At 42.5% G+C, this 72089-nt stretch overlaps 2 long non-coding RNA genes and 1 other non-coding gene across 7 annotated transcripts; 1 reads left to right on the plus strand and 2 right to left on the minus strand.

The window, feature by feature from the left end:
* Nucleotides 1–25487: 25487 nt before the first annotated feature.
* LOC140583043 (uncharacterized) lies at nucleotides 25488–35629 on the minus strand. 5 transcript variants are annotated; one of them, XR_011985838.1, is made up of 10 exons: nucleotides 35581–35629; nucleotides 34222–34275; nucleotides 31939–31991; nucleotides 31350–31538; nucleotides 31168–31276; nucleotides 29898–30220; nucleotides 29496–29695; nucleotides 28930–29089; nucleotides 26509–26652; nucleotides 25488–26341 (listed from the first exon to the last, which is right to left on the minus strand). It is a non-coding gene; the product is annotated as an uncharacterized lncRNA (long non-coding RNA). The 5 variants fall into 5 exon arrangements; XR_011985834.1 differs by having other exon boundaries at nucleotides 29889–30220; XR_011985835.1 differs by lacking the exon at nucleotides 35581–35629 and adding an exon at nucleotides 35103–35382 and having other exon boundaries at nucleotides 29889–30220.
* A 12157-nt stretch (nucleotides 35630–47786) lies between these two features.
* On the minus strand, nucleotides 47787–47870 carry trnal-uaa (transfer RNA leucine (anticodon UAA)). Its single transcript has one exon. It is a non-coding gene; the product is annotated as a tRNA-Leu (tRNA).
* Nucleotides 47871–59237: 11367 nt separating this feature from the next.
* On the plus strand, nucleotides 59238–61257 carry LOC140582990 (uncharacterized). Its single transcript, XR_011985785.1, has 2 exons — nucleotides 59238–59802; nucleotides 60982–61257. It is a non-coding gene; the product is annotated as an uncharacterized lncRNA (long non-coding RNA).
* Nucleotides 61258–72089: the final 10832 nt, after the last annotated feature.

The following is a 72089-nucleotide window of genomic DNA, read 5'->3' on the forward strand; positions in this document are numbered from 1 at the left end:
CTACCGCTCGTCAGCAAATAGTGGGGTTGCCACACCAAAGACAATGCGGGGGTCTCGTACCCTCCGCTCCCTAAGGTCCTATTTCCCTGCCTGCTCCTTAAAATTCTATTTCCCTGCGGGGGTCCCGTGCCCTCCGCTCCTTAAGGTTCTATTTCTCTGCGCACAATACCTGGACACAATGCATACACAATACATAGACATACCCAATATATTATATAAACACAGTGCGTGCAACCTCTCCTCCGTCTTAATTTACCGACGGGCCCCTGGACACTTCAAATTGCTCAATTTGACATATCCAATGTGCAGATTTTGATATAACAGGCTCTGCATACCTCTTCTAGTCGGCGCCTCGCAGTTCTCTGTGTCCAAGTAGGCCGCGTCACCCCTTAGCCGAATCCTGCGAATCTCCTGGGGATCCCGGACGAGCCCCCAAATTGTTGGAGCACGGCGTCTCCACCGAGTTCGTGGATGAGAAGAGATTCACAGCTGACACGGGGAGAAGTTGCAAATCACCGGTTTATTGTCTTGACTGATTATAATCAGGGAGCGGCCGTCTGACATACATTCAGCATGTACAGGAGGAGGCTCTGCCATATGTGTCAGCTGTATCCCTTTTAAAGCCCTTTGGGCATCCCCCCCCTTCTCGGTACCTTCCGTGTACGTGACAACCACATGTGTGATTCCAGCCGGCTCGTACCGTAGTTGTCCTTCTGGAAGGCTAAAAGATAAGTAGGGGCCGCTGATATTCTCTGTCGCCCTCCCTATCTGTTCCGAATAGGTAGCCTTGCCTTGCCGGCGCGCCAGTCAGTTCTCGTTGTGATTAGTTACAGCATTATAGAATCATTCCCTTTATTTTATTAATTATTCCCTCAATATACAATTAGTATTAAGCTTGTCCTAACTTAAATTATAAAGTTATTAAACTTATATTAGACATATTATATATATGATGTTATTTATCAAAGACATTGAGCACTAAACAATGGAGATGACAATTGGAAATTCAACTAAAAGTAAGTGATAAGCAGAAGAAAACAAGGGACAGGGAACAGGCCACACAGGCAAGTTAGCTGTAGTTGTGAGCAAATTACAATGATGCAAATATTTTTAATCCAACTATTTAGTTACAAATTCCTCAGCCTGGGAGTCATCAGCATTTGAATCAAGCAGGTCAGTTACTCAATCCGTTAACATCAGCTTCTGACATGAGGGGACAAATACCTGGATTGGACTTGCCAGCCTAGGGCTATTGTTTCCTTGATTGCTGTTTTGCACTTCTCTGCGATGCACATGCAGGGCTACCCATCCCCCAACAATCTGCCAACGTAACAATTAGGCTGAGATCACGTAAACATCAGGTCACGTAAACAGAGTGACTCAAATAAATGTATTAAAGAACCAGTAATGCCGAGCAATATACCAAAATATTCGGAACATTATACATTGAGCCTATCCTGCTAATATTAGTAGTCACTGTATGTCATGTCTGTGTCACAAAAGTACGGATTAGAACAATATGTGGTACCATCAGTAATGCGATCTGGGCCCTTTAAGGCTGGCTCGCTCCAATTAGTGAGCGAGTGCTTTCAGGCAGAAATTTCAGGGTCAAAACGGCGAAATCGAAATTGGATCATACTGGCAATATTGCTCAGAATCGCTGTAGCTGTCCGATGGGTATGCGGGGCGTTGCAGTTGCTTACCGCGACCGACAAATAAGAAAGCAAACATTCTTTATTATCATCCTATGTATTTTAAATTACGATCTTCCACATTAATCAAGAGAGTGTAAAACGTAAATTATTACAGCTCCAATAGCTTATATTAAAGTCACCCAAGAGTCACAACATGGTTTTGAAATGGCAAAGACAGACAGAAATTAAATGTATATGAGCAAGCAACATAAGGGATCTGTTGTTTGGGTAAATTATATTATAGTATACTATATATATGTGGTGTGGTGGCGAATTCGTGCAGAAATTTCAGGCAGAAATTTCAGGGTAAATACGGCGAAATCGAAATTGGATCATACTGCCAATATTGTGTAGCGGATATAAAGATCCGTGGCTTTTATTTTAAAGTTTTCCTGCTAGTCTCTGGGCTCGGTGGATCATGCGGTCATGCCTTAGCCTATCCAATGAGTAGCGTTGCTGGGCGAGTCTCTGGTAGTGAGGGGAGCGGTAAAAAAAAAAAAAAAAAAGGTCGGTTGGGCGAAGTGGAAGCAGAGTCGCGTGAAGTTTTTTTTTTTTTTACAAGGAATCGCGGCTAGTATAGCTGGAGCGCGGCTTCGTTTTGGCAGGACGAAAGTCTGTTGTTTTTTTTGTTTGTGTTGGAGTTGGGGATTATTGGGGCTGCGCCATCCCAAGCGGAGAGCGTGGTGAGCAGCCTGGTGTGCATACGCCGGACGCCATCTCGGTCTGCAGCGGAAGACAGAGACGCGGAGGGGCTGTTTGAGTGGTGTCGACGACAGCGGGTATGACGAGTGGCATCTTCGGGAGTCTAAGTCGTGTCCTGGCATCCGGTGGAACTGAAGGAGCTGGGGAATATCGTGGAGGAGGGCACCCGGATTAGCGGTGCTGAAGTGGAGGCAGCGTGCGCCGGTTTTGAGATCCAGGGCCCCGGAGCTGTGTTACACGGGCGTATACTCGGGCGATTTCGACCTTGGATGCAGCACGAGTGAGTGACCCTGCCATACAGAGGCCTCCCCCTACAACTCATCTCGACCCATTCCGTCGTTGACTGGTAAACCTGCTCCTTTTGTTCACTCTCCTCAATCGGGTGAAGGTCTCGGCAAAGTTGCAGATCTGGACAATTGTATGCATAAGTGTGTGTTGGATGTAATTAAGCGCAGTCGAAGTGTTTGTTTAATGTCATTTACGCACTGTATTTTGAATAGGTGAATGACGATTGGTATTGTGCTATGCTTTGCTGTGTAACCCTGAGATGTTTTCTTTCTTTTTTTTCCGTTTTGAGTTAAATCTGTCTTTTTCTGTTATTGATGACAACGGGACAAATTGGTGAATTGCTAAAAAAGGGGATGTTTGAATTATTCAATTTCCTCTGCGTCATCGGGGCCTAATTCAGCTCTGTGGCCTGAAGTATTTTCTTTCATGCCGTCCGTTTTATAGCTTGCTGTTTAAGGTTGGAGGACAGCGGAAAGAAAAGCGACCTTTCCGTTTACAATAAATCACTCGTTTGTGTTTAGGGTGGTTTATGCGTTCAAACATTGTGTAACTACCAGGGGGTAGGGGCGTCGCACCCGACGTGCTAGGTTTTGGGAGTGCAGGGTTGTCGGCAGATTATATCGGTACCCGGCCGAAAACGTATATACTTCAGGGTGCCACCGTGTCCATTTTTGTCCCCTGAACCTGCCTTCCAACACCCTCCTGCAGCAGGACGGGTAAAAACATATTTGCACACGCAAATACTGGGACTAAAAGAACTCGGGGTGAGGGACTCAGATCCTCTCATTACTTAGTCTCCCTGGGTAGAATAACCGCCAGTTTTCCCCTACCAAGGCGGGGCGAAATTTCTCCGCTACAATTGCTCAGAATCGCTGTAGCTTTCCGATGGTATGCGGGGCGTTGCGGTTGCTTGGCGTGACCGACGCATAAGAAAGCAAACATTCTTTATTATCATCCTATGTATGTTAAATTACGATCTTCCACATTAATCAAGGTATTGTAAAACGGAAATTATTACAGCTCCAATAGCTTATATTAAAGTCAGCCAAGAGTCACAACATGGTTTTGAAATGGCAAACGCAGACACAAATCAAATGTATATGAGCAAGCAACATAAGGGATCTGTTGTTTGGGTAAATTATATTATAGTATACACTATATATTTGTGGAAGAAGTTCATGATCTTTCTGAATTAAATACTCCTGCTAATATGCTTGCTGTGATTAAAAGATTGCCTTATAAGTTGAAAGACAAATGGCGAACAGTGGCGTGTGATATTCAGGAGAGGCAGCACCAAAGAGCTGTGTTCATTGACTTGGTTGTCTTCCTTGAGCGGCAAGTTAAAATCATCACAGATCCTGTCTTCGGAATTTTATGTGACACTTCACTGACACATGTAACAGCCATGGACGCCGACAGAGGGAAACGTTCTCTTCGTCCACGGGCTAAAGGAAGTAGCTTTGGCACAACTGTCACTGCTGTTGAAGGAAAAAATCAAACAGAGATTCGAGATGGTCATACTTCTACAAGGACTTGTTTGTTCTGTAAAGGCAGACACACACTTGAGTCATGTACTCTGCTTGACAAGAAGCCTCATAATGAGAAGATTTCCTTTCTTAAAAGGAATGGCATCTGTTTTGGCTGCTTGTGTACTGGGCACATCAGTAAAGAATGTAGAAAACGTATTTTATGTAAAATCTGTGGTTTCAGACATCCAAGTGTGCTCCATATCCTCCACAAGGAGAAGAATGAGGCCAAGCCTGACAGTGAGGTAGACAGCACTCCTGTTACAGTCCAGACCAGTGGTCTTACTGGGGCCGGTGAACAAGACTGCAAGCTTGCCATTGTACCAGTTAAAGTGAAGTCAAGGAAAGGTCAAAGAACAGTGGAAACGTATGCCTTTCTGGATCAGGGGAGCTCAGCGTCTTTTTGTACAGTGGGTCTTATGCATAAGCTGAATCTCTCTGGGAGGAAGACAAAGATTCTCTTGCGCACCATGGGACAAGAGAAAGTGGTGGATAGTTTCATTGTGCCCAACCTGGAGGTGGCTGGATTGGACAGTGATGTCTACTGTGAAATGCCTGACCTTTTCACACAGTACAGAATGCCTGTTAGCGTGTACAACATCCCAAGACAACAGGACCTGGATGGCTGGCCACACTTGAAGCACATTCGTCTGCCTGAGATTGGCATGAATATGCCTAGAGCCCTAGAGCCAATAGAAGTTGTTCGGAGTGTGAATGATGGGCTTTTCGCCATTAAGACCATGCTTGGTTGGACAGTGAATGGGCCACTTGGCGGAGAATGCTGTGCAAGACCAGGGTGTCAGTCTGTGGTTACCGCCAATAGAATTACTGCGGTTATGCTTGATGAACTATGGAAACAGCAGATGAAGATGGACTGCAGTCTTGTCTGGGACGTCGCCATCCAGGGTCACGGGGTGGGTCCGAAGGAGCTGATCGAACGCTGCCTGGACATCCATCTGTTGGTTGGATGCCAGGGCAGCATCCCGTGCGGCACCACGGGCAGAACAGCTGGGTCCTTCCTCTGCGGAGTCAGCGCTGAGAAAAAAAAAAAAAAGACAACACAAAAGTTTAAGGTTAGTGTTCAGTGGTGAGGGCTTTGGTTGTGTGTCTTGATGTTGGTAAGTGTGTTGACAAACAGAAAACATGCCTACCTTGAGTCACCTGCCAGCTTCTTCAGCAGCTTACTGGCCAGCACCACATTCCGCGACTGCTTCATCCGGTAGTGCTCGTCAGCCGTCGCAGTGGAATGAGTGAGGTAATCGGCCACCAAGGACTTCTCTTGGTCCGTCAAGTCCTTGGTGGCCGTTTCAAAGATGCGCCGGGCCGTCTGGCAGGTGACTGGATCCAGCTTGTATCTAAAATACAAAAATACATTTATTAATACGTCTCACACAACACCTGACAACTGAGGGAATAATTTTATAAGGGGAAATAAAGGGAATGATTCTATAAGGTTGTAACTAATCAAAACGAGAACTGACTGGCGCGCCGGCAAGGCAAGGCTACCTAATCGGAACAGATAGGGGGGGCGACAGAGAACATCAGCGGCCCTTACTTATCTTTTTGCTTTCCAGAAGGTCAACTACGAACCGACTAACGAGGGCAAGTGTCAAACATGTGGTTGTCATGTAGATGGAAGGTACCGAGAAAGGGGGGGGGAGATGCCCAAAGGGCTTTAAAAGGGATACAGCTGATACATATGGCAGCGCCTCCTCCTGTACATGCTGAATGTATGTCAGACGGCTGCTCCCGGATTGCAATCTGTCAGAGAATAAACCGGTGATTTGCAACTTCTCCCCGTGTCAGCTGTGAATCTCTTTTCATCCACGGACCCGGTGGAGATGGCGTACTCCAACAATTTGGGGGCTCGTCCAGGATCCCCAGGAGATTCGCAAGATTCGGCTAAGTGTTGACGCGGCCTACTTCGACAGAGCCAGTTATATCAAAATCTGCACATTGGATATGTCAAATTGAGCAGTTTGAAGTGTCCAGGGGCCCGTCGGTAAATTAAGATGGAGGAGAGGTTGCACGCACTGTGTTTATATATTGGGTATGTCTATGTATTGCGTATCAATTGTGTCCAGGTATCGTGCGCAGAGAAATAGAATTTTAAGGAGCGGAGGGTACGGGACCCCCGCAGGGAAGTAGGACCTTAAGGAGCGGAGGGTACGGGACCCCTGCATTGTCCTTGGTGTGGCAACCCCACTACTTGCTGACGGGCGGTAGAAAGGCTGGGTTAGAGGCCCGGGGAATTCAGGACCCCCGAACTCTAAATTGGTAGAGGGAATAAGGTCCCCCTCTCTAAAACGGGTTGGAGTCCTGAGGTATAGAGCCCTCAAATCCTGGGTTGGAGTCCCTGGGTTAAAATCCCAAAATCCTGGGTTGGAGTCCTTGGGTTAAAAACCCAAAAGTACCAGGTTGGAGTCTCGGGACGAGGAGTTTCAAAGCTATTTGTGTGTTGTTGTGCTGAGTTGTGTGAGCAGGGTTGTGGGTTCTTCCTGTCCAGGGTGCTCGCCGCTCGCTCTCTGTTGGTTGAACTTGCCCGTGGCTCTGCTGTCACTACTTGCGGTCTTACAGTTTGTCAGAACCGAAGGGGAGTTCTCAGCAATTGGACACCCAAAAGCCCACTGACTCAGTACGGGCAGGGTCGAGTGGTACCTCGGGCGGTCATTACAACTGCCGAGCAGGACCTCGCCTAGGGTGAGTTCTAAGAACACCCCTAGCTTGGACTCTCGGGAGGGTGGGTGACGCCTGAAGGCTATTTTGCTGGCCTTGGTCGAGTCAGAACACCGGTAGTGCGGCCGATTAAGCTCACTCCCACCTGGGTTGTCTCAGTTATGCGTACAGAACAACCCCCTTCCAAGTTGACATTGCTGGAGATCGGGGGGGTTTCGGCTGGGAGCGGGCCTGTTTGACTGGGATTGAGCTTGTGGGACGTGCCCTGTTCAGGAGGGACACAACAGTAAGCTGCTCTGAATATAGTCTTATTGTTTTATAAGTCGTTGATTTATGTATTGGTGGTGTTTGTTGGTAGGACATTCGACTAAGATAAGGAGGTGTACTAAGTGTGGGTGGCTGAACCCACATCCGGAGGCAGAAGGGCTGTTAGACAAGGGATCTAAACAGTCAGGACTGATTAAAGATGGACCGCGAGTTTGATCGGGAGCTAGATGATGGGGGATGGGCGCCCCCGGAAAATACAGTGTGGAAGCCACTAGTAAAGCAGATCCAGGTGGTGAAGGAAGCCATAGAAGGGGCAAGTGGTGGAGGAGATAAGGAGAAGGAGGTAGCTGATGCCGGGGAGCGTATGTGTGGGGCGGTTCGAAGCGCCGGGTGTCGAGTAGAGGATAAGCGCTCACTGGGAGAATTACTGTGGAAAAAGGAGAGAGAGCATGCTAGCCAAAGGGACGAAGCAGCAAGGCAGAGGGCGACAGCCAGTATAGTGCAGAAAGGGAAGTGCAAAAAAGAGGATGAGAGGCATGAGAGGGAAAGGAGAGTGTGGGCGAGATTAGCCATATTTTGGCAAGGGACAGACCACCTCCATAGTGAGGGAAAGGCGAGGGTAAGTCACTCCCTCCCGTAAAAGAAAAACAAGTAAAACATGGGGATCGTCCCTCAGCGTATAAGGGTAGGGAGGCACTCTCAACAGCGCCCCCGGCCCATATGTGCCCCATGATCAATGTGACAGGAGGAACCCTCCACATTCGAACACAGGATACTCAGGAAGTCTCAGACTGTGTCCGGTCTGGGAAGGCAGAGGAGGAGTCAGACAGGGACTCAGACGTAGGATCTGAGTGCTCTAGTCAAGTGAAAAGAGACAGGTCAGATGTCTGTGAAAATACAAGGGCACAAGAGCAGCCAGCATTTAGCAACAGAGTATTGAGGGAACAAGCAGAGGACCTAGGGGGAGGTGGATGTGCTAAACCCGTCACACCAGGGAGAGAGCTAGGCCTCAGCGGCCGGACGCAGAAGAAAGTAGAGGTGCTGGGCCAGTTGTTAGGGCTACTTGAGGAGGAGGAGGAGACAGAAGTGGCCCTACAGATAGACGGACTCAGCGAGGAATACATAGAGGGACTGCCAGGCCCGTCTGGAAATAGATACGGCCTGCGCTCCAGAGGCAAGCAGCTCCCCCTATTGAGGGGAGCAGGCAATGGAAGGGAAAGGTATAAACCTTTCTCTATAGGAGATGTGCAGGCCTTGGCAGATAAAATGCCCCCCCCCCCCCCCGGCAGAGGGGGGAGGACAGTGGATGGAGAAGTTAGACCAACTCACTCAGGGCATGACGCTTGCACTGGGAGATTTCCGGGCGGTGGCAGCCCGTTGCTTGACTAAACATTCCCTACTGGGCGTAGAAGACAGAGCAGGGACTATTACAGCTGATTGGTACACCCCAGAAATGGTTGGAGAAATGCTCTTTTGTGAGTCATGCAGGCATTGCTATTACATTGGTACCAAACTGAAAAAATATAGTGCTGTATATTTTTCTTACTGTGAGTATCCAGTGACCAGGCTCATTTACAGCTCCCAAAATCACATGGTACTTGGTTGGGTCACACTTAATAAAAAGTTTGTTAAAAGTTAAAATTATAAAGTTGTCAAAGATCAGGCTGCTTAATAAGGTTTTAAACTAAAATTTTCCTTCTCTACCTTTAGTCTTGTGTTCCTCCCTTGCCACATACATGTTGCTTCGTAGGAATCTAGGTGCAATGCCTGTCTGCCTCCTTCCTTATGATTATTTTTGTGCACTGTGTGCCTGAGGTACGCATTTATCACCTGTGGATGGTGGTGATGCACCTGGGTGACGCCATGCGGGAGATGTTCCCCGCCCCTAGTGGAGCAGCCGTCCCAAAGTTTGCATGGGACCCTAAGGTTCACCCTAGAGAATATTTGGATAAATGTAGAGAGGATTGGACCCATCGAACTGGGTGCCACCCGGGGCAGGAAGGGGTGCAGCGGGAGTGGTTTAGGTGGGCAGTAATGGAGGGGGTCCCAGAGGCAGTTAGGTCAGCTATACTGGGCAACCCGGAACTCCCAGGAGCAGACTCCCATGTGTGGGACCGGCATGTAGTACACCATCTGCAGAGGGCACGAGAGGAAGCAGAAAAGGAAAAGAGCAACCTTAAGGAACTACAGACACAATTACTGAAGCTGCAGGTGGGCAAAGCGAGGCAAAAGGCTAATGAAGCTAAAAGGAAAGAGCAGGGAAAGCAGATGGTGGCGGGGGTGTCCCCAGGGGGACCACCCATATACCCGCCCGGCCCTTGGAATGGGCCACCCACCTACCAACAGGGGAGGTGGGGCCAGCAATGGGGAAGGGGCCGAGGCGGTTGGCGCCGGGGATACAGGGGCCGGGGCTGGGGAAGGGGCTCACCGCAAAGAGGACCACCGTCAGGTGTCTGTTTCAGGTGCGGGGTGGAAGGACACTGGGCCAGGACTTGCCCAGCAGCAGTCCCAGCCAATGTGCATGGCAGGGGAGGCCCTTTTGGGAACCAGGTGATGGCCCCCAACCCCCAAGCGGCTCCCACGGCAGGACAATATCCGGCAGTGGAAGGAGGGGAGTGGGACTGGTACCCCTGTTACACCATATTTTGTGACCGTCGTAATGTGTGACTCTAGGGGCGCTGTCTCACATATGACTGGGAAAGAACGCGAGGTTCGTCTTCACGTGCACGAGCACTCTGCGCATGTTCCGTACCGTAATCACTGTAGGTTTTTCAAGGCTGCAGCATTTCCACTTTCTGATCCGTCCCATTATTTGCATTTCTCAGTGTTGTCTCCCGAGCCATGAACGGAAATAACTCTTCTGCATGTACATGTACATTTCTAAGCTGCAAAGCAAGTAACTGATGTTGCGATTGTTTCCAACGATTGCTCACTTTTATTTTTGATTTATTTATTTCAAATGGGATGTGTGCAGGTTACATAGAACCATCGACTAAGGATATATTCATATATGTAAATGCAGATTTCAAATAAAAGTTTAAAAACTACAAAGTGCTTATTTAAATTTTTCTTACGTTCTGACCCTTACACAGCTGTTTATTGAGCCAGTTTTGTGATGTATGATGCCGTGTACTGTGTGCTCACGCATTAGCAATCGATCTAACGTCAGATGTCAGAAAATGTCACCACCTTTGCCAGCGCTAAACTGTACATCTCAGCAATTAATTATTTGCATAATTATTTATTCTATAATTCTTATGATAATTCACCCAACATATTTTTTATTGCAGTGTCACTGCTTTCTCCTGGAATCTTACGGGGTCACACAATCCGATGGCAGCTGTCAGAAAGTGTGACCCCCCCGCTGCAGCTGATTGGTACACCCCAGTTCTGAAAGCTTTACAGGATTATAATATCTAGTCATGACAAGTAACCTGAAGTTGTTTTCACTGTTGCGTTACTGCTTTCTCCTGGAATCTTACGGGGTCACACAATCCGACGGCAGCTGTCAGAAAGTCAATGAAGCTTTGTTTCATGACAGTCAGTGATTTACAGTTAGAAGCTACTGGGCCATACTTTAATAGAAATGTGACATAATGTGAACACTTTTTATGTTCAGTTAAAGGAAAAATATTTGTCAAAACAGGGGTGTATTTATAGTGTCAACCATTAAAATACAATGAAGAAAGAAAGAAACTGTGAATTACCCAGTTAAATACATTTACAACTATTTACAAGTACTTTCTGGATTTTAAAGAATTAGGTGCATCCAGAGCAGTTGTAGGGCTGATTTACATCTGGTCTTCCAACACACTCCAAGTGGTACCATCTTTCACAGTCGTCACACTGAATCTATAACCACAAATGCAAGCTTTATGTAAGTCAATCTTTATGTTGCAAAATAATCTTGAATGTGTAAAAAATAATATAATTCCCTTGCATTTACAGAGTTTTTCAGAATACACAAGACCACAACATTTGAGTTGTTTACATGGGTGGCATCTTACCCAGATAGTGGTGAGGTCTTTTTTTCTCCTGCTTTTGCCATGACTCTTCGTGTCATCTTCACCACAGTAGTGGCAGAGGTCTCTGAGATCATCTAAGTAAGATATGGAATTATTTACAGACTGACATGTCAAAGGAATGGAATTATGAAACTATGCATTAAAAAGAACATTTTTACCGGTAGATCTGAGCAATGTCAAGGCCACCTCTCTCCTGTATTTTGTGACATCTGCCTTTGCATTGGGGAATGTCAGAGGCTCCCCAGCCAGAAGTTGGTCAGCATACTACAAAAGACAGAATTAACTGAATGGTCAATAGCACTCTACACTGTCATATGAGAACTCATCATGGTTCTACTTATTATCCTTAAAAAATGGTCTAATCCCTTGTATAACACTTATGTCATTGTGTTACGATGGTTAACAGGGGTTATGTTTCTAATGTTTTTCTGAGCAATGTACTCACTACAAAATCAAAAACTAAACTAATTACTGTCTGTGTGATTATTGGTTACATGATTGTGGAGGAAGCTATTTAAATTCAGCATTTATGGATTCTACTTTGAAAATAAGATGAAAACCATAGTGCGTTATAGATGGCACTTTTGAAAGTACACTACAGTACACTGCAACAATAACTCATCACTTTGCACATATGAGAGCACAAATGAAATTGATGTCTTAGTTTCGAATACTTGTCAGATGGTTTGTTGACATAAGACAATATGCAAGAAAGTGAACCAACTTTCAATACAAAAACTCCACACGAGGTAGGATCCCTCTGAAGGGAATGGGGGATTGTGCTTGATGTCCACGAGGACACTGCGTGTCCTCTTGTTTTCATGAATGCCCTGAAAACAGGCGTAAATGGCATTACATAATTGCATGACATAAAGAACCACTAAATATGTCATTTAGAGTGAGAATAATCTTACTCTGAGAACCTAGAGCACCTCTCTAGTTTAGCTAAATCACTGCCCAGGGGGTCAAGCACAAGACTTTTCTGCTCCACTGGGAGAATAGCCTGTGTAAGGTTGGAGAAATGCTCTTTTGTGAGTCATGCAGGCATTGCTATTACATTGGTACCAAACTGAAAAAATATAGTGCTGTATATTTTTCTTACTGTGAGTATCCAGTGACCAGGCTCATTTACAGCTCCCAAAATCACATGGTACTTGGTTGGGTCACACTTAATAAAAAGTTTGTTAAAAGTTAAAATTATAAAGTTGTCAAAGATCAGGCTGCTTAATAAGGTTTTAAACTAAAATTTTCCTTCTCTACCTTTAGTCTTGTGTTCCTCCCTTGCCACATACATGTTGCTTCGTAGGAATCTAGGTGCAATGCCTGTCTGCCTCCTTTCTTATGATTATTTTTGTGCACTGTGTGCCTGAGGTACGCATTTATCACCTGTGGAGAAATTGAGAATATAGGTTATAGGAAAAATAAATATGACACTTTATTTATTTATTCATTCATTCATTCATCCATTTATTTTATTTGTTTGTTTATTTGTTTATTTATGCTTAAGGCATAAAACCAAGCAATATGTGACATAATAAAGAAAAAGTATTATTAAAACTTACTTCACTCTCAAGCTGTTGATTTGGAGCTATTTTTCCTATGTCCCAGTAAAACAGCTTGTACGGGCCAATTCTGGAGAGAAGAACATGGATATTTTTGCCAGTCCACGCCTTTTTTACGTCTGTGTGTGACATAAAGACACAACTTTAAAAATGACCCTTAAACAATGTTACATTGCATATTATGTCTAACCATAAGTTATCATTTTTACCAAACTTATATGATAATTAAATAACTGTTACTAAAATTGTGAACTGAAAAATTCTGATGGTGGTTTATAATGTCAGAATTTTTAAGATTCTGATTTATGCATAAACTGTTCAGAGCTGTTCATGTTTACATACACTTCTGTAAAGAGGACTCAGCAGTTGGAGCAGAGATGCCAACAGGTGGTGAGGAGGTGTCGGCAGCAGGTGCAGAGAATGACATGCCAGCAGGGGGAGAAGAGGAGATGATGGCTGCTGGAGAGGAGGTGACACTAGCAGGTGGAGGGGAGGTGGTGGCTGCTGGAGAGGAGGTGACACTAGCAGGTGGAGAGGAGGAGATGCTAGCAAGTGGAGAGATGGTGGTGGCTTGTGGAGAAAGAATGGCACTATAAGCCTTGGGACTTCTTAGCTTTTGAGGTATCCTTGGGACCTCTTCATGGAAGAGCTTTAAATGAATTTTGTCATGCCGGTTAATGTCAATGGCCGCCTCTTCCTCTGCAAACATTGTCTCAAAGGAGCCATCAACCTGTGTCAATTAATATATTGAGTATTGTTTATTGGCATGACAAAGCTATGATATTTCTTTAATATTTATTCATAAAACTCTGTGAAATAAGCTACCACAGAAACACACAGAAGAATATACCTTATAGCACTCTGGCACTTCAGATGGGTACCGTGCTTCTCTCCAAAACATGAGAAAGAAAGGAGAATGGCGTGTTGTCAGCTGTTTCCTGGTGCGTATTCCAAACATGACTGCATCCAAGTAGCGGTCCCAGTTATTGGTTCTTTCTTGAACCAGCTTGCCAAGAGCTCTCCATATGATATGTAAATAATCAACGTGAATGCAGTATACACCAGGACAGTGTACAACAGATTCTGTGCACAAAATACAATAACAATGCTGAAGCTACTATGATAACATACAATACTGTAACTTATCATTACATTATTTATTTGTATACATGTTGCTTTGATAACCTATCAACAAAACTAAAACATCTACAAAATGAGAATGTCATGCTGACTCCAACAGGCATTCCTGTCTTTACCTCTGTATGGTGCCATTGAGCCTTTCTACCAGGCCGTTTGTTTGTGGGTGATAGGGGGCGCACAAACTCCTCCTAATTCCAAATATCTTGCACAACTGTCTGTTAATCTATTTCGAGAGTGGAGAAAACTTATTATAAGTATTAGTTTTACTTCCCAATATATTTGACAAAGCACTTCTGTCCTTTCATCCTTAAGTATGGGAGAGAAGCATGTCATGCAACTGAAGTGCATTCCCATAGAACAGACACTAATAATAGACACTAATAATATTCATTGTCATTTATAATACCGTTTATGTGTATGACTATCTATACTAAAGAGGAGGACATAATAACTTTTGTACATATAATTAATTAATACACAAAATGAAAATACATACATCATTGACAAATTCTCCTCCTTGGTCAGTTAGTATCCGTTTTGGGACTTGAAACTGATACACAAACTTTACAATGGCTTGTGTGACCTCAGCTGCAGACTTTGATTTCAGTGCATAGGCCTGGGCCCACCTAGTACAGTAGTCAATTATGACACAAATGTATTGGTGGCCCTGGTCTGTCTGCACTAGTTTCCCAATAAGGTCCATTCCCAGCAGTTCAAAAGGAACCTTTGTCTGTCAGAATAGAGAAGAAAGAATAAAAGAAGAGGTTTAAAATACTTTCTATGTTGTTCTCATGGTAAAAAAGCAGCCTAGAAAAAATTTCGATGTATTTACTTATAGCTGATTTGCATGAGATGTCTGTTGGTCGTTTTAAAAAACGCACATATGAGTTAACTAAATATTAATTAAAGATGCATTAAACAGTTAGTATTCAACGTCTCCTGAGCTATAATTGACCATGACATACTACTAATTTATTTAATGCTTAAATATATTCTTTTACTGTAGCTCTAAGTGAGATTAACGTATGGTACCATAATTGGTGAGCTCAGATATATGATGGTGTTTAATACCACCTTCAGATCTCTTTTCTCATATGATGAAAATATGGTAAGCTGAGTGTGATGAAACATTAATAACAAACTTTATGAAATTAGTCCAGTTCTTGGAAAGAAGTCTAAAGTTGACTTTAAAAATTGTTGGGATTATGTCACCTATCCAAGGTATGGGGAATACCTGGCCGACCCGTACTGTATGTCTTTACCTACAGGTGATGAGCCACCTGTATTTCCTGCATGTAAGGCTCCTTTAACTGTGACATGTTGTATTGTCCTTCTTTTAACTCCTTTAGGCAAATATACTATTTACCGACTATTTTAAAAGATGTTTTTCATAAAGTCAAACCTGAGGTTTTTTTTTTACTTTTACTATTTTAATATTAAGCTCCTATTTAGTTTGGTTTAACTGTTCTATTTTAACATTTTATTATTATTTATGAAATTCTTACCTTTTTGGTTCCTCACCCTGTTTTAATACCAGTTTTCTCTATCTATGAATATGCCCATAGTTACTGGCATGGCATTAAAAGTCAACATAACTAACTAACTAACCTTAATTGGCTTGTACTCCAAAGAAGCCTTTATGTATCTCCTGTTCTTCTGGCACACTGTGCACTGCGACACCTATAGTATAACAGAATGAACAGAAATGCATTATTTTCACAGAAATGCAACAGATAAAATAAAACCAGCAAGTTTGATAAAGATATAAAATGTACCCATTTCTCGATATCTGCAGACATTCCAGGCCAATAAAACCGTTGGGAAATGGCATCTCTGGTTTTCACTTGTCCACAGTGCGCCCCAATGTCGCTGGCGTGGAATTCCTTGAATAGGGCGTCGGCCTCTTCCGCACTGCACACAACTTTGACCTGACTTTCTTTCTCGCGTCCCTTGTGCTTTCTGTAGAATAACTGGCCATCTACAAACATGAATAGCCATTGGATATGAGGACATGATATAAAATCAGAATAAGAAAACAATAAATATGCTGTTTTGCCTATTCTCTAGGAAACAGGTACACTATAAATATTATTAGACTTCCTACTACGGAGATTTACGATTATTGTGAAGATTGTTGTTTTCCATCAAGATGTTTATGTGACTTTTTTTAAATGGTTTTCTGTCTCATCCCAGCAAACAGCAAGACGTTCTGAGGTCCTCCTCAGGACGTCCTCTTTTGGTCCGAATCGCATCCTCAAAAGACGTCCTAATTGCAAGTTTTTTATGTCCTTAGGACGACTTTAAGGGATGTCCTAAGGAAGTTTAGAGTACCAGTTGTAGACTTTTTATGGACATTCTGTGAACATTTCAGGGACATTCTGTGAACATATGGACATTAAACCCATGTAAATCCCTTTTTAGGGTGTCTTAAAAAGTGCTATATAAATGTAACTTCATTCATTCATTCATGAAAAATTATGAAATCCTTCAAAAACAATCCATTATGACTGCTTGCGGGAACAGCATCTTAAATAGGCATAATGCGTGATCTGCTATATCCACATACATGTATCTGGGCAAAATCAAAACGTAATAAGTACAAAAGTTGCTCTATCGGATGGTATTAGAATTTTGAGTGGACGGTCAATGTTGACCATATGAATTGCTGTAAATACGGCAGATCACGCATCATGCCTATTTAAGATGGAGCGGATTTTGCGAATAAGAAACATCCGAATCAGAAACTTACTTCAGCCTCTTAATTATTGCGAGGGAATGCAAAAGTATTGTGATGGAAGGCAAAAGTATTGTGATGGAAGGCAAAAGTATCGCGAAGGAGCACCAAAGTTTTGCGAGGGAAAGCAAAACTATTGCGAGAGAACGTAAAACTATTAAAAGTAGTGGTGACACCACTAAGCTAGCCACTTAAATAATATGCTTTTTATTTCTAATCAACCTAACAGATCTCCCTCACTTAAATTTAATATTCATGTATTTCATATACGCCTAACTTTTCTGCTGACAAAATTCGTCTTACCAATTATGCAATAACTTGATGCTTTCCTTTGTGCGTACTTCTGATGTTTATCATAGTCCTTAGGAATTTTCCCTTTTATCAGGAATTCACTTATTTCTTTTACTGTTTTAGGATCCATTGTGCATTTAAATATGTAGAGGCTAAATGCAATAACTCTTACAGTACTATTAATGGATAGCTGCAATTGCGCACTAGGGGGCTGTTAACACGAAGTGTGGGGTGTACCAATCAGCTGCAGCAGGGGGGGGTCACACTTTCTGACAGCTGCCGTCGGATTGTGTGACCCCATAAGATTCCAGGAGAAAGCAGTGACACTGCAATAAAAAATATGTTGGGTGAATTATCATAAGAATTATAGAATAAATAATTATGCAAATAATTAATTGCTGAGATGTACAGTTTAGCGCTGGCAAAGGTGGTGACATTTTCTGACATCTGACGTTAGATCGATTGCTAATGCGTGAGCACACAGTACACAGCATCATACATCACAAAACTGGCTAAATAAACAGCTGTGTAAGGGTCAGAACGTAAGAAAAATTTAAATAAGCACTTCGTAGTTTTTAAACTTTTATTTGAAATCTGCATTTACATATATGAATATATCCTTAGTCGATGGTTCTATGTAACTTGCACACATCCCATTTGAAATAAATAAATCAAAAATAAAAGCGAGCAATCGTTGGAAACAATCGCAACATCAGTTACTTGCTTTGCAGCTTAGAAATGTACATGTACATGCAGAAGAGTTATTTCCGTTCATGGAAACAGCAAAACCGGGTCACTCGAGTTCGAAGTGTATCACTGTGATCCCTCTAGGAAAACTTCACATTAATCCGTTACCACTTCATCCGTCCGCCATTATCCAACCGTCTTCTCTAGGCGCCGCCTCTCTCCCAGACTGAGACCCGCCCACCAAGGCTACTCATTGGCTATACATGACAGTATAATCCACCGAGTCCAAAGTCTAATAAAGTCTAATAAAAGATTTTAATAAAGGACTACAGGTTTTTATACCCGTTACACTTCAAAAGGTAGTAATGTACTTAATGAGCACAAAGACACCATTCTTAAGGCTAAGTATGAATTTTATTAGGTTTATTTAAAAACAGCTTCTATATATCCTTCCTCCTGCGGCCATAACCCATAAGATTATAGATAGAACGCTGCAGTCTTTGTTCCTGGGACTGCTGAGTCTGTCCTTGGTCTCGAGACATTTCTCCTTGCTGGAGTCGATTTAAATAAGCCAGTCGAGGTCTCCTTGTGTTCACTGCCTCCTCTCTAGGGAGCAGTCTTTGGCACTCGCCTCTGTGCTGTTGATTTTGCCTGGGCCTTCTGTCATTCTGGGGCTGCCGGTGGAAATGGTCCCACTCTGTTTCAAGCTGGAGACCTCTGTGATGGAGCTGAGCTTCATGTCTATTAGCAGGCCCTTGTTCAAAATGCTCCTCCACCTTTGATTTCTCCTTCCAGTATGACTCTCCATTCCTTCCACGCTGGGGTCTCAGATCAGAGCGCCATGCAGTGCTTGTATGGAAAAACCCCTGATGGAGTTTGTCCCTCCTAGGCACTTGGTGGAAAACCTTCGCTTCCCATTCACCCTCTCCTCTGAATTTTTTCTGTTCTGTTGTTTCTTTTCTGTTTTCCACCTTTCCACTGTGAGTCTTTTCTGCCTCTTTCACTCTACCTCTCTCTCTATCACTCCTGAGAGGTACTTCCTGCGGCACTTTGCTCTCCTTTTCAGACTCCATGCACTTGACTTTTGTAGGAAGTGCCTCTTTTACGGACACTGCAGCATTTTCCAGGTTTCTTTTTTCACCTTCTTTTCTGCCATTATCCTCCTCCATCAAGCACTTATTTGTTGGGATTTTTCCCTTAACAACTCCACTCATTATTTTAACTGTAATTTTAATCTTGATTTTCACCACAACTTTGATTTTATCCATCTTATTTTCCATATTTCTTAGACTAAGAAGAAACACAACTACTCTCTTCAAAAGATGCAAAAAGAGTGAGGAGAATACAGTGCTTTCTCTGATGACCACGCCCACTGAAAATTCCGGGAAACATCACAGGTTGCCGCGGAAGCAAGTCGAATGTAAACAATAACATTATATATCAAACTCCATGCACCAATCGTATCACTGCGCAGAAGATAAGAGCATGAGCACCTCGGCGATAGCTTCTGTGCAGTGATTGGTGTGTGGAGTTTGGGAGAAAAAAAATAGTTCCTACATTAAACTTCTTACTACAAAGTCTATGGATTATCTTGAGTAACCGAGTCATGACTTCTGGCAAGAGATGCTGCTGTTGGATTTTTCAAATGTAATTTTCTGGCACTTTAATCACCACCCTTTATTTCCTGTTTCTGATCTAACGTCATCCGACCTAACGGTGGCATAATGAATGGCTGATATTAGGTGCAATGATATATAAAATTTGACAGTTGTATTGTCTCGCACTGTCACGGCAGCAACACTAAAGTAACCACCCAGGCAGCACACGTGCATAGGCATGCCGTTTCCGGGACGCTCTGAAATTCGTTGCAAAGCATCTTTATGAGATTATTTGCTCACTAGCACAACGTTGCAGACATCAAATATTGATTCAACCATATTGATTAGGTACCTGGGTCTCTGTGTGATGTATTTCAACAACATGTTGATGAGATCATAATGCGATCTATAGCCTACTGTTCTTATTTTCCCATACATAGCATAACCCCACAACAGGGTTATATTATGTATATTTATAAAGTATAAGGTTGATTTCTTCTGGTCCCTGTTTAATACGCATCCGCAGCCACATGTAGTATGAACACAAGCTGCTCTGTGCACAACCATCCGCAGCTCAAAAGTGCACATAAGAGAGAGATAGAATACCGCTTCTTTCAAAAAGATTTATGACCCAAAGGTCATAAAGGTCACGGGTCAAAAGTTCACTGGATGGGCGGTTCTGGGGTGTGACGTCACCTGGCTGTGACGTTGGGATAGGGGTTTATTTGTATATAGTTTATTTATTTATTATAATTATTATAATTTAATTATTTATTATAATTTAATTATGTATTATTATTTAATTATTATTTTAATTTGAGTAGAGTTCTTATGAGTGTGTTGTTTTGTCTGCATCCACCGGGGTGCCGAGCAGGGGGGACTGAGCAGGGGGGGTTAAGGTCCCAAACACTGGGTCTGAGTGGGGGTGGGTTACCTGATGGAGTGTGAGCGTACGCTGTACCACCGTGGTAAGGTCCGTGGCTTTGGAGAATCTGTAGAAAAGGGCTCTGAGAGAGCGATGCTGTGTCTGGTGCGGTACCGTGGTAAGGTCCCGTGGCTTTGGATAATCCGCAAAGGACTCGGAGAGAGCGATGCCGGAGAGCTGAGAGTTGTGCTGCGCGAGACTGAAAGAAATCCTGTGAGAATGACCAAGTTGGAGCTAAGAATGAGAGGAGGAGCTGGGTCTGACGTCCAGTAAAAAAACGCTTAGCAGTAGTTTGACCGTCTGTGTGTGTGTGTATGTGTGTGTGTGTGTGTGTGTGTGAAAGCCGACACCCCCCTGCAGCAGTAGCAGTTTGGCCTTGTGTTTTTCCTCATGCAACCTATGTACATCCCGATAGGTCAAATCCCGGTCAAACTGTAATTTCGGCCACAGATCAAGTTTGACATTTTGTATTTCAGTAAATTTTGTTAAAAGTTTTGTCTTTTCCCCCCGACTCCCCGCCACACATCAAGTTTGACATTTTGTATTTCACTAAATTTTGTCTTTTCCCCCCGACACCCCCCATACCGTCTGCGCAGTTAAAACGTACATCGAAATAGACAACAGATAAAACTTGACAGGACGTATATTTCTCCTTAAAGAATCCTAAAAAGTAACCAACCACAGAAATTTTTAGTATGCCGAGAAGGGTTTCACTCCTTTGGTAAAGAGACACAAGTACCCCACACCCAGTATCATCATCAAGGCCTTGCCCTACTGGAAAGAGAAAACTACTCGGGACCTGCATAGAGTGAGTATATTATTTCTTTTATGCGTGTTTTATGATAAACACCATACAATAAAATAACTTAAAATAATTATTTTATTTTTAGAGATTCAGCTATTTTGGGTTTGTTTTTTTCTCTACGGGAGACGCTGCGGATAGAAAACTCCATATAGTGAGTATATTATTTCTTTTATACATGTGATAAAAACGCTATTCATTAAAAATAACTTATTCTAATAATAGGTATTCTCTATTATTTTATGTACAAGAGAGACGGCGCGGACCGGTCAAGAGAAAATCTACGCAAGACCTGAATCAGCAGATATGGACGGAGCAACACCCCCTCCTCTACCCGAAGCGCTATTAAATGAAATGGACAACATCAACAACGCTAATAATGATGAAAATGATGCGGTTTATCAACACGACTCGCCAGCACCACCACCAGCGCCTATACCCGAAGCGTTATTAAATGAAATAGACATCATCAACAACGCTAATAATGATGAAAATGATGCGGTTTATCAACACGACTCGCCACCCGCGGCATCTGGTGAGTCCAGGGCCCAAGAGCCCTGTTTCCTACCGTCCTTAGAGACATTAATAAGCATGTTAAATGAAAGGGGCTCTGAAGCAGAAGCGGTGCTGCCCGACGACGAGGTCGCGTGGTCCCCCGCGGATTCTGAATTGTGGGAAGCCTTGTCAGACGTAGAATTTCTTCTCGATGCAGAGGAGATTGAAAATGACTTGGGACTGGGGGAATTTGAAAATGTTGAACAGGAAGGTGGCGGTGGTGACTTGGATCACCAGCCTGATGGGGTCGTGCATCGCCGCAGATTCAATAATGTACAGATTAGGCGGATTCTAAATATTCCGCGACCTAGAAACGAAGCCAATTTCCGCGAGTACTATGAAAATGTAATCGAGGGGTTTCAAAATATTGTGAATGAGGCGATACCTTACGCCGCATGGGGAGCTTATATACAGGTCACCCTGCGCGGTGACTTTTTAAACGACGAGCTGTCGCAAATTGTACGGTATGGGGAAGGGGAGCTGACAGACTTGCAACAACTGCTGGATCGCCTGGTTCAGTCTAATCAAGAGATTTTAAACGATTCCAACCTAGAAGTAATAGTAGACGTAATAAATATCCCACGCGGCGGTGGAAACAAACGTAAACTACAGACCATGTTAGCTTCAGAAATAATTTCTAAAAAAGCCAAACACATGTTTATTATTAAACAAAACGACAGCAGAGCGTGTTTCGCCATAAACTTGGCGCATATGCTCCACGGAAACCTCACTGACGCCGAGGGTGAAAAGCTCGGCCTGGAGTTACAGGAGAAAGCGGGTTTCACCCCCGACTACGCAGTCGCTTTGAATGACATTATCAATTTTGAGAAATTCATTGATTGCAAAGCAGTGGTGTATTATCAACAACCTTATTCAAACAATCTCCAAATTTACCAGACACCCACACCTACCGACGGTAGACGGGTGGTGTATTTCTTTTTACACAAGGAGCATTTTTACGGCATTAAAAGCGCCAAGGGCTTCTTAGGGGCCGGCTACGTTTGCACTAGCTGTTTCAAAGGGTACGACTCGCCTCATTCTCATCGCTGTAGAAAATTTTGCAGCGTCTGTCATACTAATTGTAAAGAAGGTGAAATCACACCGGGGATAGTGTGTGAGCGGTGTAATCTCAGATGCTTAAATAACATGTGCTTCGAGCGTCACCGTACGCCGAGGGTCTGCCCCATTAGGGGTGAGATTGCTAGCCCCTGTGACAAGTTCAAAAAATGCAAAGCTTGCGGGGTCAACTACTACCAAAGTCCCGAGAACCCAAAACCGCACTCGTGTAAAACAGTAAAATGTAATATATGCGACGCTAAGTTGCAGTCAGCAGAATCAGACATATCCACCCCACATCTCTGCTATTTAAATCCAATCGAGAAATCTAACAAAGGGAAAGCGGTCGCCCAAAGCGGCGAGGGCAGTAAAAAGCCCCCCAAATATGTGTTTTTTGACTTTGAAACATCCCAGAGCTCGGGTACCCATATCCCGGTTTACGTGTGCGCCATCTCCGATCAGAATGAGACAATGACCGCCGAGGGGCCAGACTGCGCGCTGCACTTTCTCAGACATTTCAGGACGCCCTACTATACAGGGACGTGTTTCATTAGTCACTATGGAAAGGCGTTTGATAATTACATAATACTGAACGCTATGGTGAAGGAAGGAGTGGAACCGCGTGTGGTGTCACAGGGGAATAAAATCATTCTCATCCTGGACAGCGTGTTTGAGCAAAGGTACATCGACAGTCACTGCTTTCTAAGCATGCCGTTGAGAAAAATCCCCGATGCAATGGGGTGCTCGACTCAGATGCGAAAAGGCTATTTTCCGCATCATTTCACAGACATGGAAAAGTTTAGTTACGTGGGGCCCTACCCTCCTCCCGATCAGTATGGGCCCGAGCAAATGCCCTGCAAAGAACGCGACAAGTTTTATCAATGGTACGACGGTGTAAAGCACCAGACCTTTAATTTTCACAAAGAGATGATCGCTTACTGTAAGAACGACGTGGAGATTCTGAGAGAGGGCTGCTTGCGCTTCCTGCAGGAGTTTGAAACGCTCACGGGTTGCGACCCCTTCTCCACGGCGACCATCGCTTCGGCCGCGTTGCTGGTTTACAGGACAAATTTCCTGCCCAGAGATACGATCGCGATCCCGGACGTCTGGGATTACAGGAGGCAATACAAAAGTTATTCCAATGTCTCGATCCAGTGGCTGGAATTCGTGGGCCGCACGCACGGCATAGAAATTCGACACGCGCTGCGCGGGGGTGAAGTGCGCGTGGGGCGCTTTCACCTAGACGGATACGCTGAGATAGAGGGAGAGAAATGGGCTTTCGAGTTTCTAGGCTGCCAGTTTCACGGCTGTCCTAAGTGCAACAATGAACACGATGTCTGCCCCCTGACCCGCGAGAGCTTCGGTGCCCTGTACGTTAAAACAAGGGAAAAACTCGAGGTGTTGCGCCAAGAGTTTAATATGAACGTAGAATCCATCTGGGAACACGAATGGGCTCATGCTAAAACTCACGACCCACAAGTGCAGAGTTTCCTGTCAGACTTTCAGCCCCCTGACCCCCTTAGGCCGCGAGAAGCGCTGTTTGGGGGTCGGACGTCGGCGATTCGCCTACGTTACGACGTCACGGGGGAAGAGCGCGTCCACTACGTGGATTTCACGTCGCTGTACCCGTACACTCTGGCTAAATGTGAATTCCCCGTGGGGCACCCGGAAATCATTCATTCAAATTTTAAACCTCTGAATGAATACTTTGGCCTGATCAAAGCCACTGTGAACACCCCGCGCGAGCTGTTTTTCCCCGTCCTACCCACCAGACTGCCAAATGGGAAACTCGTGTTTACACTGTGCAGGACGTGCGCGATCAACAACAGGCAAGAGGGGGCATGCCCCCATTCTGACGCAGAGCGTGCGCTGACCGGCGTGTGGGTCTCTCCGGAGTTCAATCTGGCTTTAGACAGGGGCTATACTGTCGTGAAGGTGCACGAAGTGTGGCATTTTCCCCAGACCAGCGGCGACCTGTTTAGAGAATACATTCCCAGATAGCAAAATTCATGCAGCCCATATCCGGCCCACACCAGACGCTTACATCCGGCCCACATACCGCATGGAATGATGGCACTTGGGCGGTCCACTCCTGTTTGCCAGATCTGAGCCACATAAAAGCCATAGCAATACCACATATCAGCCAGAATTCAACCAAATGAACCAGAACTGACCCTATTCTGGGCCACAGTTTGCTTTTATTCTGGCCCAGATCTGGCCCACACCAGACGCTTACATCCGGCCCACATACCGCATGGAATGATGCCACTTGGGCGGTCCACTCCTGTTTGCCAGATCAGAGCCACATAAAAGCCATAGCAATACCACATATCAGCCAGAATTCAACCAAATGAACCAGAACTGACCCTATTCTGGGCCACAGTTTGCTTTTATTCTAGCCCAGATCTGGCCCACACCAGACGCTTACATCCGGCCCACATACCGCATGGAATGATGGCACTTGGGCGGTCCACTCCTGTTTGCCAGATCTGAGCCACATAAAAGCCATAGCAATACCACATATCAGCCAGAATTCAACCAAATGAACCAGAACTGACCCTATTCTGGGCCACAGTTTGCTTTTATTCTGGCCCAGATCTGGCCCACACCAGACGCTTACATCCGGCCCACATACCGCATGGAATGATGGCACTTGGGCGGTCCACTCCTGTTTGCCAGATCTGAGCCACATAAAAGCCATAGCAATACCACATATCAGCCAGAATTCAACCAAATGAACCAGAACTGACCCTATTCTGGGCCACAGTTTGCTTTTATTCTGGCCCAGATCTGGCCCACACCAGACGCTTACATCTGGCCCACATACCGCATGGAATGATGGCACTTGGGCGGTCCACTCCTGTTTGCCAGATCAGAGCCACATAAAAGCCATAGCAATACCACATATCAGCCAGAATTCAACCAAATGAACCAGAACTCACCCTATTCTGGGCCACAGTTTGCTTTTATTCTGGCCCAGATTCGGCCAAACCTGACACTTACATCCAGCCCACATACCACATGGAATGATAACCATGAAATTACAGATATAACAGAAATTACCCTAATTTGCACCACTGTTGATTGTTATTCTTACCCTGGACTTTCTCACATCCATATTGTTTATATGGCCCACTTGCTGAATGAAATTGTGACATTATGGCAGTGTACTGTATTTGCTAGATGTGGTTCACAAGCAGGCCACAGGTCAGATACAGGTCAGATAAGATTTAATATAAAAAACTATAACTTTACCCTAAATAGGCCACATACTATATTTTACTCAATGACAATGGCAAGTTAATCATGTATTAACAAAATAACAATAACTAATTAAAACAAACACAAAATAGCTTTGCAAGAAACACTTTATGAAAAAATAAATCATTTATCAACAACGTTTAAACATTCAGTAAAGAGAAATGAAAAATAGCCTTCTTATGTTTAAAGGTAGGAAGAAAACATTCCTGAAATAATTAAATCATGAACACAAAAGAGCTTTACAAAAAACACTGTAGAAAAAATGTGAAAAAAGTGAATCCAAAAGAAAACATTCCTGAAATTATTGCATCATTTAGTATTATTATCAATGATCTGTTTACATTTTTGCTAAATATTCAATAACAAAACAAAAAAATATACAGTCACAAAATAGCTTAATTAGAAACACTATACACAATAACACAGAACAATACGTTTTTATAAGATAACTCTTTAACTATTCAGAGTGTAAAACGTGGCAATAGACACCATGTAAACATTTTTAGTGTTCTTCTTGACAGGGCCCAGCAGTGTCATTGTGATCTTGTAGACCTTTAAATAATTTAAAAATAAAATGTTGAGTCAATAAAACATGCATGTTCTCTTGTTTTTGCAAGATCTGACTAATTTATTTAACTAATATTATTTTCTACATTTTGTTTTGAGTTGTGTGTTTTGCTTCTAGAAATGTTATAAAACAGACATTGCAACTGACTTACAGTTTTTCTGGAGAGTCCGTCTTCGCTCCTCTCTTTCTCTTCTCCCTCCATCTCGGTCACTTGCAAGGTGAAGCCATCGTTTTATGTAGCACTCAACCTCTTGATCAGTTGCTGTTGCTGTAAGTCTGTTGTTTCTCACAGTCCCTAAAAATATGAACAATCTGGTGACCCAAGAATCAAGTGCAAAATGTTCTTGTTTTCTGAACATGATTTGCATGGTAAAACTTTAAAGACATTCTGGAAGTGGACGGAGATGCAAGTTTGACACTTGCTTGGAACATCATACAGTACTTCAACTATCCTTTCTGATTCCATCCAGGCCTATAAGGTTAACAGAGAATGCCTTGCCTTTTGCTAAACATGTAAATATCTTCAGTAGCTTCTGAAGGGCATTACTAAATGAACTGATACGATTTACAAACAAAATAACAAAATATATCAAACCAACAAGTATTCAAATGTTTACATACCCTTGTCCCAAGCTTGTTTTGGCTCTGTATTGTATTTACAAGTACAGATATTGAAATATCTCATTTTAAGTTATCAAAGGGGAATGATATGAATTAGTTAATATCCACTGTCTATGTTTAGATAAATAACATCCATGAATCTATTTCAGACTAAGCATTAAAACACACAAGACTTAGCAATAAAACATCACAGAAGGTCTTGGTCAGAAAAAGACTTGTTAAGGAAAGTTTCTAATTTTCTAAAAATTAATTATATTGTAATGTCAGCGGCAAGAAAGCCACTGCTGAGCAGCAAACGTGATTGAATCTACTGGACTCTCAAGATCCTCTTCCTCTGCAAGGTCATTTTAGGGTGTAAAAATGACTTTTGCAAGTTATGTTTAGGTTATAATTGAGCATTTTCTGCTGTGGTATAGAGTAAAGAATAGTGCCCTCGGAAATAAAAGGAATTTCATGCAGAACTACACACTCTTATGCTTATCTAATCTTATGCTGCAAACATACCATGGTGGTAAACAGTTGAAAATGTGTTTCTGTGCAGGTTTCTCTTTGTGATGTTTGGTCAGCAGTAGCTAAAACACCATGGTATGTTTGCAGCATGAGAATGTGTTTTTCTGCATGAAATTCCTTTTATTTCAGAGGGCACTATTCCTGTGATTCTAATGATTAATTAATGATGTTGACACAACATTTTCTTTTTTAGACCAAAAAATATCGAAACCGGACTTCCTAAGCAAACATTTTGATCGCGTCTTTGTTTACTTTATGCGCAGAAAATTGATTCTTATATCATTTGTTATAGAAACTATTTTTATAAATAAGTTTGATTGGATTAGAAATAGTACATAGAAGGTAAGTTTGATTGAGTCTCAAGGGATTGTGGGAGTTTTGACCGTTGAAATTTGAATAGTCTTGGCTCATTTGAACATTCCGTCAATGTAAGTCTATGGGATTTTTCCCAGTTTCGGCATTTTTAGGAAAAACGTAAGTCCGATCAGTCTGAAGATCTGGGCTGAGTTTGGAGTTTGTAGAGTTAAAGCTCTAGGACGAGTTACAGTCAGAAAATTTAGTCTCAGAATAATAATAATAATAATAATAATAATCATAATAATCGGAAGTTTAAATAGAATATCAGTAAGTTGGCTTTCTCAAGCCAACTTAATAATTCGGTTCTTGAGGGCTGGCGTATCGACTTCTGAAAATGAAAGTAACGCAGCTAAAGATAAAAGATATATATTTAAGCATCACTACCATTAATATGAATGGGGAATGGTTGCAAACCTACTATCTGTTTCCATCCAAAGTTGCGTATTAAACCTACACACAACTGGAATATTGTATTAAACATTTGCGGGGAAAAAAAGCATCATTTCCATCCAGTGAGCTGAAGGGATCAAAATCCTTACTTCCTGATACACATTTCAGCTTTTTTTTTTACCAAAATGCCCATAATAATGGAGGGTGGAAACATAGCTACTGTAAGTTGAGGCGTGTGCTTCACGTGAGCACAAGCTGAAGCAGCATTTAAGGTGATTTCTAGCGTAGTTTAAGCTTGGGAAATTAATTGTATGTTATAGTTAATGTCAGGTTTAATTATTGATCAGAAATACTGATTTAATTTTGGACTTTTACTAGCGATTTCAGAAATATCTACCTCCCCTATTCAAGTAGATAGAACCGTGGTCTTGCTATGACTAAAATAGCTGCACAGAAGCGTTTTGAACTTGGCCGCCTTTAATGCAGGCCTGTTAATCTTATTTGTTTTATTAATATTATTTTTTTTTCTCTGTTGTCACAAACACTGCAGGTGCATGGGAATTTAAGGATGTGTAAGATGCTAATCTGAACAGTTAACAGTTAATGTTCGGATAACAAATTGTGGTTGTCGGTTAGGAAAATTAATCAAAATGAGCATCCCTAGTTTGATGACATGAATGCATGTAACACTTACCAGTTATTACATCTTTCATATGCAGTCCATGGAAAGCTGTTTTGCCATTGATGCCACGCCAGTTGAGCTGTTTGGCAAGGGTGTTGGTAAAACAGTGCTTCATAATTCGCCAAACACTATCCTTAATGTCAACTCCTCCAATGACACTGAAGGTAGTAATCTGAAAAAGTAAAATTGAAAAACTATGGATACCTAAACCAACACCACACTCATAACCCAGTTCTAATAAAAGGTATTTTTTAACTTTTCCCTAAGTTGGAATTTAGGATGGTATTTTAGAATGGACATCAACACTACCCTTGAGTGCTTTTACTCCACCATTTTGTAAAAGAAATTAGTAAAAATGTAGTACAATTGTCTATAGCTAAAGACAGGAAGTCAAATACATAGAATGGCATGAGGATGAACAGGTTATGAATTTTATATTTGGGTGACCTAGTAAATTGTTAAAAATACTGTGCATCCATCAGTGAGAATAGAATTACTGCTGTCCAACATACAACTTAAGTGGCTGGGAATACTAATAAACTAAACTATTATTTTATGTGGTAAGGCAATGTTATTACCATTTTGTTTTTGAGGTCTTCCTCTTCTCTGAGACGTTTTTCCAAAGCAAGGAGGGCAGTCACATCTTTCAGCGGCAGCACTTCTCCCTTGAGGGGATCCTGCCCCTGGGCAGGTTGGCATGTTTTTTGCAGATTCATCTGAATCACTTTAAGTTGTTCCAAAATCATTTCTTGATTTGTAAGAAGTTTGTGCAGTAGAGCTGAAAAAATGACATTGAACATACAGTATAAGAAAACTACTAATCAGCTGAACTGGAAAAAACCTTATTAAGGATGCTCCAGACTAAAAAATATATATATATATATATATATATATATATGAATAATATATATATATACAGTATATATTTATATATATAGACAAAAACTGCACAAAGTCCATAAATTACTTACAAGCCAGACCATTTGAAATAGTTGTTCCTGAGTGTCTCTGACTTTCATCTAGTTGATGAGGTTGAGGACTAGTCACAGACCATCTTGGTTCAGGACTTCTTGATTGTCTAGGCTCAGGATTTCTTACAGACTGCCTAGACTCAGGACTTGTACGAGACTGTCTGAGATCCAGGCTTGTCCTTTGTTCTTGTGGTTCAGGCCGTTGAACTTTTCTCCTTACTGCAGACTGTATATCAAAGTTCGGCAATTTTATTTTTGGGGCTGAAGGCAATGTCCTTTTTTGTTTGACAGCAACTTCCTCCTCACTCTCACTTTCAAAGCGAATGTTTGGTCTTGTAATGGGAAACAGAAATCAAACCAAAATTGATTTCAATGAATTAAAAGTACTATTTTTTAGACCAGGGCTTCTCAAAGTCCGGACCCGGAAGGAATTTAATCCGGACCCGCTTGATTTCACGTGGTGCAGCTCATGTTCATACGACCTGGTAGCACAGACGTAACCAGGAATTGATGTGCTGTTTGACACATTTTCAGAAGGAAACTTTTCAGACGCAATAAGACGTGATGGGCAGAGGTGCGCTAATCAAAGTCAACAAAATGCGCACACCCAAATGAAGAAATATTTCAGAATAAAATCAAATCATGAAGAAAGCGGTAAGTTTTAAATTCTGTTAGTGGTTGAGTTGAATGTTGTAGTTTATGTTAAGTTAAATGATAGATTAAAAATTTATTAATAAACATCTCTGTGTGTTAATGTATATCATTCAGGCTGGATAACTAGGTTTATAAAGTTTGTCTGTTGTCTTTAATTATTTAAAGACAACAGCTTGTTCTAATATTACATATACATTCAGTCCGTTGTTCAGTCCGTTGTCTTACTGAAGTTTAGTGTCTGTTTACAAAATTGTATTACAGGTGTAGACTGTAAGAGGAGGATGTTCACCAGCATAAAAGACTCCAGCAAGCACACAACTATTTCAGCAAGATTTGACTTGTATACTAAATATATTCAAAATTGCAATGCTTTTAAACATCTATATCAAAAAAGAGCTTTATTAATGAAATTGTGTGTTGTTAAATAAGCATGTTTTGCTTTGGTACTGAAATTGGTAGCCGTGGAATTTTACTGGCATTGGTACCGACTACTGAAATTTTGGTACCGTGATGACACAAGTTCTGGACCTTTGACATTCATGTGAATTCAGATTTGGACCTTTGAATGTAGACTTTGAGAAGCCCTGCTTTAGATGGTAATTCTGGGCAAATGTATTGCACTTACAGGCGTTTTCGCTTTTTCTTTGGATTGACATCCTCGTCTTCCTCTGCTGTTTGAAGATCAGTGTGGGCTTCAGCTTCAGGAAGTTTTAGTCGAGCACTTTTGTAGTTTGCTGTAAATTTGAAAAATCTCATGAGATGATTGGTAAAACCAATGAATCATAAAAGTAAATGTGATATGCATACCAGCTGTATATAAAATTCGAACATGAAATGTATCCCATGTGTGTCCAGGCTGCTCCTGGCTCCGTATGGCCTTCACTAATTCGTCAGGTTTGTAGTGAGCTGGCCATTGACAAATTTCATCTGCAACCCACAGTGCTGGCACAACTTCAACTTCTTGGGTTTCCAGAAACTCCACAATGTGAAACATGGCTTAGAAAACAAACAGACATTAGCTGTAAGATTATGAACAATATGATATACAAACAATAAAAACTATTTTAAAAAATAACTGAAAGAGGTTTTACTTAAGAAAGTTATCCATCCCCTTATGAAAAAGAAGATTATTGAAGTGTGCTATTTATTTTAAACTTAAAATAGGAATGTATACTTTTATAAACTAGAAAGTGGGCCATTTTAGTCCAAAGTGCTATTAGTACACTATCAAGTACACTAATAGTACATTGATATTAATATACTTACTAAATAAAGAACAATTTTACATATACTTGAGCTTTTCTTAAATATACTTATAAAAATGAACTTCAAGTATACCTCTTTTTCTTAAAGATCTTTAAAACTCAAGATATTAGTATAAACATGGGATACACACCTACAGGGATTATGAAAGGCAGGCTCTCTCCGCAGTTTATACTTGATGTTGATCTGCTCAAAAAGTATCAATATTTCTTTTCAAGATAAAAAATTAAGCAAAACTTAAAATTTCACTGTCTACCACAACCACCACAACCTGGCAACAAGACTGCAACCTAGAATGGATCTGCATGTAAAAGTGGAATAACAACAAATCCAACCTCCAAAGGCAACCGGACACACTTTTGCACAATCCTTTCTAACTTAAAGCACATCAAATTTGGTGACAAATCTGATACAAAGCAAATTCCCAATTCTGTGGAGTCAATGGGATAGTCAAAAAACTTTGTGATGTGTCTGTATTCTTTGTAAACAATGTATTCCTCGAACTCACAGATTATTATATTTTGAACCAAGACAATCTTGTTGTTCAACTTTATACACCTGTCCCTCTCTGATGAGTTAATGACAATGTCATTAATTGCCATTTCTTTGAATTGGGAGACTGTTCCTGTAAAGCCAGAAGGAACCGGTCCATCTGAGTGAAGCATTCTAAATTTTTTGTTGGGTTTACATGCTTCCTCATCATTCAAACTGTTTGAATGAAGTTCAGATATTCGGCGTACAACTTGTTGCAGGGGTGAGCTAGGTTTTCTAACCATCCCCTTAATTTGTTTTAAATAGTTCTCATAAGGAAACCCTGATATTAAATCTAAGTGTCCATGCACCTTCACATCATCACTAAGATGAATCAGACCATGAATGTTATAAACTAAAAACCCATGACCATAGAGTTCTCCAAAATGTTTAACAAATGATCTAAGCAGAGTGTTGGCAAAGTCATTTAACAGGAAACAGTATGTTGGACTTGCCAAGATGTATATACCCACAGACAGCAGCATAAAATTGTGATAAACCTCAGTAGGCAGAAAATCCCTCAAAACTACTGGACCAGTGTAAAGTAAGAACTGCCTAAGTTCTGTGGCTTTCCAACGCAACCTCTCATCTAGGCCCCTTGGCCTTCTAGCAAATTCTGAAGGTATATAACTTCTGAGTGCAAGCCGTTTGTCTGAAATTAATTTCACCTGTGTGGAAGAAATACGACAACGTAACTTTCCACAAGCACCGATCCACAAATCAAGAAGACGACGCATCACACCTAAGCATACTAAGTGCATATAGTCATGTGGAAATCCACTGACCATAGGGACAGAGGTTTCACAAAATGGGGAATGCTTTAAATGGTGGTCTTCATCTTCTGCATTTAAAAAAGATATTTCCGTTCTCACGTTAGCATCAAGCTCTGGGAATGTCATGCGATTATTAATGTAAATGCCTGGCTGTACACATTTATCACACCCACTGTACCCATTGTGTGACTTAATACCCTTAACGAAGGCTCTCGCTGGCGCATCACATATTACAGAGCACACAGTCAAAAAAAAGGTCTTGCCATTTACAACAAATCCAGTGCTCATAGATTTCAACTCACAAATCAGATCCTTTAGATATTCTGACAGTGACTGAGGCTTTGAGATTCCACAGAAAAGAGCAATGAGCACAGGCTTTCTACTGTAACCCTGGAGCATTCCTAAAATTGGCCAAAACTGTATACCTGTACTTTTAAAAATTGGAAGACCATCAATGTTTAATTGTAATTTGAAACTGTGCTGATTCTGAACAACTGATGTCAACTTCTCAAAAAAGCGACTGAACATTTTCTGTATGCCAAAATAATAGAATGACCCACTTGCCAAAGAAGCAACACTATGGCAAGTCTGTGTTTTAAGTAAAGTTCTGGCATCTTTTGGCAAGAAGGGATGATGGAACTTTAGTATAGTCAAAAGGGCGGACAAAGCAATTAATGAAACACCAAAACGTGCTGCCCAGTCTCTTAAACAACCTGCTAAATCATTGTTAGGAATATCTTCCCCTTGATCAACATGGTTATCTTCATCAAATGATTCACTTTCTTCATTACTCTCTGATCCAGAGTTTGATGGCAAATCAAAGCCTGAAGCAACTACTTCATGTTCCACGTTATTTTCTGCAGTATTATCTTCAACACTGATGTCCTCATCATTTAAAAATTGAAACAACTGGTTGACTCTTTTAACAGCCTTTTTTCTTAAATTACTTCGAGTAATGTTCCAGTTTTCCCTCTCCATGACACACTAACAATTACTCTTCAAAAATTAATGTAACAAGTCAATAGCCAGGTATTCTAAAAAAGAAAGAAAAACAAAACAATTACATAGATATTCTAAACAATTACATAGATATTCTGTGTAAGAATAAATACCTTTATGTTGACAGTGCACTTGCCACTCTTCTTTTACCCCTCACCAGCAAATTTCTGTAACACAAGCACACTGTTAAAATCATGTGCCTAATTTGTAATTTGTGCATTATTGTTAGCATTAGTTAAAGATTGATAGACCAGAGCTTCCCAAATTTCAGAGATGTTAGATTCCCCAAAACATACCAAAATGCACAAGACCTCTATATTACTTTTATTCTTGGTGATTTTAAATGTTTAATACTAACAAAGTCTTTTTTAAAAACAATCCACATTTATTACCAGTTTGTAAGGATTTCCTGTGAATTATGTTCATCCCAAATGATAAAATACTGTAGTACACTAAAGTATTATGTACTACAAGCTGTAGTAACATTACTAATAATAATAATAGATATTGTGTTTTGGATTTCCCTTATGAAAAACAAGTTTATTGAAGTGAGCTATTTGCATACTAATTTAAAAATTAAAAAAGGAAAGTATACTCTTATAAACTAGAAAATGGGCCAGTTTAGTCCCAAACGCAATTAGTAAAACAATAAGTACACTACTAGTACATTGATACTAGTATACTTATTAAAAAAAGTTTACTTTTACAATTACTTGACCTTTACTTAAGTATACTTCTTTTTTCTTAATAGTAAATAATACGATATGCAGCATGTTAGAGTATTGTTTTAAACCATAGTATGTAATAATAATATTCTGGTGGAATTATGAAATGGTACACATTAAAACATGAAATGGTGAAAGGTAAAAAGATAAACGAGCTGTGGCACTTCGTCTATTTCAGATTCTGAGATTGGGAAGCACTGAGTGTATTTTTAACCGGAATTTCTCTTATTAGAAAAGCTGAGGTTGTACTTAATACAAGCATAGCCTACCATCTCTCTATGTAATTCTGGCCAGAGGTTTATCATTATTATTATCACTATATCTTTGTTAACAGACATTTAACCGTTTGTCATCTAACTCCTTAATACAAATAATGCACTGTTTGCCGTCTTCGAGAGTGACTGCGAACGTTTTTCACAGCCCCATTAACGGTTGTGCCAGCAGCTAACGTTAGTAACGTACCACCTCGAGGGCGAGGTAATATGAACGTATGTCAGCAGCAGGTACTGTATATCAAAAGTTAGTGTTACGGATAGTTACCAAGTGGCATATAGCTAGCAAGCTCCATTCGGGTAAACTATTAGCAAAAACATTTTACTTAAAAAATTTTACCTGCTAGAGCTTTGCTGCTGAACTGTTAAATATTTCTCCTCAAACAACATAAACTAATGTGCATACTAGCTGCACTAAGCTGAATAACAATAATAATATTATTTAGGCAGACATACAAGTTTTTCAGAAGCTTACCTTTGCACAGCTTTCCGCCAAAACCATCAGTCCGCTCACCGAGCATAAGTGCGCCTCTTCGCTTTTTTCAAACCGGCAAAATTCAAATTTAAAGGTCCAGAACTCCCGCCTAAACGCAGGCCACAGATTGAGCTACTGATATTGGCCATATTATTCAAACGAAGTTAAAGCATTAGCTTTTACAAAACTGTCACTTGAATTGAAGCATAATAAAAAAAAATTTAAATGAATAATATAAAGATATAATTTTTTTCCCCTATTGTATGTTTATGTGTAGCACCACAGCCCTGTGAACTGAATCACTTAATCACAATTTCATCAACATTTTATGACATTATTTAGCCAAATATAAGGCAAAGTGTTAATGTGTGTGTGAAAAAAAATCATGTCTGAAGACTGTGAAGACAGACTGTGCTATTGCTTGTGCGACCCCCAGAAAAACAATGCATCACAGTCTTGCATTTTACAAATAATGAGATAATCCTAAAACAAAGTATGTGAAGGGCCTGCACTTCAAAATACAGAGCACCCAAATGACACAGCGTGTTCCATGTGCTATTCCACAATGGCTTGAATTTCAGTCTGACCTGGAGTCTGCATCACCGTTTCCTGTTTTTCTCACTATGCTTGAAAAATAGAGACAAATTATGAATCCTAACTAAAATTAAACACAGGGCAGGGTAATCCTCAAATATGCCACATACAGCCTGAATGTAACACATATGAAACAAGCTTGCACCACGAGTTCATATCCAGGACTCCACTCATCCTGCCCAAAACTGTTTTCTGTCTTACCCTCCGGAAAGCCTTTCAGGTGCTTTTAGACCACTACCAGCAAATTTTTTTCCAGAGCTGTCTCTTTATTGAAGTCTGCCCCTCTCTGATCACATTGCCTTTACTATACCTGGCTATACCTTTGTGTTTTTGCACCATTGATTGCTTCAGTGCTCTACTGGACTGTCTACATGCACGCTTGCACTACCAGACTGTTCATTTGCATGGCGTTCATTACAGTACGAACTGTTTACAATGCATTTTTGCACTCTGGAACTAAATATTGCCGTATCTTGCCATTGCACTGTTACTTGGACACCTGTCTGGAATTTATTTGCACTATTATATCCATTGCACTACTGCTCACTTAATCATAACTTATCATTGTATAAATCCATCTGTACATTTCTGTTTATATTAATTCTGTATATTATGTTCACAGCACAAACCCATCTGTAAATTACTTCCATAACACTAATTATGCAACCACTGTATATCCTGCACTTGCTGCGGTTGCACTTCTGGTTAGACCAAACTGCATTTTGTTACTTTTACATGTGTAATGACAATAAAGTAGAATCAAATCTAATCTAATTCAGCCTTATTAATATGGATAATTAGCCTGTACCAAAAGGGTTTACATTTTGCACACACTTTTATCCAATGTGAATTACAAATGAGGTAAACAGTATTCAAACAATAGGTCAACAATACGTAAGTGCAATAAAACTGGTTTCATTTAGCCTAAACAAATTTGTTTTATAGAATAGAAAAAAGGATTGAAAAAGAAATAGAGATCTGTGTTAATGGGTCAGGTGTGCTTTTAGCCAATTGTTAAATATGGCTACAGAATCTTCTGATCCCAATGTTTTAAAGGATGAATCTGACCGGGTAAAGCTGGCAACATGATCCGTGAAGCTGATTCAATTGGATGCATATTACCTTAATGCTGTAATAAAAAATTTATATAAACATTCAGGACATATTTGCTATTTCAAACATTTCTAATTATATACCATACATCTGGCTAGTGTCAAAAGTCATTGCAAGAAGTGTCTGTTATCCATTTAATGATATTTGGCCCATACCAATTGATGCCTATGTTAGGCTTACACCATAATTAATCACTGTGCTCACTTATTGGAAATTTTGCCTAAATTTATATTACTACCCATATCTGTCATGTGGGCTATGGTAGGTTTAACCCCTATAATTATCAAATGATCACTGTACTGTATCTTTACCAAAAGTGACATATTTTATGTTTTAAGATAATATTTCCATATGTGCCATATCTTACCTCAGCCACCTTACTTCATCGTCGTTAGTGAGAGATACTCTCCGAATCTTATCTAAAACTGGCCCACTTATGTTTTGTAATGAGTGGTCCACATTTGCCATATCTCATCTGGGCCACTTTAGGCTCACAGCCACATTATTCAGAGTTTACTGTGTAGAATATGTGCCTAAAGTGGCTCACATATGTCTTAAGATAACAGGGCCACATTTGCCCTATCTCCTCTGGGCCACTTTAGGCTGACAGCCACATTAGCCAGAGCTTACAGTGCCGAATATTTGCCAAAAGTGGCCCACATATGTGTTAAGATTACTGGGCCATATTTGCCATATCTTCTCTGGGCCACTTTAGGCTCACATCCACATTAGCCAGAGCTTACTTTGCCGAATGTTTGCCAAAAGTGGCCCACATATGTGTTAAGATTACTGGGCCATATTTGCCATATCTTCTCTGGGCCACTTTAGGCTCACATCCACATTAGCCAGAGCTTACTTTGCCGAATGTTTGCCAAAAGTGGCCCACATATGTGTTAAGATTACTGGGCCATATTTGCCATATCTTCTCTGGGCCACTTTAGGCTCACAGCCACATTAACCAGAGCTTACTTTGCCGAATGTTTGCCAAAAGTGGCCCACATATGTGTTAAGATTACTGGGCCATATTTGCCATATCTTCTCTGGGCCACTTTAGGCTCACAGCCACATTAGCCAGAGCTTACTTTGCCGAATGTTTGCCAAAAGTGGCCCACATATGTGTTAAGATTACTGGGCCATATTTGCCATATCTTCTCTGGGCCACTTTAGGCTCACAGCCACATTAACCAGAGCTTACTTTGCCGAATGTTTGCCAAAAGTGGCCCACATATGTGTTAAGATTACTGGGCCATATTTGCCATATCTTCTCTGGGCCACTTTAGGCTCACAGCCACATTAGCCAGAGCTTACTTTGCCGAATGTTTGCCAAAAGTGGCCCACATATGTGTTAAGATTACTGGGCCATATTTGCCATATCTTCTCTGGGCCACTTTAGGCTCACATCCACATTAGCCAGAGCTTACTTTGCCGAATGTTTGCCAAAAGTGGCCCACATATGTGTTAAGATTACTGGGCCATATTTGCCATATCTTCTCTGGGCCACTTTAGGCTCACATCCACATTAGCCAGAGCTTACTTTGCCGAATATTTGCCAAAAGTGGCCCACATATGTGTTAAGATTACTGGGCCATATTTGCCATATCTTCTCTGGGCCACTTTAGGCTCACATCCACATTAGCCAGAGCTTACTTTGCCGAATGTTTGCCAAAAGTGGCCCACATATGTGTTAAGATTACTGGCCCATATTTGCCATATCTTCTCTGGGCCACTTTAGGCTCACAGCCACATTAGCCAGAACTTACTTTGCCGAATGTTTGCCAAAAGTGGCCCACATATGTATTAAGATTACTGGGCCATATTTGCCATATCTTCTCTGGGCCACTTTAGGCTCACATCCACATTAGCCAGAGCTTACTTTGCCGAATGTTTGCCAAAAGTGGCCCACATATGTATTAAGATTACTGGGCCATATTTGCCATATCTTCTCTGGGCCACTTTAGGCTCACATCCACATTAGCCAGAGCTTACTTTGCCGAATATTTGCCAAAAGTGGCCCACATATGTGTTAAGATTACTGGGCCATATTTGCCATATCTTCTCTGGGCCACTTTAGGCTCACATCCACATTAGCCAGAGCTTACTTTGCCGAATGTTTGCCAAAAGTGGCCCACATATGTGTTAAGATTACTGGGCCATATTTGCCATATCTTCTCTGGGCCACTTTAGGCTCACAGCCACATTAGCCAGAGCTTACTTTGCCAAATCGTATCAAAACTGGCCCACATATGTTTTATAATAATTGGACCACATTTGCAACTACACATGTGGGCCACTTTGGGTTTAGACCCAGAATACCCTTAAACGACTATGCCACATGTTTGCCAAACGTGGCCCACATTTGTCCTCTGACATTTGGGCCAAATTTAGCATTTACCACATGGGCCACATTTGGTTCACATTCAGATTACATTTTGCCATAAGTGCCGCATCTTTGCCTTAAACGGCCCATATATGATTTGGGATCTTTGGCCCACATTTGCTATTGTACAGGTGGGTCACTTCAGGCTCACATCCATTTTGTCTGGGCCGAAGGAAGACCAGCAGTGCCGCATAACTGCCTAAAGTGGCCCACATTCGTATGCTATCTGGGTTAAAACCTTTCTCAAAGTGAAGCAGCAGGCTTCGGGCTACCCCGACGACGCGACCGATGACGCGGGTCGCAGGGACTACATTGAAAACTATCTCGAGCGCGAGGGGATCCAATTGGAGCCCGATAAGATAGTGTCTAACGGTGGTAAGAGGCAGGTGGCCAAGCTTCTGCTTAACTCTCTGTGGGGTAAACTGGCGCAGAGGAACAACATGCTCCAGACATGTATAGTGTCTGACCCGGGGGAGTTTTTTAACTTTTTATGCTCGGAGCTGTACGAGATTTCCAGCTTCGCGTTTGTCAACGACGAGGTCGCCCTCATCCGCTGGCGATACAGGTCTTCCTACAAAGTGCCGCCGGGAAAGACCAACATATTCATAGCGTGTCAAACTACCGCGTGGGGGCGGCTGATGCTTTACAAAGAACTGGAAAAATTGGGGCATAGGGTGCTGTATCACGACACAGACAGCATCGTGTACATAAGCAGGCCGGGTGAATATGAGCCGGCCTTAGGCAATTACCTGGGGGAGCTCACGTCCGAATTAGCCCCCGACGAATACATTGCTTCGTGGGGTGCGCTGGGACCAAAAAGTTACTGTTACCGACTCAACAACGGGAAAACACAGTTGAAATGTAAGGGTATAACTCTAAATTATGAAACCTGTCAAAAGGTAAACCTTGACAGTATGATTGGATTGATTGAAAACTACATCGGTGGATGTAGGAATGATCCCCCTATAATGACGCACTACAACAAAATCGACCGCGACATGAAAAGTTTTCGCCTGTTTAATAGGCCTCTAGACAAAAAGGTCAGGGTCGTCTATGACAAACGCAGATTGTTGACTAGCGGGGAAACTCTGCCTTTTGGTTACTGAAATGTAAAATGTTCAAAGATGTTTTAAAATGAAAAGCTTTTCCAAAGATGTTCATTTGTTTTAAAATGAAAAATGTTCATAGTATGATGTTTTAAAAGTTTTTTCCAAAGATGTTTTTTTAAAATGTTCATAGTAAGATGTTTTTTAAAAATGAAAAGTTTTTCAAAGATGTACATTTGTTTTTTAAAATGAAAGTTTTTCTAAAGATGTTTTTTTAAAATGTATCATGAAAGTAAGATGTTTTAAAATGAAAAGTTTTTCCAAAGATGTTTTTTAAAATGTATCATGAAAGTAAGATGTTTTAAAATGAAAGTTTTTTAAAATGTATCATGAAAGTAAGATGTTTTTTAAAGTTGTTTTTTCAAAGATGTTCATTTGTTTTAAAATGTAACTTGTGTACGAAAATGTTTTGTACATTTATCACAAGATTTTATAAAAACTTTTATACACGCATTTTGGGTTTGTGTGTGTGTGTGTGTGTGTGTGTGTGTGTGTGTGTGTGTGGAAAGGATTTAAAACAATAGGGTAGTGTTTACCGTTTCATCAGTGTTTTTTTGGAAGATGATGGGTAGCGACGTGAGAGAGGTCGACTTTGATCACCGTTTAGAATTGCCGTTTACGGCGATAATCGCCGGGGCGAGTTCTTCGGGGAAAACCTATTTTACTAAAGAATTGCTGTTAAATCAGAGTCACTGTTTCATAGGGGGACCCGTTAAAAAAATTGTGTGGTGTTACGCTTCCCATCAGCCGCTTTATGATGAATTGCGTGATCGGATCAGCGAAATTGAATTTATACAAGGGCTGCCTAAAAGCTGGGAAGATGAGGAGCGTTTCCCCTCCGGCTCCTTGATAATCATCGATGATTTGATGGACAGCGCGTCCGAAAATAAACTCGTGGCAGAAGCGTTCACGAGATTCAGACATCACCGTCAAATCTCGGTCATATACCTAGTGCAGAACGTATTTCACCAGGGCAAGTACAGTAGGACTATAGGCCTAAATACTACTTATTATTGTCTGTTTAAGAATGTGCGGGACAGAATGCAAATCAAAGTTTTAGCTCAGCAAATGTTTCCTTGGCAGAAAAAGTTTTTTCTAGATGCCTATGAAGAGGCCACTCGACCCGCGCACGGGTATTTATTGGTCGATTTAAGAGCCACGTGCCCAGAAGAGTTCCGACTCAGGACCGGTTTATTACCGGGGACGCTTCCCGTCCTCTTTCTACCAGCGAGCCATTGATTGATTGATTTAACATTACTGAGCCATGTCCGAGCATCTCAGGAAACAACTGCCGACCCTTAAAGTTTTACAGAGGATGAGGGGGGTGAAACGTAAAAAGATTCTTTCGGACCCATCTAATAACATAATTTTGGCTCTCTCCGAAATCTGTCTCAATCTTATAAGAGGCCGTATACCTTTATCCGTAGCTCAATTTAACAAGCTTAAGAAGCAGAAAAGGCTGATTAAGCTTTTCGCCTGTAAGAAAAACAGCGTCGCGAGGAAACGCAAGGCCGTGCTTCAGAAAGGAGGATTTTTGTTACCGCTGCTGTCAGTGGCTCTGCCATTCATCACAAGCCTGTTCACCAGTAAGACGGCTAACTAGCTTTTGTGTGTTTGTTTTTTCCACCACCGGCATGAGCGAGGTAAAAAAAATGTTCCTGTTGAGCCCCCAACAACTCCGTATGCTGACCCAGAGGGCGACCCCGCATACCACCACCATCGGGGAATCGGCCCTGGGTGAACTTGAAACCCAGATGCACGGTTTATTAAATCAGCCGGGTATGAACTCGCACGAAAAAGTAAAGAGATACAACCAATTGCTACAGAGGTATCTGAATTTAGTCCGAAAAGAGGAAAATCAGGGGCGAGAAATTATCCTTACCGAGCGGAAAGAAAAAACGGATGAGGAAAAGAGAGATGTGCCGGGGGAGGAGGAGGAGGAGGAGAGACAGCCCGGCGGCGCGACTAGGGACAAATCTGTACAGGAAGTTGTCCAGCAAGTGGCGCCCAGGGCTAGAAAGAACGTGGGGTACATCATGCAGAAACTGCTCGATTCCGACGGGGCAGTACGTTGGACCCAGTCGGGTGAACTCATCATCAGAGATAGTCCCATTAAAGGTTCCCATATTTTGGATTTGATGAAAACTTTATCCCAGCCGAAATCCCAGGCCGTCGGATATCCTAAAGGCTGGGAACCCTTTTTAAACGTAATATCCGAATTAAACATCCCCCTCACGACCGTCGGTAACATTCAAGCTAGGAAAGCCCTAAGCCATCTTAAAGATTACGGCGCTGGAAACGCCACGGCGAGGGGTCCCCCACCACCCTCCTCGCCCCCTCCTGTGAAAAAGAAGCGCAAGAGACGTGCAAAATTTAGTACGGACGACTCTCCGCTTGTGGGTACCCCTCACACACCGCGTGATTCCTCCCCTGAATATCGTTTATGGCCTTTAAAGGGTACCCCTTATTCTCCGTGGATAGATTACAGCGATTAAGTGTTTTATGCGTGTGGGGAAAAAAAAGACGCCTGTAACAACGAAAAAAGATGGTTAATAAAATGTTGATTTTATTGAATAAATGGTGTCACGGTGTTTTTTTTTTTTATTTTTCCTCTACAATAATCTAACAACTATAACAATCTTTAAATAGTTTTAAGGAACATACATTTTGCGGCTTTGAAAGTTTATCGGCATTAACACGGCTAATACAGTTTGAATATTTCTTGATAAACTTGGATACTAGAGCGTCGTTTTTCCTCAAGTCATCAGAGTACAGCATCATAGTCTCTTGAAATGAAAGTCCCTTGAAGCGCTGGTAGAGGAAAAAGGAGACGTGGGCCCCGCACGTGGAGGAAAAGTCGTGTTGAACTTGACGCGTATTATACCTTATTTCGCTAGCGTGCCTCCCCAAGAAGCGCATAAAACTTTTAGGATAGTAAGGGGAATCGGGGGGATAACCGTAAGAATCAAAGAAGGAGGCTTTCCCCTCTTGGGGCTCCAAAATTATCCCGATCCAGTGTTCACCCTCTCTATTGCTGTCGTGCGTGTTTGCGACCAGAAAAGTGGGCCTCGTCTGTACGCTGGTGGGTAATAAATCGCTAGCCCACACACCTCCAAAAGCATCCCCCAGCAGGGGTCGTAAAAGGCATTCCAGCTGGTGAGTGTTCATGATTAAAAGTCCACCAAAACCTGTCTCTTGGAGTTTATTTCAATCACGGTGTCGAAGCAGGCGTAGACGATGAGACTCATTGTTCGAGGTAGCGGGGCTCTGAACCTTAAATCCAGACGGCACGTGCCGCTGATGACGGGTGACAGGGCACCTCCGTCCAGCTCGTCGTCTCGGGAGAGATTGAGAGCAAATAGCGAGTATCCGTTTTCAAAATCCTCACGGTTAATGCATAGCGCCGAATCCCTTAAATGCCTGTTTGTAGCCAGGAAAAGGTTGTAAAACTCTCTGACCGACTGCCTCGCGTTAAAATCGGGCTGGAACGGTTTGCTGGGTATGTGTCGACCGTTTACAGAGAGACTCAGAAATTCCAGGTCACAATGCTGAAACCTGAATGGGTTTCTGTTTCGCGTGCCCACGAACGCGGCGTGGTCCACGATCCCCAAAACGATGTAGCGCGGTAAGTTGCCCAGGAAAAGATTGTCCTGCGGGCAGACCCGCGACTGCGCGGGCAGCGTGTAATTTTTAACGACTACCCTGCTTATAGGGTACAGGGCGTTTGCTTTCATGAGAGCGGCCGAGTGACCCAGTGACACCGCCGGGGAGACGTCCACTTTTTTCACAAACAGGCTGGCCCTCAGTATTTTCAGCTCATAATCGGCGTCATTTCTACACATGAGACTAAAATCGCTTTTAGCCTTTACAAACTTTAAGCGTATATCCACATTGTTTAACAGCATTCGTTCGCTGAAAAAAATATCAGCGTGTACAGGGCCTATCAGAGAGAATTCCCGAGAGTTTCTACAGAAGGAAGCTCGCTTCTGCAACCCCACGTTAGGGCCCTGGGGGGTGATGTCCACGCTATCCAAGTCGGCTCCGCCGTCTTTGTACCAGAGCCCTGCCGAAAACTGACTCTCTAGCGTATCCGTAGAAAAATTGAGCAGGGTCTCTATGAATGACCTATAGGGGTGCGTGGCCGATGAGGAACTGATCAGGACGTCGTTCAGACTCACGTCCAGCTGAGAGAATATACAGTTTAGCGGGTACTGTATAATACCGCAGGGGTCAGCGTCAACCAGGGGGGCGCCGTCCGCCCTAACGATCTTGAGCCTTAGATATAGCAGTGTAGAGTTGAGGTCCAGATAGAAATTGCCCGACCCCGGTATTAGGAAATCCAAAACATCCTGATCGGTAATGGAATTTAATGGGTTGATTTCTACATAATTGGTCTGATCTATGGATAATTGCGTCATAGGGGCCGCAAACAGGTCCAGCTCAGATTTGGTGCATTCGGCCGAGAGGCGGTGAGCTAGAGCCATTCTTCCTTACGCTCTTAAAATATGTCCCCGGGGGGTTTCCTGTTTCTCTTTGAAGGTCGAGACTTGGGAATCCTGACAGCTCTGCTGCTGCGAGGTTTTTTATGACCGTGCTGCCTGGGTAAAGGCGCTGGGGCTCTCTTCCTACCCCTCTGAGATAGCAACAGCAGACCAGAGCCTTCCTGCTTGGGGTCACCGGTGTTTGTAAAACGGCCGCTGATTACAGAGCTGGCGAGATCCGAAGCTATTCCTTTGGCCGCCGATTTCAAATGAGGTTTCGCTAAATCAACTCCACGCTTAAGAAAGGGTAAAACGAATCTAAAAGCCCTACTGAGCATGGAGCCCAACCCGCGCCCGTACATCACGGGGCTCCCCGCAAAACCGGGGAGCCCATGTCCCGCCTGACTGGTGTAATACTGAATAAATCTCTGCGAATTGTGGTACGCCATGCTCTCCCACCCCCCTCAGCTTTCTCTCTTTTTTTTTTTAAACGGGGATCTTTGGCACTGGGCGAAAGTGCAGCTTGACGATCGTTTTTCCGTAGGAGAAATTAATCAGAGTATTCTGATCGTTCTTTATCTCAATATGCAAATTCTGGAGGCTCTGCTTGTTCACCGGTACGTAGTGCAGCTTGTGGAACGGCAAAGTGACTACGTCGCCGAACCCACCGTCTATTTTAACGGTTCTCAGGAGCGGCACTACAAATTCCCCCACGTGCTGTGGATCCACAATGTTACAGTAGATGTACATATTATAGAATCCCGCGTGAATGTCGGACGGGTAGGGTGAGGTTGGCATGGTACCTCCTACGTTATACCAGGCACCGGGCTCAAAGCCCAGCATGTAGGCCAAAGTAGGTTTAAATTTGATCTTGTATTTCTGATTTCCGGTTATATTAACCCTTCGCGTAATCTCGTTGTATGCGAAGAAAACTTCCGTACCTAACTTTTTTAACGAAGCGTTGATTTCTGACACAATCTGTGAAACGGATTCATAATATCCGACTTTAATTTTCCGAGGGTACAGGTAAGGCAAATCCACTAGAGGATCGGCGTCTCTTCTTGCCTGCACCTCCGTATCCCGCAATTCAAAAGTATTTTCGGGGTGTGTAATATTACGCCACGTGTAACAATACATGATTTCAGCCAGTCCTACTTCGTAAGGCCCCCATAGCTCTATAGGTCGCGAGAGCATCACGGTGTAATCCGAACTCTGGTTATCGGGGAAGATGGAGAGACAAGAGTTTGACGGTAGCGTGAGGTAAAAAGAGGGGCGATCCTCCATTTTTTCCCCTTTTCTTTTAAAAATTAAATCCGTATCAAGTCCGACCGTGGTATCCACGAATCAAACCTCGAGGGCCAACCCTGCCAGCGTACTAAAATCCACTTTTTCCCCTTTTCGTCGGTCTTTGAGCCTATAACCTTCTCGACCTTGAACGCGCGTTTCGGAGATATTTTGACTTTCTGCAGCTCAGCTTCATAGAATGTCCCTTTGAGTATTTCACCGCGCACGTCCCTCAATTTATACACCGGCGGGGATCTGGGTACACGTTCGCATATGACAAAGTACTCGTCAGTAAATGTCTGCTCGTACTTTTTGTCAAATATCTGACTGTGCTTGGAGACTCTCACAGTGTCCCCTATGTTAAACTTAAAACGTGGCCGTCTGCTTTTCTTCTTCTTCTTCAGAGGACCGTATAGATTATCAAATACTAGATGAGCATTATCGGTCGTGACCTCAGAAGGTTTCATTTTAATAGCGCTGTGAAATGACTGGTTGTACCCCTTTATTAGATCGTCCAACACATCCACGTATCGTCGAGTGTTTTTAGCCGTAAAGTACCTGTACATCCTCTCTTTTAACGTTCGGTTAAATCTCTCTACGACTGAAGCTTTAAGTTCACTACCCGTGGTGAAATGGGTGATTTTATGACTTTTTAAAAGTTTCTGAAAAGTCCCATTTAAAAACTCCTTACCGGCATCCGTCTGTAACTTGAGGGGCACACCCCCCTCAGTTAAAATAGCATCAAAGGCCTCCGTTACGACCACCCCCGTCTTGTTTCTTATGGCACGCGCGTAGGCCTTTTTAGAAAAAACATCAATCACCGTAAGGAGGTATTTTAACCCGTCGTTGTACGTGGCCAGCCCTTGCATGTCGCATAAATCGGCCTGCCACTGATACATGGCTCTCGGTACAAACACTCTGTTCCTGGGGAAATTCTTTTTAGCCGGCTTATGTAAAGTGTAACTGTCTTGCATAGACAGCCACTCTCTGATATCATCGGTAGCCACTTTTTTCCCAGTATCATCCTCCACGGCTCTCTGCAGTCTGGAGACACCCCCGTATGACCCCGGCTGGCTGGGGTCATAGTACGAACGGCTCAAGACACGAGCTGTAGTCTTGGCAACAGACATGCTTTTCACACAGCGAGAGTGTGGGGGGTGAGAGCAGGGATGCGGCGTTTTATAGCTGTCTGGGGAGGGGGGGTGAGTGAACACATTAATGAAATTGTGTGTAGAGTTTAGAAAAGAGTTTTAGCTGGGGCGGGATTCGAACCCACGCGGACATACGTCCATTGGATCTTAAGTCCAACGCCTTAAACCACTCGGCCACCCTGCTGAACATGTATATACAAAGACTATTGCAATGTTGTTCAACTCAATTTTATTGCAAGGGCATACATTTTAGTGAAAGATACATTTTCAAAATGCTGGTATACATTTTCTTTGTGAAAGATATAGTTTTAAAAACGCTATTACAAGGGTACACATTTTGTGAAAAATATAGTTTTAAAAATGCTATTACAAGGGTACACATTTAGTGAAAGATATAGTTTTAAAAACGTTATTACAAGGGCATACAATTAGTTACAGCCGTGACAGTTGTTGAGGTAGATATAGTTTAAAAACATTATTACAAGGGCACACAATTACAGGTAGTTACAGCCGTGACAGTTGTTGAGGTAGATTAGCGATGTCACATGCAGTAAGGTCCGTATAGAGGCCTTTTCAGCGATGCATGTATGCAGAGTAGAAAGCATCTGATTAACATCGAAAGGCTGCTTATTATGAAATTTAAAGGTAACTACATCTACGATTAAAGCATAAAATATAAAAATGTGATTACAGTCAAATTCATCGTCGGGAATACAAGATAGACACGCGTGTATGAGACTTTCTGACGATTGTCCTTCTCTCTCTGCCATCGGCTGAGTAAGTAAAACTATTCCCCGCTGATAATGTTCTCCGACTTGAGCAATCTCAAATATCAGTCTATGAAAGCAGCAACAAGTATAATCATCCCGACAATCGCTTTTCTTTTTATCGATAGCATGCAACAACAGTGGGCTAACTTTTTCTAAAAAAACATTTAACATAAACCGCCGTAAAACGCTGCCGATACCGTTCCCCATTACAAATTGCGTTTTGTTTTAGTCTTGGGCCTCCCAACGACTCAGAAACTCTTCTTCCAGGATCTGCTTAAGCGCGGGGGTCTGTTCAAACAGATCCTGTTCCAGGCGAGTGATTTCCAGCATTCCGTCGCGGGCCTCGCGTAGATCATACAGGATAGCTTCCACGGTCCCCTCCAACCTGCCGATGGAAGCTCGGATGCCCAGGGTCGTCAGAACGTGAATCAAGGCGGGTGTCAGCCGGCTGGTCCACAGGTCACTCAGCACAGAGTCAAAGTGTATGTAAAAGTAATTCCTGCCGGCGGGAAACAGGCAAGGGTGCTGTCTTTGACTGGGATGATCCACCTCGCAGCCGTAGCAGTTTTTCTGCTGATGCTTCCTGATGACTGAGGCTAAAAGCCCCACTATCATGGCTTTTATGCAGCTGAGCATCCCTATGCACAAAGCCGGTCTGGAGAGAAGCGTGCAGATCTCAGGGGTCGGAGGGACCTCTCCAGGAACAGAGGCCGGTGTCGGTGGAGGGGTCGCAGGGAGCTCTCCGGCATCAGAGGCCTCTGATGCTGCTGGTGAAGGGGGTGAAAAGGCCTCATTCTCCCCGCTGCTTTCGTCGTCGTCGGAGAACACTTTGTCGCTGTAATTTGCTGCTGCTGCTGCCATGATGATGATGATGATGATGTTTGTGAAAGGGGGTTGTAAAGGCGTCCAGTTATATACAGGCAGAGGGTGAGGGGAGGGGTGGGGGGTGATCCTTAGGGCGTAGGTTTTTGCATCTCCTTACGTACCCGACTCTCCTTGAACAGCGCTTGGAAGTAATCGCTCTTTTCTTCAATCAGCCGCATCCAAATCATGAACGGAATTCTCATTCCACAACAGTCGCATTTAGGCAGCTGCCATATATTCAGCATTCTCTTGTCCAGCTCCCCGGTCGCGTCCCACTTCATAAAGGTGCTCCGTTGTTTACCAGTGTCAGCATCTCTATAGTGCATCTCCATTCTAGCAGTCTCTGTCTCAAAGTCGGGGTCGGTGCTCTCCTTCATCAACGGGATAACGACAGTCTTCAAGTTTCCCCATTCCATTTCAGAAAAACATGCCAGATGCGGGTCATCTTTCCCCGGGTCTGCGGCATCTCCGGTGACCTGAAAGATGCGTAGTTCCTCCGCAGCATTGTCAAAGAGGCAGACCACTTTATCCCCGTTGGGCAGCTCCCAGGTAACTCTCAGGTCTCCAGACGGCTGCATCAAAAGTACCCGTCTACGCCTCGTAGGAGCCTTCTTCTTGGGAGTCCCCGGAGGCCGCATAACAGCCTCCTCCTGCTCCTGCTGAGTCTTAGGTGGTGGTGAGGCTGAATCGTTCATTTCCATAGTGCCAGACATGTCTGTGTTTCTTAAAAAATTAGTGTTGGCCCTACAGCGCAAAGCTCCCTATATTCTCCACGGCCTGATGGTGGGGGTGTGGCACGCATGGTAAGGCCATGATGATGATACTGGGTGGGGGGTACTTGTGTCTCTTTACCAAAGGAGTGAAACCCTGATCAAGGTAATAAAAATTTCACCGGTTGCTTACTTTTTAGGATTTATTTGAGGAGAAATATACGTCCTGTCAAGTTTTATCTGTTGTCTATTTCGATGTACGTTTTAACTGCGCAGACGGTATGGGGCGAGTCGGGGGGAAAAGACAAAATTTACTGGAATACAAAATGTCAAACTTGATGTGTGGCGGGGAGACGGGGGGAAAAGACAAAACTTTTAACAAAATTTACTGAAATACAAAATGTCAAACTTGATGTGTGGCCCAAATTACAGTTTGACCGGGATTTGACCTATCGGGATGTACATAGGTTGCATGAGGAAAAACACAAGGCCAAACTGCTACTGCTGCAGGGGGGTGTCGGCTTTCACACACACACACACACACACACACAGACGGTCAAACTACTGCTAAGCGTTTTTTACTGGACGTCAGACCCTCCTCCTCCTCTCATTCTTAGCTCCAACTTGTTCATTCTCACAGGATTTCTTTCAGTCTCGCGCAGCACAACTCTCAGCTCTCCGGCATCGCTCTCTCCGAGTCCTTTGCGGATTATCCAAAGCCACGGGACCTTACCACGGTACTGCACCAGACACAGCATCGCTCTCTCCGAGCCCTTTTCTACAGATTCTCCAAAGCCACGGACCTTACCACGGTGGTACAGCGTACGCTCACACTCCATCAGGTAACCCACCCCCCGCCACTCAGACCCAGTGTTTGGGACCTTAACCCCCCCCCCCCCCTGCTCAGTCCCCCCTGCTCGGCACCCCGGTGGATGCAGACAAAACAACACACTCATAAGCACTCTACTCAAATTAAAATAATAATTAAATAATAATACATAATTAAATTATAATAAATAATTAAATTATAATAATTATAATAAATAAATAAACTATATACAAATAAACCCCTATCCCAACGTCACAGCCAGGTGACGTCACGCCCCAGAACCGCCCATCCAGTGAACTTTTGACCCGTGACCTTTATGACCTTTGGGTCATAAATCTTTTTGAAAGAAGCGGTATTCTATCTCTCTCTCACATAGAATTACTAGTGAAGTATGAACTAGGCTTAATTACCTACAATAGTTGAACAACCAGATAAGTAATGCTATCCTCATAATTGACAGCGTGACACTCACAACCATTTTGCTTCAATGAGTCGTCCAATATCTGTTCCCTCATAATATTATTATTTTGTTTTTATATAACATTATTTGCATCACCGTATGAAGTGTACTGAATATGACTCCGACTCGGCCCATTACTCGATGAACAGCGGCGATGTGTGCAGCCTGTATCCAGCTATTCATCAATGTCTGTTTATTGGATGGGGTTAATAGTAACGATTAAAAAGAGCTTATCATCACTGATGTGTTTATTAAGAACATAAGAATTATACATACGAGAGGAGGCCATTCGGCCCATCGAGCTCGCTTGGGGAGAACTTAACTAATAGCTCAGAGTTGTTAAAATCTTATCTAGCTCTGATTTAAAGGAACCCAAGGATTCAGCTTGCACTATGTTATCAGGAAGACTATTCCATACTCTGACTACACGCTGTGTAAAGAAGTGCTTCCTTAAATCCAGTTTGAAATGTTCTCCCGCTAATTTCCACCTATGGCCACGAGTTCTTGTATTTGAACTAATGCTGAAGTAACTATTCAGTTGAACAGCATCCAAACCTGTTAGAATCTTATAGACCTGGATCATGTCCCCCCTCAGTCTCCTTTGCTCGAGGCTGAACAGATTTAGCTCAACTAACCTTTCCTCGTATGACATTCCTCTAAGACCAGGAATCATTCTTGTGGCCCTACGCTGCACCTTTTCTAAGGCCGCAATGTCCTTTTTAAGATATGGTGACCAAACCTGCACACAGTATTCTAGGTGAGGTCTCACCAAGGAATTGTATAATCTTAGCATTACCTCCCTTGACTTAAACTCCACACACCTGGAGATATACCCCAACATCCTATTGGCCTTTTTTATTGCTTCCCCGCACTGGCGAGAATGAGACATGGAAGCATCAACATACACACCAAGGTCTTTCTCATAATCAGCTACCTTTATTTCAGTAGGTCCCATAAAATATCTGTACTGTATATTTCTGCTCCCTACATGGAGTACCTTACATTTGTCTATGTTAAATTTCATCTGCCAGGTATCACTAATTAAATCAAGATCCCTCAGTAGCTGCTGAGCCGCTAGTTCAGTACCTGCTACACCACCCACCTTGGTGTCATCTGCAAATTTGACTAGTTTACTGTATATATTGGTGTCTATATCATTTATGTAAATTAGGAACAATAGTGGTCCTAAAATTGAACCCTGCGGTACCCCACTATGAACGCAGGCCCACTGTGACATTGTGCCTCTTATAACTACTCGCTGCTTCCTATCTGTTAACCAGTTATCAATCCACATAGTCCAATTTTATGGTGCATGTGTTAAGTGTTTGGAAAAAGTGAACATGGTATTGAGACACGCGTCAAAATGATTGGAAAAAAGTGTAATACATTTAACCCAAGTGTGTTTTATGGCTTCACTGTGAGGCTTGACTGTATTTTCCTCCTCAATGATTAGTTTAATCTAGCTGGTGAAGCTGAAGGCAGAGAGGGAAATTAGTTTAGTCATGACTTCAGAAGTTACCCTGACAAGCGATTCTGTACAATTAGGGATGGAGCTGTTGGTTGGGCTGATCATCGCCTGCTTTTTCTGACTGATGTAGGTCTGAATGTAAAGTTTCAAACTGCTTAATATGTATTAATCTGTTTTATAATGTTCACACAAAAAGAGCTTTTAATGTGTGTTGCACCTTACATCTCCTACTGTACAATGCGCTTCTGCATTTGATTCCTCCTTGACTGGGGGGTAAAGAGAAATAACTAGCAAGAGAGACAGAGAGAAACTTTTTGGAGGTGAAATTGTCCAAAGTTGAACTGATTGTCCAAAGCCTTTTGGTTGTCAAATGTAAAAAAGTTAATCTAAATCACCTATTACCCACTGTAATCCTTTCTATACCCACCTCTGTATGACTTCATAGAGCATCACTGCCAACAAAATAAGAGGGTTACAGTTAAAGCAGGTGAAAAAATTTCATGTAAAGTTTGCCAATCCAGGTTTTCAGCACCATGGACAGCAGCCAACTGTTGCTGAAAGGGCATTATTATGCTCACTTTCAGTTTATAATTTTATATCTATGATCTACTAGAATAGAGTATGCATGCTTCAGTGTTCGAAAAGCACATATTGTTTTCTCATAATGCACATAATAATAATAATAATACATTTTATTTTTGGGCGCCTTTCAAAAACCCAAGGACACCTTACAGAGCATAAACAATAAAAACAAATAAAAATACATAAAACAATTAAATCACATGAATAAAATAAAGCAGCGACTAAGATGAGAGATGTGTACTAAAGTGAGTAAGCCTGTCTGAAAAGATGGGTTTTGAGTTTACTCTTAAATGAGGGAAGTGAGTCTAAATTCCTAATAGTGGGTGGTAGTGAATTCCAGAGAAGGGGTGCAGAGCAACTAAAAGCTCGGTTTCCCATAGTGACAAGGCGGGCAGAGGGAATACTGAGATAAGGAACAGATGAGGATCTGAGAGAGCGGGACGGAATGGCGATGTGAATAGGATCACACAGGTATGGAGGGGCCAGGTTATGGATGCATTTAAATGTAAGAAGCAAACTTTTGTATTTTATTCTCTCATCTATGGGCAGCCAATGAAGCTGCTGAAGGACTGGGGTAATGTGTTCTCTGGAAGGAGTGCGGGTTATGAGTCGGGCGGCACAGTTCTGGAGTAGCTGAAGTTTACGGAGGGACTTTTTAGGAAGACCAAACAGAAGAGAATTGCAATAGTCGATTCTGGATGTGACGAGACTATGAACGAGAATGGCAGCAGCATGGGGGGTGAGGACAGGACGGAGTCGATTGATGTTACGTAAATGACAATATGCAGACCGGGTGATATGGTTAATATGTGAGTGAAATGAGAGAGTGTTGTCGAGGATGACGCCCAGACTCCTAACCTGGGTGGAGGGGTGGATGGCAGAGTTATCAATATTGATAGTGAAATTAGGGGACTTGATTAATGTTGAAGGTGTACCGACTAGTAGAACTTCAGTTTTACTAATATTGAGTTTGAGAAAGTTGGATGAGAGCCATGATCTGATTTCCATAAGACAATCTGAGAGGGATGTGGGTGAAAGAAAGGAGCTTGGTTTAGAAGAAATGTAGAGCTGGGTGTCATCAGCATAACAATGGAAGTTAACATTGTATTTACGAAATATATAGCCGAGAGGAAGCATGTAAATAATGAAAAGTAGGGGCCCCAATACTGAACCCTGGGGCACACCAGCTGAGACGGAAAATGAACGTGAGGAATAGGATTTGAGGTGGATAAATTGGGAGCGACCTGACAGATAAGAGGTGAACCAAGCGAGGGGAATTTGACTAATACCAATTGATGCTAATCGATTCAAAAGAGTGTGGTGAGAAATGGTGTCAAAGGCTGCACTCAGATCCAGGAGGATAAGAATAGTTAGCAGGCCAGAATCAGCTGCCATCAGGAGGTCGTTGGTAATTTTAATTAAGGCTGTTTCAGTACTATGGTGTTGGCGGAAGCCAGACTGGAAGTGTTCGTAAAGATTATGATTAGTGAGATAAGTGTGCAGCTGGGAGGCAACAACTTTCTCAAGGATTTTGGAGATAAAAGGGAGATTTGATATAGGGCGATAGTTATTAAAATTAAAAGGATCAGTACCAGGTTTTTTCAGAATAGGTGTAACAGCAGCAGTTTTAAATGATGAGGGGACAATCCCAGTATTTAGGGAAGAATGAATAATAGAGGTAATAAGAGGGGCCAATAAGGGGAGATAGGCTATAACTAACGAGGTAGGAATAGGGTCGAGTAGACAGGTGGTAGGTTTAGATTTTTGGATGATTATTGATACATCAGTTACTGAGGGCATAGTGAAATTAGAGAATACATGAGAGGAGAGCAAAGAGGGTAATAGAGAATCGAATTCAGCGAGCATAGCCCCACCAGAGTTAAGTTGCTGGTGGATATCAGCAACTTTAGATGTAAAAAAGGACATGAGGGAGTTACAAAAATCAACAGAGTACGTATGCAAGGGAAAAGAATTCCGGGATCGTGTAATATTATTAAACAGAGAGAAAAGAGACTTGGAATTGGATTCATTAGAACAAATTATACTGGAGTAATATAAGGATGCAGTCGTTATAAAACAAGATATGATTACGGTACATTTCCTTGTGAATTGTAAGTCCAGTTTTCTTAACTAGACGTTCCAGTCGGCAACCTTGAGTTTTGAGATCCCGCAAGGTGGGGGTGAACCATGGTGCGGAGCGGGAAAATGTAACGGATCGGTATTTAACTGGAGCGAATGTATCAAGAAGGTTATGGAGGTTGGTATCGTAGTAGGAAGCCAGTTTATCAGGGGTGGAGAGACTATGGGTGCCTGGGAGTCCATTAATCGCAGATGAAAACAGATCTGAGTTAATATCACCAATTTTCCTAAATGTAATCTCGCGAGGAGTACAGATTTTGGAAAGTGTTAGGTTTATATTGAACGAAATTAGCAAATGATCAGAGAGGGGAAACAAATCAGCCTTGCAGTCAGAGGGGACAACACCAGAGCAGCACACCAGATCCAGGGTATGGCCTTTGCAATGCGTGGGAAATGCAATATGTTGGTGGAGTCTGAAACTATCCAGACAGGATGCAAAATCATTATTATCATTGTCCATATGAATATTGAAATCACCGAGGATTAATATATTAGGAGAGAGTACTGAGAAATGAGCAAGAAGAGCACTAAAGTCAGTCAGAAAATCCTTATTTGGCCTAGGTGGTCGGTAAACTGTACAAATAATAGTAGGAGTAGATCCAGGAAGCTGAGCTGCAGTGTATTCAAATGAATGGAAGAGCGGAGCGGGGATAGGGGTAACTTTCCACTGCCTGCGGTGAATCATCGCGAGACCTCCACCCCTCCCCGAGTCGCGCGCTTTACAAACATAAACAAACTCCGGTGGAGTGGAGTCATTAAGTGAGATAAAGTCATTAGGCTGTTGCCACGTTTCAGTCAAACACAAAAAGTCCAACTTACGGTCAGAGAGGAGATCCTGGACGAGATGACCCTTGCCATTGAGAGAGCGGATGTTTAACAGACCGAAGTTGACGGTGGAGTAGCCCTGCTTGACAGAGGGCTTAGCCGACCTAGCTAAGCGGACCAGCACATTGTGGTTGACATCCCGGGCGACGTTACGGGGAGGACGCCGAGTAGAAGACCAGATGGATGTTATCGGGTTGGTGTCGTCGTGGTTGAAATTCCGCCGGGACCCTCGGTGAACGTATCTGCGGCGGGGCTTGAAGGCGATGTCTGGGTGAAGGTGTAGAACAGCAGGTGGAGCGATGGACAGGTGGACGCGGAGTCGCAGAAGCTCAGTAATGGAATACTGAAGTAACGCTGTCGTAGGACGGTGGATGGTGAATAAAGCGACCCAGGTGAGCACAGATCATACATATATTCTCTGGAGCCGCATCTTGATCAGGCATAAAATGTGGGTAGGCGGAAAAAAATCCGGTAAAAAGTCCGGAAAGAATGGGGAGCAACTTCAGCACGAGCGCTCGAACCCACAGACGTAAAAAAGATCTAGAACAGGGTTTACCCACAGATACTCAGTGCATATAGTCGTCAGATAAAACAGTTTAAGCAAAAAATAGCAGCCGGTGAGCAGCGGCAGCCAAACGCGCCAGCGTTCACTCACAAGTGGATCGGGGGGGACAAGTGGATGGGGGGGATTTGACCAACTCTGTAACTCTGCAAAACATTTCTGCAAAGGATGTCTATTCACCCTCTGTCTAATCCCACCCCCAATGAGTCCAGTGTGGTTTGATTGGTCGGTTTACCCTTCATTCCCCTGTCTTTCAGTCTGCAGACAGATCCTTGCAGGTAGGCAGACAATAAGGATTGTGTTATGAGGTGACCTCATCATGTCACGGAAGTAAGGGCTGGAATTCCAATGAGGTGTTTTAGGCAGATGAGAGATGAGTGGTTTCTGTGCTGAGAGTTACTCCCTTTGCTATGTACTTTGCGTCTAAAGACTTTGCAGACCGTTTACATGCAGTTGAAGCCATGTAACACACTAATAGAAAGGGAAAAGCATAATAGGTCCCATTTACTGAGTGTTATAGCAATATGCAATATATTATTTTATATATAAATTTCTTTTGACGTTGACCAGAAGGTATGTGATAACCCCCTTATCAGATAAGTAAGAGCTGCTGTCAGCTGAGACAAGCTGGTGTGATTCATTTCAATTCAAAATTACTTGTGTCGCGCATTTTCACAAGATTAGATTGTCTCAAAGCACTTTACCTTATCCCTGCCCAAAGCCCACAGAGCGCAAGCCAGTGGCAAGGAAAAGCTCCCTAGAAGGAAGAAACCTTGGGAGGAACCAGAATGAAAGGGGAAGCCCATCCTGCAAGTGCTGGCAGAGGAAGTGATATGAGCAAAATGGCAAAGTTCCAATTCACACTGTCCATATTTTAAGATTAAAATGAGTAAAAAGTGGGCGGTCCTGATTTCGTGTCCTACATCACACTCCAAGCACTGGCTGTACAGGTTCCCAGGAGACAATCCAACACTGCAGATAAACCTCCCTGTTTGACTGACTGCCATGGTACTGTATGACTACACAGATTGAGCAGGGCCGCATGAGAGAGGTCTCACTGCAGTTAGCGTAACCATTTATTTTACAACTCTTCTCGTCTCATTCTGCTTCATAAAGGTCACACCCCACTTCCAACTTCCTCTGACGCAAGGAGATTCATGCACAAATGGCTACAGCATAAACTGAAACAATAATGATATATAAAAAGGCATTTCATACAAACACAGCATAACAAACTACATGTCACTGCAGGGCTTTAGAGAATAGCTACTTCAATTCAAGACAGATTGTCAATTCCATGTAAACATTGTCAGTGTCAATTCTGGTGCCTATTGTAGCTCATGCTGTTGTAATTTTAATGTTTTAAAATGTCCAAAAATAAACTGCTACACGTAAGCAAATCCCATAATCACAATTTGCCGATGCACGTCCGGTGTGTGGTTTGGCCAAGTTCTGTTGCCGTAGCGCTAAAAAAAAAAAAAAAAGGCGACACTGTCGCACATGCGCTCTTGTGAGTGCGGGAACGACTTCCATTTTGCAGTAAAGCGGTTGTGAGAAACTGCACGTCATTGTGGACAAGTTTAAAGTTTAAGGTAAGTAGTATTTAGCATTGTTTAGTTGTGTACATTGTTTAATAATCGCATTGCTGACTTTTTTGCAAACCAATATGTCCACATAATTAATCTAAAGGTAAGACACATCTGTACATATGGAACTCCAAAGTGTTCAAAAGTATTATGAAATATATGAGAATGATATTGTGAAATACAGCTCATTATTGTGAAATATATTGCATTCTGTTATATAAATTTACTTATTGTGAAATATGATTTCATATATTTTTAGCGCTCTTGTGAGCGCGGAACGACTTCCATTTTGCAGTAAAGCGGGAAAAGTAAAGTATTTCATCATTCAGCGTCATGAAATGATGAAATAAGGCATCATGAAATGATGAAAAACGGCATTATGAAATAAATACTGACTTTGAAAAAAAATATATACATATATCACAATAAGAAGTAGTGCTAGGCGATAAAACGATCTCGATTTTTTTTATCGATAAAAAATGAGGATGATCACGATGATACACACAGACTATAAAACTCGATCAACCGAGTTTGCTCCGTTTTATAGAATGCGCTGAGACAGACAACTCGATGGCCTATCGAGCAGAGGTTTACTGAACGCTAGCAAAACAGCCAAAAAAGAAGCAATGAGTGCGTTCTACTTGGGCTTAGGTCTGTCTGCAGCTGACGCGACGTGGAACACGATCTGCCGGCGGCTGCAAGGGTGGAGTATAAACTGACTGCAGCCAAGTCGGACTACTTATACTCCTCGTAGTCTGTGACACCTGACTGCAATGGCAGCACTGCCAGAAGGGTGTAGATAAATCTATACAAAAATCACCTGCATGCACATTACTTCTTTTACAATAACCAACTCCTGATACAAACTGTTAGCAGTGAATAAAATTATTGTGTATTGTGGCTCTGTGTAAAAAGATAGCTGCAAGGAAAATGATCAAATACATGTATTTCAAGGATTCAAAGTTATTATTGTCATGTACAGAGTATTATGCAATTCTTACTTGAATGCCTTCTTCACAGACTGGACGATTAAACCAAATAAAGCAGCGCAACATCACAGTAACTAACAATAAATAAACCACTACCTTATGTGTACTGTTAGAACATTTATGTAATTTATTTAAACTTTATTTTACCAGGTAAATGAACTTAAAACCAGTTTTCACTTCGTAAAATCAAAAGTACGACTAAATTTTTAAAACATATTTGTCTTTCTTCAGGCTCTTCTCCAATTCTTTGATGGCCTGCTTCAACATGAAGGGAAAGGGGAAGAAGGACAAAATATCCCTTGAGAAAACTACAATCTGTCAAGCAATACAAGGCAAGTTAAGTTCGTAGTAAGCCGCTGTGTGGGGAGGGAATGTTCCCCCCCTCTCCATTGGCAATTGATTAATTTCAGTTATTGAACCAATAGAAATTCAGACTTGCAGAATGGAGTTATTGGGAATTATTGTAGAATATTTATGATACTATCAGACTATAGAACATTTACCCCTTTTGTGCAGTGTCTTATATAAATCTGGTTGGTTTGTTAGTGCTGCAAAAATCATTAACCATCCACCTCCGTCTGTGTGCCGCAGTAGGCTGAGTAATGTCATCATAAAAATATTATCTTAAAACTCAAAGCAGCAGAAATGGCCATTTTTACAGCACAAATGCGGCACTAATGGCCGAACTCACTGTATGCTCTTGTAGAGGGGCTGGGTGAATTTTGATCTTTTAAAAAAACGAATTATCTTCAAATCTAAAAGTAATTACTGGGGCACAAACAGGTACAAAGGAGCAGCACCAACAAACTAGCCTGGTTTATTGTTGATACTCTATTTTGAGGGGGCTGGGTAATGTTATTGAATGAATACAAATAACACTCCAAAACGAAAGCAGCACAAATCTTAATATTTACAGCACAAAGATGGCAGTAACCAGGGGCGGATTAACGCACAGGCTAGATATGGCTTAAGCCTAGGGGCCCCACGTGTGCCAGCCTGCAAGGGGGCCCCCATTGGCGCGGAGGGGGGCGGGGTTGGGGGGCCCACAGACTACTGTAGCCTAGGGGCCTCAGTACACCTTAATCCGCCCCTGGCAGTAACCAACAAGGGAATTTTTAATTGTGCCATTTGTATGGTGGCCAGCTTCACGAAGCTCCACTGCAGACCAGGAACACCCCACAAGAGCTGCAGTTTAGGAGATGCTCTGACCCAGTCGTCTAGCCATCATAATTTAGTTCTTGTCAAACTCGCTCAAATTCTTACACTTGCCCATTTTTCCTGCTTTCTAACTTTAAGAATAAAATGTTCACTTGCTCCCTAATCTATTCCACCCACTAACAGGTGCCATGATGAACTGATAATCAGTGTTATTCACTTCACCTGTCAGTGCTCATAATGTTCATAATGTTATGTAGATTTTCATTATATTATAGGTATAATCGAGTAAGGTGGTGTGCTCATGGTACATGGCTTTCAGATTGCTTATGCACTTTGTCTTTTAACTTTTACAGACGCTGTCTTGAAATCATTTACAGAGGCAACGGAAGATGCTGTCTGAAGACATGCAGCGGAACATCTGAAACATGCTCCAGCAAGAAGAGGAGGGGGTGGACATGCAAATTAAGCATGGATACAATGTTTTTGTGTATTGAGTGAATTATTGTTGTTTAAATTTACTTAGTTTTTGGTTTAAATGTATTTATTTTGCTGTAATGTTGTAAGACACAAGGAGAGGGGGAGGTGTGTTATCATCTGATCTGATACTCCCAATAAAAATGTATTAAGAATGCTGTGTGAGACTTTTTGTACTGAATTTGCTTAATGATACTAGGTTATTGGGGTGAAACATAATATGGTATTAGAATATATAGTGGGGATTATTTTGTAATGAATAAAGCTGTAAATACATAAATTACGTCTAAAGTAAGTCTATGTGTGACGTTAAAACGACATCTACACCGACCATTTCCGGACTGTATTTTCACCTTATACAGACGTCTTATAGTTGTCATAACTGAACATTCAGAGGACGTCTAAAAAAGACGTCATAAAAACTTTCATTCTGCACCTTCTGAAGACGTCTTTTCTATGGTAGGCCAAGACGTCTAAAAGACGTCATTTCAACGTCATATGGTTTGCTTGGAAATATGTGACTCATGTTAGAGAAAATATAAGTAAACCATGAGGACAGAAAAGTCACTGAATAACAGGAATGACCCACATGTAGTGCCAAACAGATAAGGTGCAAAGACTGTACTCATAGTACAGACAAAGTAAACGTAAGGCACTATGTAGGGTAGGTTGTAAATTTGTTTGCACTTTGCAGCTTATCTTGCGTTGACTCTTTGTAATACGGTCCCCACGACGGTGGTGGAAATAAAAGGGGCTGGTTATCAGGGGGCATGGATTTTGTGGCAGTTTCTATATTGGCGTTGCTGGTGGAGGGAGCTGCATTTCTGGGTTTGGATTCTGCAATGGCTTGAATGTCCTGTGTATTAAGGTGAACACGCGGACGATTACATCGTCCACACAGCATAGAATTAATAAGACTTGTTCACTGTCCTCCTGTTACTGTAATATTCTGGGAAGTTGTGATTGTTGAACTCCACTGCGCACAGTTAGGAGCAACTCCACCTAGCAGACATACGTACGAGGTGATTGAGGTATGGAATGATTATGTCCCTGTATGGACTAATCATCCCCAAATTCTATTGCGTCCATGATTCACCCATATCATTGTGCCAAGGTTGAGCAGCACAACATGTTTTTCCAAGCCTCAGATCACAAGACCCACGGATAGTGAGGATAGCTGAGAAGATCATTAGAGTCTCTCTCCCCTCCGTCATGGACATTCACATCACACGCTCCATCTGCAATGCCACCAACATTGTGGATGACCCCACCCACCCCTCACATTATCTTTTCACCCTCCTAGCGTCTGGAAAAGCATTCAGGCCTTCACACCCAGACTCAGAAACATGGCATCAGACTACTGAACTCTCAGGGACTGATCTGATACCACACACAACACACACACACACACACACAGAGAGAGAGAGAGAGATTAGGTATCTGAATATTTGTGGGGATTCTCCATTCATTTGTATGGGCATAACCCCAATCCTAACTATGGCAACCTTAATCCTTAATCCCTACAGTAGTAACCAAGAAGTAACAGTAAGTAAGCAAACAAAATACAAGACTTTGACAATTCCTTTGATTGCATTCACAGAATTCTATAAAATTGAGTTTTTTCATTTGGGCACCAAAAACATGTCCCTACAAAGTCAAAATAACATGTTTTTATAACACTGTGGGAACATTTGGTCCCCACAACATAATATATACATTACCACCCACCCAAACACAGACTGGCTTACCTATATCCTCTATAGATTCCTGAATGAAATATCTGCAAAGCAGTTATTATGGCATGGCATTAGGTTTGAACATTTGAACATGCAGTTTTTAAGGACACTGCACTAATTCTAAAGGAAACACTGCACTAATTGTAAAATGGTTTTAAATGAACTTTATTTAACATAAAATAAAATAGAAATCAAACCAAAATTTTGTCTCTCAAAAAACTTGTATATGACATATCTTCGAAATTAAAAACACCAGGATACAGAATTTGAATAACAAGAATTATAGTCTTCTTTCTCAAAAGCGTAAACAACTATCTGAAGACCTACTAGTTCCTGAATTGTAGATGTTGCCTATGAAATTCGTTGAGAGTTGACGTCGCCCTACCAATGTTGCTAAAATGCTAATTGCGTCAACCAGCTATGGAAATACAGCGGCGGTACACCCCCAATACAGCGGTATTACGCATTACCATAATGCTGCCTAGCAAAAACAAAATGTCATAAGAAAACTACAGACAGACTTTATAGAGAGAGCTGCGGGGTTACCTATTGACAAGTAGATACATGATTTGGGGGCTTGAAAGGCGGATAGATATCCAATCACGCCCAGCTACAGTAAGCACAATCTAAAGATACTACTTCTGATTGGACCAGCTTCAAATTCGTCCCTCCCTGACAATTAATTCTTTTGTTTTCATTCGTTGAACATATTGTCAGTACATCGCTTCATACTTTTCGACCAATTAAATATCTCGGTGGTTTCCATAGAAACAAAATCATTGCAGGTTAAACACAAACTTTCTGACAGAGAGATGGCGCAGAGGTGAGCAGCATCTCTTCGTATGTTTCTTGCTATTTCTTCAGATTATGTTTTGTTAGCATATTTAATTTTATATTTGATTTTATGTCCTGATATAGTACAGTACATGCAAATATTGCGGCACAATATCGTTGAAATATATTTATAATTAGTAGTTTAAACTGTAGATGCTGTGGCCGTTATTCTTAATATGATTGTTTATATTTAAATGGTAAGAGAAAATATTTGTGTTAAACTTAAAAACAATAAGACTTATGGTTCATATGATTGGTTATACTCATCCGGCCTGTGATAATGCATTTCATCTGAAGATGTTATTCTGAAAAGATCGCCTATACGTTTACTTTTTAAATGTCCCATGTTCTTGAAGTAAGATTAACCTTTTGATAGGTTCGGTACCATGGCCATGTTATAGCGTATCGAAGCAGCGTCATAATTTCGCAAACTTCACTGTATTGTGAAGCAGTTTTAGCAATTCGGCCGTTACTGCCGGAGTAGCTTCAACGCCACGAGCAGCTAATGAAGGCTCCATCTCTTTCCACAGGCATTCTTGATGAATAGCATTTAGGAATGAAGTTGAAAAAATAAAGTGCAGATTTGGCTTTGCGAGTATCACATATGGCTAGTTAATCATATGTTTTGTTTATTCACCAGAATGAAAATTGTGAGAGCTGTTTCCTGGACCATGACCAGCACTGGGGAGCCTGGGATCTGTGGGACGAGGTGATCGACTGGGGAGATAAGGAAGGTCTGGAGGAGTACTCACCAGCGACACCCCCCACTGTCCAGGCTGGGGAGGTTATGGGAGCACTGGGAGGTGTGACTGACTGGTGTAAGGGAAGGGAGGGTATGAGCATGAAAAGCTCTGAGACTCTTCAGATCAATTACGGCCTGACATCTGAAGAGTGGGAAATTTATAAGACGTACTACCTTCAGAAAAAGAAGAAGGTCAGGAAGAATAGGAGCACTCAGGGGATAGGTGAGGTAAAGGGTGCGATTAGTGGGGAAAAGGTGGAGGTGGCAGAGAGGGAGAAACATGTGGGGGTGACCTCCAGTGTACAGGTGGAGGCCGCAGACCTGAATGTAGGCATTAATAAAATGCAAAATGGAAGCAAGGGGAAGCAAGGTGAGGTGGGGGTGAATGTGAAGGTGGTTAAGGGGGGGGAAATTTACCTGAAGGCAGAGGATATGAAAGGAAATATGAAGGTGGAGGCTGTGCAAATCCAAGTGTGCGAGTTTGGGCTTGCAGAAGTAAAATCTGGGGATGTAAATGTTGAGATTGTGGGGGTAGAAGTAGGGGAGGTAATTATTGAGGGTGCGGACATGGTGAGTGATGTAACCATGTTGGAAATAATAGTAAGTGATGTACTAGTTGAGATTATAAATAGAGAAGGAGGTCAGGAGGAAACTGGCGGTGTAGAGATAGATGTGGGTCAGGTAGAGATAGAAGAGGTAGAAGTGGTGGGAAATTAATATTAAAGTTGAGCTTGTAGAGCTCTTGACACAGAGAAGAGCCAAAATATGAAGAAGATGAAGTTGTGGTTCTGCTGCTGCTATTTGGGGAGCATTAAATAATTGAAAGAGTATCACAGATAATGAATTAATGATAAATTGTGATAAATTTTGAGATGTATATGTGGAATGTTTCATAATAATGTTTAACGTTTATTAAGAGAATAATGTATATTTCTAAGTAGATTTTTAAACTGCTCTTTAAAGTATTATTTTTCAGAATTCCAGAATTACTAAAATCCTCAGGTAAGTTAATTTGATTTCATTTTGTTTACATATTTGTATACATAAAAATGATTAGCCCTGTTATGTATTTGTGTTTTATTTATTGTTTATTTATTAAGCACCGTATCCCTCATTAAGGGCATGTTGTACAGATCACCTGTGTTCCCATAAACTTGAACTTGTCTTGCAGTCTTGTTCCCCCCACACCCTCTGCTTGTTCCCTTCCTATGTTTCTATCTTCACTCCAGGTCCAAGACGTCTCCAGCCCACTGTCCTTGGGAAAAGCCACCATCCTTGGCCACTGCTCCAGCTTCTCTGGGCCCTCCTGCCCTGCAGGCCCCTCTGGTTCCTGTTCCTGCCCCCGTCCATGTCCTTGCCCTGCAGGTTCCCCTTCACCCTCAGGTCCCAGGCTTGCGGTACCGACGGTGCCCCTCCCGCCTTGTGGTCCCAACGACGGCCCCCTCCCTGCCCTGTGGTCCTGACAGCGCCCCCCAGCCTTACAGTCCTGGCGATGCCCACAGTGCCTCTCGGCCCCAACCCTGCCTTCCCATTGGCTGGATCTGGTCCTTCTGGCCTCCTGAGACCTAGCAGGGGCTCGTGTCCCAGGGTCAATGCCCTGCTTTCTGGGGACCAGCAGACCCCCTAGCTCAGTCCTGTCCCCTCCTGCCTCAGTTAAGTTTTTGCCCCAAGGTCGTGTCCCACCTTTGTTCTCCCAAAGCCCATTTCCAGTTCACCCTGTAGCGCCCCCATGTTTGTTTACTTGCCCTGCCCTGCCTCAGTTCCTGCCCCAGTGCCCTATCCCACCTTGACTCCTCCTGGGCCCATGGTTCTCCCTTGTCTGTCTGTCCTTCAGCTGTCCACCCTGTGTTGGTCTGTGTGTCAGTTGTGCCCTGCGTTCCCTGTCTTTTCTGGTTTCTTGCCCTTGTTTGGTTCCTGTTAGTGTGGTGCCCCTGTCTGAGCATTATATTTGGCCTGCTGTGTACCCAGTGTGTCTCTATGGTGTTCTGTTGTGTTTTCGTCCTGGTCCAAGTTCTCTCTTACCCGATCGTGATCCATTTCCTTACTCCTGCGAGGTCTTGTCCTGTCGGGTCTGCAGTCCATATAGTTCCTTGCCCTGCTTGTGTCCTCTGTATGGTCCCGTTAAAGGCCTGTCTTGTCTTCCCCGGCTCCTGTAACCCACACAAAATGTTTCTTGTCCCGTGTTATCACTCGTCTGTGGACCTGTCCTGCTGTGTGATGTACCTGCTATCATCCTGGTTGTCCCTAGTCTGGCCCCAGTTCTCCTAGTGGTGTCCCGTCTTTCCCCCAGAGTGCCCTGTCCTGGTGCTGCCCCTGCCTTCCCTTGTCTGTCTCGTCCCCTAGTGGTGTTCGGTCTCTGCGCCCTTGTCCCGCAGCAGTGCCCATCTGGTGTCTTGTCCTGCCCTCTTCCACTCTGTCTCCCATCTTAGTGTACGTATAGCCTGCTGTCTTCCCCGCTGTCCCATCTGCTCCCTCACATGCCCTGTAAAAAGTGTCCTTCAGTCCTGCGATCCTCAGTCCAGTCATTGATGTTGCTGCCTGCATGTGCTCCCCAGTGTGTCCTGTGTCTAGTGTTCTTGCCTGATCCTCCCTACCCTGTTTGGACCCCTTGTGGTCTGTTTCCTTTGCTCTTCCTGTAGTGTAGTTTTCTTTAATAAAGCCCCTTTTGGTTTTCCTCCATGCCTGTCTTCGCCTCTGTCCTTGCCCTCGACGTGACACCATTACAGTGTGACCAGGTAAATGCTGCTAGCTGGACACCACACTACTGTAAATGCTGCTGAAGGCTTACCTCAGTTTATCATTATTCCCTTCGTCCTGAAAGAGAACAGCAGCAAAAAGTGGGAAAATGATTAAAAAGTAAAGAACACTGTTCTTCTTAAGGTAAAGTCATTTTTGGAACTGAAATTAGAATAATGAAATATATTCAACAGAATGGTTGTCCATCCATCCATCTTCTGAAACCACTTAATCCCAACCAGGGTCATAGGGAGCCTATCCCAGGAACAATGAGCACAGACAGGGACCAACCCTGGGCAGTCGCCCACACACTACAGGGCCAGTTTAGACTAATCAATTAACCTATCCTGCACATTTTTTGACCGTGAGAGGAAATTGGAGCCCCCAGTGAAAACCCACACAAACAGCGTGCAAACTCTACACAGATAGGACCCAGGACCAAACCCAGGACCTGCTTGCTGTGAGGCAGCAGCACTAACCACCGCGCCACCCTGTTGAAATGGTCGTTTGTAAAATAATACATTCAGGTTATGTTATTGTAGATCTGGAACGTGGTGTTAAAATGTAGTGGTGAACTTAAGACTGCCCATTCAGTATCGCTGTTTTCCTAATGATAGACACAACAATTAATATTAAATATTTTATATAAGACATCCGGAGGCTGCAGGGCATCGTCCAAGCAGCAGAGAAGCTCATTGGCTGCAGCCTCAACCTCAGTGATTCACTACCTGCCCCAAGAACAAAAAGGCGACCTGGCGAGATCATCGCCGACCCCTCCCACCTCGGCCATAAACTCTTCCAAATTCTGGGCACTTCACTCTATATTTGAATTTATTTTATTATTACATATTTTTTTGCTTCTTTAAAACTAATCCCCTGCTTATTCCCTTAAGACTTTGTTTTAATATTTATTAGGATAGAATATATCATGTCAAATTCAGTGTATACAGGCCTACTTGGCTCATAAGAATGATTGACTGAAGTCAACTTCCAAAAATTATAGTGAATTGCATAATTTGCTTTAGGTTTAAAAAAGTTTTTACCATTTTGTAACTTTTGTTTAAAAAGACATACTTTCCATATACATATACTAATATTTTCTGTGTCTGCCTTCACCGGACGTGAATTTTCGTTTTACAAGATGATTAGGGAACACTTATTATAAAAGAAGTGCTGTCTGATTGGCCAGTGAACGTGAAAAACTCAGTAATATTCTGATCGCCTGACACGTCCTCTTTTTCATCTCACCAAATATGGTACCCTACCCATACCATTATCCTTCGTCCACCAAACTTTACAGGTGACACAATGCAATCAGGCAGGTAATGTTCTCATGGCATCTGCCAAACCCAGACTTGTCCATCTGACTGCCAGACAGAGAAGCACGATTTGGTCACTCCGCAGAACACATTTCCACTGCTCCAGAGCCCAGTGGTGGTGTGCTTTATGCCACACATGTGTCTGGTGATGTGAAGCTTGCAAGGCCATGGAAGCCCATTCCAAGAATCTCCCAGTACACAGTTTTTGTGCAGGAGTTAATGCCAGAGAAAGTTATTGAGTCGACAAACCATTAGCAATTTGTATGCACTATGCACCTTAGCACTCTGTTACTTCACGTGGCCTAACAATTTGTCGCTGGGATTCTGTTCCTAAACACTTTCACTTTGCAATAATACCACGTACAGTTGACTGTGGAATATATAGCAGGAAAGGAATTTCACAAACTGACATGTTGCAAAGGTGGTATCCAATGACAATACCAGGCTAGAATTCACTGAGATCTTCAGAACGACCCATTCTTTCACAAATGATTGTAAACCCAACTGCATGGCTAGGTGCTTGATTTTATACACTTTTGGCAATGGGTCTGAATGAAACACCTGAAGCCTTATATCATGCTCAGGCATGATATAAGGCAACCGGGCCAAGTGTGAGTACACCCTAATACTGACCATTTGCCAGGCTGAGCTCTACCGGGGAGGGTCCTGGTTCAGCTACTGGAAGAGGTGGTGCAACTCTACTCACCTCAGCCACCTGACAGACAACCTGATCACTGCCTCAATACCTACACTGGAAGAGCAGCGTGCAAGGGAACAGCTGGCCATGAGATACAGACACCATCACAAAGGGCTACAGAGCCAAAGACTCCACTCACTCACAGAGACAGTCGCTTGTGATGTAACCCAGGGGTTCTTGACGAAGCATTTGTGTTAATTGTGATTATAGCATTATGTGATGTTTCCTCTGTTTATGTTAAAGTTCAGTGGTCAGTTTAACAGATAAACCACACACAGTTCCTTAATAACTATATTTTATTCTTCAAAACAAATATAAAAATAATTATGCAATAAAAATTATTCTGTGAGCTTGCTGGAAAACAGTTTGGCTACACATTAGTTCACATCAAAGTATATGATGCTTCTGTAATCAGTTATGGCCAACAAGCAACATCTTATGCATGATTTAAAGTTGTCAAAACAGCAAACTGGGATGTGTTGGTGCTGGGTGATACTGGTAATTTAATCAGTCTCAGTCAGTCTCATATCCCACCAAATCCCATCAGATAAGTAGTTCAACAATGAACATAAATATACCTGAAGGCTGTGGGGCTTCTTTGGATAGTATGCTGGCTTCTGTCCTACCTGAATGAACACAAAGCAGCGATTGGTTTAATAAAAAAGCATTTATTTGCTTAACAGAAACTGCAACAAACAATGGATAATCTTGATGGGGGTGTGAGGCAGGTAGGAAATGGCAGATGTGATACGCGAGTATGTGAAGTACGTGATGTGTGTGAGTGTGTGGCGTACGTGTGCACATGCCCGTGGCAGAGTCCGTGTGCGTGGAAGGACGGCACTGATAAACAGAAACGCACAGTGGAATGCAGCGGGGAATTTAAATCCATGCAGGTATTCCACTATTCTGTAGAATTTATGGAATAAAGAAATATATGTAGTTACCAATGTAAAACAGACATGCATACATACAGGAACTATACATAACAATGTAAACTATAGATATGGGTATGGAGTCGGAATGTGCAGTGCAAAGTGGCTGCTGCTTATCAGTCCAGCAAACTTAACCTATACATGACAATATACATGCATATGAGGACCGTAGGGAAGAAGAAACTGCAGCATGAAGTGATGGTGCTTATCAGTCCAGGATAAAAAGCAGGTGCAACTGCATGTAAGGTGCAGAGTGCAGTGAGCTGGGTGACCATTACCATAGTGCCTGGGGTGGGGGCACAGCTGGCAGAGGGTGGCAGTAGTTGATCCTTCTGTTGGCCTGGGGGTACAGACTGTTCCGGAGTCGGGATGTTCTGGTATTAACACTCCAGTACCATCTGCCTGGTGTCATGAGACTGACGATTTGTTGGGTGAGGGGTAGGCAGCGTAGACTACAGACAGTGTAGGCTTTGGTGAGCCTCCTAAACCAGCCGCCCCATGGTCTTTGACCAGTTTAGATCCTAAAATCAGTTGAAACAAGCAAAGCACACAGGCACAGAAACACAAAGTAAGATGGCTGAACAAAGCCAAGGCGGAGAGGGAGGGAGCAAGATGCATAGGAAGCCTCACACTGCGTTGCTTGATATGATGAAGGGCAGCCCTGCCCCCTGCTGGCGGGATGGCAACAGCTGTTCAGTGCTTTAATTAAGTTTTGCAACATTTTCATTCCAGTGCTGGAAATGCTAGGAAACATGGATGGGTGATATGTAGCTTAATTAATTAAAGTAAGTTAATTCATGTCAAAAGTAAGAAAGCTGAATTTTACACCACTGCATATAGTTAATTAAGAAGTTTAACCTTTTGCATGACTGGATAGGCCAGCTTTACAAATACCAAACTAAACTTCACTAAGATGATTTCGGTCCAACTCGCAATATGCAAGGCTCATTTCAGCAGCATAGACACATGGTTCGAATTACGGGGGGAACTGGGGGGTACAGTAACCCCCGATCAAGATCCAGAACCCCCCAAAGAGACAAATATAGCAGTTTGGGGGGTCTTAACATTTTTCTTTTGTTGTAAAGAAAAAAAAAAAGCTACCTTCACCTTGTAGGAAAATTTCTATGTAAAACAATTTCAGACACCCCTAATGTGGACCGTACTATTTTAACCACCTCGGTGCTAGAAACAGCTTAGCCAGCCGGTTGCGTCATTCATTCTCATTGAGTGACCTGTTCATTGTGTTTGTCTGTCATGGTGCTGTTTGTCGTGCATTGGTAAGTGTAAATAGCCAGCAGAAGTCTAGCCTGTTGAAAATCTGTTATTTTACAACCTTCATTTATTCATTTAAGTGTTTCATCTACTAATGCAAGCTGACGTCTTTATAAGTTGAATTACTTACCATTGTCCTTCTGAGGCCGGTACAGTCAACGTTAGCTTATCTTTCTAGTTAAATTGACTAAGTTCTCTATTTAAAACCGGCTTATTTGGTGAGGTAAAAGAACATTACACTAAAAGTATAGGTGCAGTTTTGCAAACTTAATGTGTATGAAGGAAAGTGGTGGTCAGCAGAAGGCAGGAGAGGCACAGGAGCAGGGAGATGGCAGGATGAGGACAGAGCGAAGAACCAAGAGGTGAGTTAGAAATTAGGCTGCACTTTAAGATCTACTGTATCATCAAGACAGATATTAGCCTAATAGGCAAATATTTATTTCTGAAGGCTGTTGGAGCTGGGGGGACTGAGAGGGCAGGAATAACACCAGACTGCTGGACCAGACCAGGCTGTTTGTAACTGTATAGGCTTATTACTTTTACTAGTATACTTCTTCTAGGATAATTCCTGGGAGTTATCAAATCCGAATTCTTTTGGACAGGGATAAGGACAATGAGATCTTCTGTACTGATTCTCATTGTGTCGCATGTCCAGACCATGGCCGTGTGTTGCATACATGTTAGTAAACACCCCTAGCGCATCTTTCACTCTTAACATT

The sequence above is a fragment of the Paramormyrops kingsleyae genome, chromosome 25 (genome assembly GCF_048594095.1).
Source record: "Paramormyrops kingsleyae isolate MSU_618 chromosome 25, PKINGS_0.4, whole genome shotgun sequence".
Taxonomy (NCBI): domain Eukaryota; kingdom Metazoa; phylum Chordata; class Actinopteri; order Osteoglossiformes; family Mormyridae; genus Paramormyrops; species Paramormyrops kingsleyae.